Source organism: Tursiops truncatus, chromosome 19 (assembly GCF_011762595.2).
Source record: "Tursiops truncatus isolate mTurTru1 chromosome 19, mTurTru1.mat.Y, whole genome shotgun sequence".
Classification (NCBI taxonomy): Eukaryota; Metazoa; Chordata; class Mammalia; order Artiodactyla; family Delphinidae; genus Tursiops; species Tursiops truncatus.
This window is the reverse complement of record NC_047052.1, coordinates 33,559,563-33,631,205: the sequence shown is the minus strand read 5'-3', so window position 1 is coordinate 33,631,205 and position 71,643 is coordinate 33,559,563. Positions and strand designations below refer to the sequence as shown.

The 71,643-nt window shown below is 39.8% G+C and overlaps 2 protein-coding genes across 7 annotated transcripts; both read left to right on the top strand.

Annotated features, from left to right (window-relative positions):
* The first annotated feature begins 8,326 nt into the window (after window positions 1-8,326).
* CNEP1R1 (CTD nuclear envelope phosphatase 1 regulatory subunit 1) lies at window positions 8,327-22,722 on the top strand. Of its 3 annotated transcripts, XR_002175859.3 has the most exons (7): window positions 8,327-8,484; window positions 9,810-9,881; window positions 11,888-11,961; window positions 15,184-15,293; window positions 15,416-15,470; window positions 19,910-19,994; window positions 21,355-22,722. XR_002175859.3 is itself a non-coding variant. In XM_019932479.2 (6 exons), exons 1-6 carry the CDS (start codon window positions 8,460-8,462, stop codon window positions 21,394-21,396), a joined length of 378 nt encoding a protein of 125 aa, XP_019788038.1. In that variant the 5' UTR covers window positions 8,327-8,459; the 3' UTR covers window positions 21,397-22,722. The 3 variants fall into 3 exon arrangements, 2 of the variants coding, with proteins under 2 accessions (XP_019788038.1, XP_019788039.1); XM_019932479.2 differs by lacking the exon at window positions 19,910-19,994; XM_019932480.3 differs by lacking the exons at window positions 19,910-19,994; window positions 21,355-22,722 and adding an exon at window positions 16,995-19,903.
* Window positions 22,723-33,650: 10,928 nt separating this feature from the next.
* HEATR3 (HEAT repeat containing 3) lies at window positions 33,651-70,079 on the top strand. 4 transcript variants are annotated; one of them, XM_004324718.4, is made up of 15 exons: window positions 33,651-33,934; window positions 34,074-34,246; window positions 36,131-36,218; window positions 38,120-38,232; window positions 40,474-40,583; window positions 42,838-42,978; window positions 44,493-44,770; window positions 49,318-49,408; window positions 49,515-49,672; window positions 49,962-50,044; window positions 51,687-51,823; window positions 57,830-57,918; window positions 62,737-62,880; window positions 66,352-66,528; window positions 69,303-70,079. In XM_004324718.4, exons 1-15 carry the CDS (start codon window positions 33,800-33,802, stop codon window positions 69,423-69,425), a joined length of 2,040 nt encoding a protein of 679 aa, XP_004324766.1. In that variant the 5' UTR covers window positions 33,651-33,799; the 3' UTR covers window positions 69,426-70,079. The 4 variants fall into 4 exon arrangements, with proteins under 4 accessions (XP_004324766.1, XP_019788040.1, XP_019788041.1 ...); XM_019932481.3 differs by lacking the exon at window positions 62,737-62,880; XM_019932482.3 differs by lacking the exons at window positions 33,651-33,934; window positions 34,074-34,246 and adding an exon at window positions 34,473-34,715.
* Window positions 70,080-71,643: the final 1,564 nt, after the last annotated feature.

Genomic DNA, 71,643 nt, shown 5'->3' with positions numbered 1-71,643 from the left:
AGATGGAAGGAAAGTTTCTGACAAATGAAGTGTGATTTCACTGATTGTTTTCACAACAAGAACTGATAGGGCCAATTACAGTAAATGGTGAAGAGTGTCTATAAATTAAATGAGCTCAATCAGCTTCTTCCAGCTTTTGATGAAAATATATTTAAGGTAGAAGATAAAAGCTTTTTTACTTTCAAAAAAATATTAGCAAAGATGTGTTTAAATTACCAACATTACCATTTTCCCAATTGCTTCTTAGTGTATTGGGTTACACAACTTGTCTCCAAGTGAAGGAGAACCAGGTGAAATTAGTTCCCATTTGATAAGCTTTGGTAAGGCCTTTTTGGTGTATTTTCCAGAAACTGGGGAGGTGAGAGGATCTAAGGACCCAGTAAGAAATCCTTTTGCAAAAGAGGAAGTTTCCACAGTACTAAGGAGGATCTAATCTAGTGAGAGCAAGAAAAATACTTTTTGATGATAGGTTTAAAAATTTTTTTTAAATCTTGGTAAAATATCCATGAGATTATCATCCTAACCATTTGAAAGGATACAGTTCAGAGGCATCAAGTACATTCACATTGCTGTGCTTCCATCACCACCATCACCTCCAGAACTTTTCTCGTCTTGTAAAACTGAAACCCTGTGTGCATTAAACACCAACCCCTCAGCACACTCCCCCAGCCCCTGACAAGCACTGTTCTACTTTCTGTCTCCATAATCTGGACTACTCTAGGCCCCTCACATAAGTGGAATTATACAGTATTTGTCTTTTAGCAACTGGCTTATTTCACTTAGCATAATGTCCTCAAGGTTCATCCACGTTACAGCATGTGTCAGAATTTCCTTTCATTTTTTTTTTAAATGGAAATGCATTTCTTTTTATTTATTTATTTATTTGATTTTACTTTGGCTGCGTTGGGTCTTCGTTTCTGTGCGAGGGCTTTCTCTAGTTGCGGCGAGCGGGGGCCACTCTTCATCTCGGTGCACAGGCCTCTCACTATCGCGGCATCTCTTGTTGCGGAGCACAGGCTCCAGATGCGCAGGCTCAGTAGTTGTGGCTCATGGGCCTAGTTGCTCCACGGCATGTGGTATCTTCCTAGACCAGGACTCGAACCCGTGTCCCCTGCATTAGCAGGCAGATTCTCAACCACTGCGCCACCAGGGAAGCCCCTTCCTTTCTTTTTAAGGCTGAATAACACTTCAAGTTTATATAAACACCACATTTTGCTTATCCCTTCATTCATCCGTGGAAACCTTGGTTGCGTGTACGTCTTCGCTACTGTGAACGATGCTGCTATGGAACACAGGTGTACAAATATCTCATTGAGACCCTGCTTTCAATACTTTTGGCTATCTACCCAAAAATGGATGTGCTGGAGCACATGGTAGTTCTATTTTTAATTTTTTGAGGAACTGCTATACTGTTTTCCACAGCAGCTGCACCATTTTGTATTCCCACCAACAGTGCACAGGGGTTCCAGTTTCTCCACATCCTTACCAACACTTATTTTTTTTTAACAGTAACCATCCTAGTGGTGAGGTGTTATCACATGATTTCGGCAGAGGACTCAAAAGGACTTTAAAGAACATTGATTTTACAAAATTCCTTCCATGCCTGTCTACTTCCTTATGTGAAAAAGGTTTTTCGGTACTTAGATGTATAATAATGAAAATTAAGAATAGAATTGCTATTGGTACAGCCATTTTGGAAAACAGTATGGAGATTTAATTTAAAAAATAAAAAGTAGGGAATTCCCTGGAGGTCCAGTGGTTAGGACTTGGTGCTTTCACTGCTGTGGCCTGGGTTCAATCCCTGGTGAGAGAATTAAGATACTGCAAGCCGTGAGGCATGGCGAAAAAAAAAAATTAAAAATAGAACTACCAAATGATCTAACAACCCCACATCTACGTATATATCCAAAGGAAATGAAATCAGTATATCAAAAGCTATCTGAACCCCTGAGTTCAGAGTCCACACCGTAGCACTATTCACAATAGCCAAGATGTGGAAACAATCTATCTGAGTGTCTGTTGATGAATGAATGGATAAAGAAAATGTGAGATACACACACACTGGAATTTTTAAAAATTAATTAATTAATTAATTTATTTATTTTTGGTTGCGTTGGGTCTTCGTTGCTGCACGTGGGCTTTCTCTAGTTGTGGTGAGCGGGGGCTACTCTTCTTTGTTGAGGTGCGTGGGCTTCTTATTGCGGTGGCTTTTCTTGTTGCAGAGTGCAGGCTCTAGGTGAGTGGGCTTCAGTAGTTGTGGCACATGGGCTAAGTATTTGTGGCTCGTGGGCTTAGTTGCCTTGCGGCATGTGGGATCTTCCTGGACCAGGGCTCGAACCCATGTCCCCTGCATTGGCAGGTGGATTCTTAACCACTGTGCCACTAGGGAAGTCCCCACACTGGAATATTATTTGGCTATAAAAAGAGGGAAATCCTGCCCTTTGTGATAACATGGATGAAACTTGAGGATATTATGTTAAGTGAAATAAGCTAGACATAGAAAGAAAAATACTGTATGATCTTATTTATATGTAGAATGTAAAAAAGTTGAACTCCCAGAAGCAGAGAGTAGAATGGTGGTTGGCAGGGGCTAAGGGATGGGGGAAATGGGACAATGTTGGTGAAAGGGTATAAACTTTTAGTTATAAGATGAATAAGTTCTGGGAATGTACAGCACAGTGACTGTAGTTAATAATACTATACTATACACTTGAAATTTCTGAGAGTATAAATCTTAAGTACTCTCATCACACACACACAAAAATGTGTTAATTAGCTTGATTGTGGTAATCATTTCACAATGCATAGGTATATCAAATCATCACGCTGTACACTTTAGATAGATACAATATTTATTTGTCAGTTATACCTCAATAAAGCTGAAGGAGAAGAATGGAATTGCAATTGGATACTGTCATTCTAGCACTAAGTAATGTTCATGACCTAATTTTTAGAAAACTCATTAAGAAATACATTTCCAATCAAATGTTGTCCTATTTGTTATTATTTATTATAATATATTTATATTGCCTTGATCAATTGTTTACAAATGATAATTTATTATGCAACACAATCCAGAATACTTTTTTTAATAGAGCCTCTTGGACACAAGAAATTTAAATTTTAAAAAGTTTAATTTAGATACACAATTTTATTACAGAGAAGTATGATAGGATAATCAATTTAAAATTTTTTCAAGCATAAAAATAGATTATGTTAGAGAACAACTCCATGGGAAAAGGGAAAGGAAATAGTAGTCTGAAGAGGAAAGGAACAATGTAAAAAAGTTTAACAAAGAGCTCATTTGTTTATTTTGTAACAGCTTTATTGAGATGTAATTCACGTATCATACAATTTACCCATTTAAAGCATACAGTTCAGTGGTTTTTTGTATATTCACAGAGTCGTACAGTCATCACCACGATCAACTTTATAACATTTTCATCACCTGGAAAAGAAACCCCCTACCCATTCGCAGACACTCCCCATTTTCCCCCAACTTCCCTCAGCTCTGAAAAACAATAATCTACTTTTCATCTCTACAGATTTGCCTAGTCTGACATTTCATATAAATGGACTCATACAATATGAGTCCTTTGTGACTGGTTTCTTTCACTTAGCAAAATTTTTTCAAGGTTCGTCTGTTGTACCCTTTGTCAGTACCCCATTCTTTTTTTAAAAAAAATATTCATTTATTTATTTAGGCTGTACCGGGTCTTAGTTATGGCATGCAGGATCTTTGTCGCAGCATACAGACTCCTAGTTGCAGCATGCATGCGGGACCCAGTTACCTGACCAGGGATCGAACCCGGGCCCACGCATTGGGAGCACCGAGTCCCACCCACTGGGCCACCAGGGAAGTCCCCCCTCATTCATTTTTATGGCTGAATAATATTCAGTTGTATGGAGATACCACATTTTGCTTATCCATTCACCATTTGATGGACATTTGTTTCCAGTTTTTTACTATTATAAATAGTGCTGTTATGACCATTCACCTGCAAGTCTTTGTAGGGACATATGTTCTCATTTTTCGTAGGTAAACAGAAGTGGAATTGCTGGGCCATATGGGAATTTATGTTTAACTTTAAAAAAAAATGTCAAACTGTTTTTCAGTGTGGCTATATAATTTTATATTCCCAGAAGCAATGTACCAAGGTTCTAATTTCTATATATCCTCCATAACACTTATTATCTGTTTTTTTTTTTTTTTAATTCTAACCATCTCCATGGATGGGAAGTAGTTTTTCATCATGGTTTTGATTTGCATTTCCCTAATGGATAATGATATTGAGCATCTTTCATGCACTTGCTGGCCACTGGTATTTTCTTTCTGGAGAAATATCTATTCAAATCCTTTGTCCATTTTATATTGTTGGGTTGTAAGAGTTTTTAATATGTTCTGGATATAAGCCCCTTATCAGGTATATGATTTGCAAATATATTCTCCCATTCTATGGGTTGTCTTTCTTTTCACTTTCTCAGTGGTGTCCTTTGAAGCACAAAGTTTTTAATTTTTTTTTTTTTGGCCACACTACAAGGCATGCGGGATCTTAGTTCCCCAATCAGGGATTGAGCCCTGGCCCCCTGCAGTGGAAGCACGGAGTCCTAACCATTGGACCACCAAGGAAGTCCCCACAAAGTTTTTAATTTTTATAAGGTCCAATTTATCCATTTCTCCTCTTGTCATTTGTGCTTTTGTTATTGTATCTAATATGGCTTTGCCTAACTCAAGGACACAAAGATTTATTCCTAAGTTTTCTTCAAAGAGATTTATAGTTTTAGCTCTTACATGATCCATTTGGAGTTAATTTTTGTGTATGGTAAAGAAACAGGTACAACTTCATTCTTTTGCATGTGGATGTTCAGTTGTTCCAGCATCATTTGTTAAGAAGACCATTGAATTGTCTTGGCACCCTTGTCAAACATCAATTAACTATAAATGCAGGGTTTATTTCTGAATTCTTAATTCTATTCCACTGATCTATATGTCTATCACAGGCCAGTACCACTCCATCTTTGTAGTAAGTTTTGAAATGTGAAAGTGTGAGCTCTCCAACTTTATTTCCTTTTTCAAAATTGTTTTGGCTCTTTGGGTCTCTTGCATTTCCACATGAATTTTAGGATCAACTTGTCAATTTCTGCAAAAAAGCCAGCTGGGATTATAATAAGTATTGCATTGACTCTGTAGATCATTTGGGGGAATATTACCATCTTTTTTTTTTTATTGCCATCTTAACAATATTGTCTTCTAATCCATGAACATGGGATGTTTTTCCAATTTTTTAGGTCTTCGTTAATTTCTTTCAATAATGTTTTATATTGGTAGTTTTCAGAATACAAATTTTGCCCTTCTTTTAAAAAATGTATTCTTAATTATTTTATTTTTTTGATGCTATATAAGTGTAGTTACATTTATTTCATTTTGGGGTTGGTCATTACTGGTGCAGAGAAATACACTTGATTTTTGTATACTGATCTTATACCCTGCAACCTTGCTGAACCCATTTTTTTATTGGTGAATTCCAATAATACTTTATTGGTGAATTCCTTAGGATTTTCTATATATAAGATCATGTCTTCTACTTCTACTTCTTTCTTTCCAATATGGATTCCTTTGATCTCATTTTATTGCCTAATTGCCTGATAGAACCTCCATTATGATGTTGGACAGAAGTGGTAAGCATGGACATCTTTGTCTACTTCTGGATCTTAGGAGGAAAACATTCACCTTTAAGTATGAAGTTAGCTATGGGTTCTGTAGATGTTCTTTACCAACAATGAGGAAGTTTCCTTTTATTCCTAGTTTGTCGTGTGTTTCTATCATGAAAGGGTGTTGGATTTTGTCAAATACTTTTTTTGCAACTATTGAGATGATCATGTGGGGATTTCCCATACTTTTAAAATTGAGATACAATTTACATATAATAAAATTCACTTTTAAAGTGGTTTTTAGTATACTCACAAAGTTATGCAATCATCACTATCTAATTCCGGAACATTTCCATCACTTCAAAAAGAAATATCATACTTTCTATTTTCCCTTTTCTTAAGCCCCCGGCAACCACTATCTAAGTCCTGTCTCTATGGGTGTGCATTTTGTAGCATTTATCAGTACTTCATTTTTTAAATTGTTGAATTATATTCCACTCTATAGAAATATCACATTTTGCTTATCCATTCATTAGTTGATGGACATTTGGGTTGTTTCCACTCTTTGGCTATTATGAATAATGCTGCCATGCACATTTTATGTACTAGGTTTTTCGTGAACATGTTTTCAATTCTCTCAGGTATATACTTAAGAGTAGAATTGCTGATTCATATAGTAACTACGTGCTTAACTTTTTGTTGAACTGCCAAACTGTCTTCCAAAGTGGCTGCACCATTTTATTGATACATTACTACTAACAATGTATGAATTCTCCAATTTCTCTACATCCTCATCAAATCACGTGGTTTTTGTCCTTTATTCTATTTATATGATTCATTACACTAACTCATTTTCTGATGTCAAACCCACTTTGCATTCGAAGGATAAAACACACTTCATCTTGCTGTATAATCCTTTTTATATGTTGCTGGATGTGACTTGCTAATTTTTTAAAGGATTTTTATGTCCATATTCATAAGAGATATTCATGTATTTTTAAAGGGATGATGGTGGGTGTCAAATTGCCATGGTATTTAAATTCCATTGAATACCTTTAAAAGAGTGATATAAGAGTTTCTTTCCAAATGTCAATGTATACAATACCAGAAATTACATCTTTCACAAGGATTCAAGCCCATGATGAAAATTTCAGATGTAATTTTAAAAACATGTGAGGAGGCATATAACTTGTCAAAAATCATTTTAGAAGGTATTGCCATGGAAATGGCATGAAGATCTCTGTTGTAGTCACTGCAAGGGGCCATTGGTAGGGTCTGAGGACAAAACTACTGTGATCTTTTAGTGTTTTACAAACCACTCTGTGGAGAGGGTGGGAACAGGAGACTAGTGAGAGGCCACAGCTATAAATCCAGGCTATATGGTGGCTTGGATCAGTGGTAGCTGCAGAGTAGAGCCAACAGGATTTGCTACCTGATCTGATGTATCATGTGGAGAGAAAGAGAGGGAGAGAATCAATGAGAATTCCAGCTACAGGGTTTGGAGCTGATCAACTCATCTACTTATATCTATAAACTCAACTCTAAAATGGATTTGATAACACGTTTTGGCTCATAGAGCTGCTGTGGGGTTTAAAAGAAGTCTAATTCTCCTGAACTATAAAAGATGTAGCGCCAGACCTCCAGTAAAATGTAACAAACTTTAGCTATTGTATGGATATCCCTCTTTGAAGCAGATCTTCATCTTATCACTGATGTTTTAAGAGTCTTTAGCATTTTGTCTTTTGTTTTTACACTAAACTCTATCTTTACAGAGGGCAGGAGTGATTCCTAGAGACCTTTGCATTCTCGGCTCATATCCCAGTGCCTGGAACATGTATTCCTTAAATATTTGTTGACTATCTTCTTGACAAATCTCATTGATATGATGTTTCTACAAATATATATCCTTTGGTCTCCCCATTACTTCAGGTTCCAAATTTTTTAGCCTAACTATGAGCGCCTATTTTCATCTCCTCCTCCCTTACTGTTCCTCAAGCGCCCGTGATCCATACATGCAGATGCCAGTGACAGGATAAAAATGTGCACCCTTTCAAAAGCATGTTCAACATTTTTTAAAAATAAATTTATTTATTTATTTTTGGCTGCGATGGGTCTTCGTTGCTGCGCGCGGGCTTTCTCTAGTAGCAAGCGGGGGATACTCTTCATTGCGGTGCGTGGGCTTCTCATTGTGGTGGCTTCTCTTGTTGCTGAACACAGGCTCTAGGTGCGCGGGTTTCAGTAGCTGTGGCACGGGTAACTAGGAAAGAGGTACTATAAAGTAAGAAATTCCATTATTTGGTTTCTAGTTGGTTCTGTACATACCTTATTTCTCTCTGAATCCTAGAGGGAGAGCTAGCTCGTTGATTACTGCATGCCTCGTTAGTGACCAGAACACTCCCCGGAAGGTAGCGGATGCACAATAAGTATTCGAGTAATGAAAGAACCAAACAGGAAACGAGGAATATACGAAATGAACCGACTTGCGCGGACAGGCTGCAGTTCCTCCCCAGGGCAGGAGGCGGCGCCAGTGTTACGCCTACTCGGCTGCCGTCAGCTCTTGGCCCCTCTGGCTGACCGTCCAACTCCAGCTGCCAAGCCCGTGCAGGAACTAGCCAATAGAAAACCGTCTTAGTCATGGGGTCTGGCAGAAGTATCCAATGAACGTAGTGGGTCTAGGAAAGGGGCGGTGCTAAGAGGAGGAGCGCAGGGGAGCTGTTAGAGGTGGGAGTTGGAGCTGCGGGCCTGGAGGGGGCAGCGGAGCTGCGATGCGGACGGGGCAGCGCCGGTGAACGGAGCTGCAGCCCGACATGAACTCGCTGGAGCAGGCAGAAGGTAGGGTGGGCCGCCTGGGCCGGTTCCGGGCTTCTCCCGGAAGCTGGCGGGGCTCCGGAGGGGCCTGAATCGTGGAAACCTGGTCCGGAGAGAGGAGGCCGCGAGGGTTGGACTGACGGGGTCCGGGGCTGGGGGCGCGGGGGCCGGTCCAGGGGCCAAGGGGCGGCAGTATCCGGCCGGTCGCTGCTTCCGGCGCGCGTGTGGCCTCAGCCAGCGCTTGTGGGGGGGCGTTGCGTCAGTTCCTCCGTTCCCCAAGCTTAGACCAGGTAGCTTCTCGTCCGGGCTGGTTATATTTCTCATTCATTAGCAAACATTTTTACTTCGTGCCTTGTAGTATGCTAACTCACTTTATTTTTTTTTTGATACTTGCACGAATTGTATCCCTGACTTCTGCCGTGGTTTCTGGTAATTGCCGGGGTAAGGGAGTGCCTCTTGGTCTCCTTTTCTAAAGTTCAAAAAACGCAACTGAGGGCTTCCCTGGTGGCGCAGTGGTTGGGAGTCCGCCTGCCGATGCGGCGGACGCGGGTTCGTACCCCGGTCCGGGAAGATCCCACATGCCGCGGAGCGGCTGGGCCCGTGGGCCATGGCCGCTGGGCCTGCGCGTCCGGAGCCTGGACTCCGCAGCGGGAGAGGCTACAGCGGTGGGAGGCCCGCGTACCGCAAAAAAACAAAACAAAACAAAAAACGCAACTGAAAGTGATACCGCACCTTGCTTATTCAGAGGGAGTACCTTGGGTGCCCCTGTGTTGTGGAACCAGGCGTCGGCGCTCCAGAAGTGCCACGAAGATCAATTGTAACTTCTTGGGAGGAAGGAAAGGGGAGCGTTTCTGCATACCCACCTGTTAGCCGTATCAGAAGTCCAGACTGAAAGCGTAGCCATTAATTAAATACAAGGGCTGGAAATCGGAATTGGGTAATTGCGTTCAAATTGACTTCGAAGACTTCGGTGTTAGGTAATAACGTTGTTCTGTCTAATAGGGAGTTCTTGGTTCCAACGGAATTAAAACTCGACCTGATTTTGATCCTTTATTTGCAACCCCCAAATTTCTAGCTTTTGGCACCGGCTGAGGCTACTGTTGATTTTCCACATACCATTTTATGACGCTTCTAAAAGTGAATCGGCCAGTTTCCTTATATGTGAAATTGGAATTAAAGAAACCTAATGTATTTGTCAAGTGTTTAAAGCTGTCATAGTAAAGAAGTAAACAGTGCAGTGATACATGTAAGTTGGTGTGCAAGACCTGAAGCAGAGTACATAAAATTCATCTTAATAGATTCAAACTAGTAAGAGTAGCTAATTAGAAAATTGAAATCTTTTTACCTAGATCTCAAGGCTTTTGAGAGGAGACTTACTGAATATATTCATTGTTTGCAACCTGCCACTGGACGTTGGAGAAGTAAGTGCCCAGATGTTTTTTAAGGGAAAATAAACTTAAAATTGATACTTTTATTCCTGCCTAGCAATGATTTGCTTCTCTGTAAAGCTTTTGTTTTACAAATGCTTGCAAATCTTTATTAAACCATAAGATTCTCTTTTATTTGGACAGTTTTACATTTATTTAACATTGTAAGTAATGGCATTATAGGGAAATTTTAAGGAAAGAAACTGACGACCCTAAGAGAATAGTCTATTTTGTGTGGTTGAATTTTTATTTTTACATTAAAATGCATATACTTTTAAACAAATATTACAAATCTGATAACCAGCACACGTAATAAAAATTTCAGTAGTCTGTCCAGCAGTTTTACAGTTTTGCCTACAAACTATTGAAATAAAGTTTGTTAAGGAAAATGATATTCAACGCGTGCTGTAAAATATGATTTGAAAGAATTGTGGTTACTGCCCCATGGAAATATATAGGAAATGCAGACGAATATACAAGTGATGACCTCAGTAAGCAAAATATTTTGCTAATTTATGTTGGGACAGTCTTAATTTCTTGGCTGTTCCTTGCTGAAATTTAATATCTGCCAAGAAGGAAGTACAGCAGCACATGTTGAGGACATACTTTATTTTGAAGTATAATTCACTTTGTGGGACCAAACTGAAGAGCCCTATTGAAGTTAAGGGTCTTCTCCTATGTCGAGATTTTTTGTGTATTTTTATTAAATCTATTTGCAAAGTTTTAGTCATATGCTACAGGAATTCTGATTGGTTAGAATTCACAAGTAATGATTTTTCTCAGGTTCTCCAGTTTACCTAGGAATTACCCCCAAAACCTTGTTTCACTGTTACTTGAGAATCTTTTAAAATGTATATGATGCTTTTCTATCTTATAAAGTGTAATGAACACGCTTTTTCTCTGATTCACGGTCTAAGTGCTTACATACAAATGCCATCAGCTTGTTCAGCGTACCAGAGTATGTGTATGAGGTCCCTTCTGGTGGGTTTGATTTTGCTTTTGCTTCATTAAAAAAAAAAAATCTGTATACTTTAGCATGTTTCTTATTGGAAGTGTAGAATTATAAGAAACTGAGTTTAATCTGTTCTGAGAACATAAGTTTGAAATTTTGCGTATTATTAAATATCTAAAATGAGATGGTTTTTCTATGATTTGCCTCTTCTAAAAGTATATCACCACGAATTCTAGATAAAGTTTTACTATATTTAGGTTGCACTTTGAAGCTTGATCTCTACATTTTAAAAATGTATGCATCCCAACTGAAAGATAGTAACTGATTGGTCTCCAGAATAGTAACTAGGTCTTGGTGCCCCTTTATTATTTTTTAGTAATACCATATATTCTTAAGTTTTACTTATGATTTATATAGAATTTTTTAAATAATTCTAGCTTAGTGGGGAGAAAGAAACTTTTTCGAACTTCTACTGTCAATAATTTCTACCCCAACCTTCCTTAAGTCCCTTAAAGAAAATCTGATACTGATTGGTGTGCTCCACACTTCCTGACATTGACCTTTGTTTAATTCAACAACAAGCAGTTGTCTGCAAGGCAAAAGTCTTTAGTCCAAATTCTCAGTGCATTCATGAAAGAGTCTTTGTTTGGTTTGTTTACATTTGAAAAATGAGGTTTTTGGGGTGGTTTGGGGGGGGGTTTGTTTTGAATTTATTAGATCTGTAACATCAGTGTAAAGACATTGAAAGTTACATAAGAAAATCTTACATTAAAGTTTTACCATCTTGGTTCTTACTGCTTTTTATTTCATTAATCTTCAGAAATTTTGACTAAAGTAATAACGGGGACAGTATCCTCCTCAGTTACTAAGGTTCACATTGTTTCAGAGAATTCCTCAAGGTCATATGGCAAGTCTCCTCTAAGTCCTGAGTGGAGTACATTCTCCATTTAATGAAGTGCTGCATCCTTTGGCTGTCATATTAAGAACTGGTGGTAGTATCATATTAATAGCTTATTTCCTTACTAATTTCATGTTTATCTTTCATCAGTGCTTCTTATAGTGGTATCTGTCTGTACAGCTACTGGTGCCTGGAACTGGTTAATAGATCCCGAGACGCAAAAGGTAGAAGTTTTGATTTAAAATCTTTAACAGATTGAGACAGTGGATATAGCAGTGCTTTGTTCTTTGTAAAGTATTAATCAAATGCTACCTATTAGTACTAGTAGTGATATTAATCATTGTATTAAAAATATGCTTTATCTTAATTTGCTTGAGAAAAACTTTGGCTGGCTGCTGTGAGTTAAGTATCTTTGCAGAGAAAAAGGCCTAAGAAATACTACCTCACTTATATTACTTCTCATTCATTTCTGAACTTGTGTACAGTTTTTACATATCATTTTTACATATTTCAGTGTAAACGTTGTCTTTGTTCTGTTTTGTTCATTTAGTGTCATCAGTGCCAGCTTTTAAAAATTATAAAACAACATTTTCTTCTATGAATTATCTTTGTTAATTCTTTTCCTCATCTCATAAAGCATTCAAGACAACTTTGCAGGAAACATTATGATAAAATAGCAAATGTAAACGTAATAAACAGTCAAGACCAGTAAAAACAGAGTACGAGGTCAAAACCAGAAAGGAAACCAGGTTACTGATATCATAGGCCCTGTGGGCCAGCAGAGTTGCCAGGGTTGAGTTTTAAATTAGTCTCTAAAGTCACAGCTAGTTCCATGGTTTTCATTATCTGTGAGAACACATTTGTAAGTTCTTTAAGCTAGCAAAGGTTTTCTTTCTCATCATTTATCTTTAAAAAAATATTCTGCCTGAAGTTTAATATAAGAAACACTGAGAGATCTCCCACTGGGCACTAAGAATATTCCTGTATCAAATGCAATAACAAATTTCATAATGTTATTTTTTGAAGCATCCTTTGATGAAAGCTGGTAGCATGTTTCTCAAATTTCTCTTTCTTTCTACCAATTTGTGCCTTCATTTCAAACTTGGGCTTTTTTATTAGAGAAGTAATCGTCTTCAGTTTTCCAGTGAAGTTTTTTTCCCCCAGTTCAGGTTTATTTAGGTAATAATGATGTTGTAGTTTTCACAAATTTAACCCTACTTCCCCTTTTAAACTGTAATTAGGTATACTACTTCCAGTAGCTTTATTTACAACCTTTTGGGTTATACAAAAGAAAAACCTAATAATAAGGCTTTTGTCAGCAGCCCAAATGGCAGTTCAGACAGCCAGGGGGTTGTTTCCCATGTAGTCTCCCTGACTCTACCAACTGAGGTGGAGAAATAAAAGAATAGGAAGCAGGGGAGGTTGGTGATGGGATCTCATGTTAATAGAGGGGTTTTTATGATGGATAGGAAACTCTCTTGTATGTTCATTTATAAAAATCTGATCTTAAGGCTGCACTTGGTACTCATCTTTAGGGGAAGAGTGAAGGAGGCTGGCAAGAAGATTAAAAAAGGTCTATCTTGGGAAATGAATCTGACTTCTAATTGTGAACAATATAAGCTGATTTCAGCTAGTTGAGATCTTAATAAAACCCAGAATTAAATGTAATTTGAAATAGGCCCAAAACTCTGTAGTTAATATAATTTTCTAAATTAGGTGAGAATATAACTATTAGCTTAAGGGTTGGCTCTTTACATTTCACTATTTAATAACCTCAAACCTGACAAGAGTTTTGAATAGCAGTTGTCTGTAAGAGGACTTGCAAACTCAAAAGCCAGTGGCTAGCTGGAAGAACACAAGGAGAGAAGGAATATGGCAAACTGGAAAGTACACAAATGCCTGAACTAAAGGAGGCAACTGTTACTTGGATGCAGTTGATTGTTGCCGTGGAGGAAGGCAGGCTGATACTGACTGGTCTAATGAAGATTGAAACACTGTATGTGCTGATCTTGTACAGGGCACGTAAAACATAGGCACGTAATTCCTGTGGGAATTAAACTGTCCTCAGAGGTTTAAGAAGACATTACTCTGGAGTACTAAACTTTCTTCAGGATCTCGTCCTTCTGGGAGCTTCTTCCTTCCTGATGTTTTCAACCTGTCATCTCTTCATTTGACAAATTTATTTAACCAGTACCATGCTAGGCCAGTGCTCTTCATAAGTTTAGTTCTCTGTCTTGAAACAGGTACACATATCTTATCAGAGCGGAGCACAGATGCTCTTAGCTTGGTTCTGTGCTCCCATTTAGTTTCTAGTCCACTCCATTTCTTTTTCTAGACTCTAAATACTTGTCTTCTCAGTCCACATTCCGATTCCCCAGTGGTCTGGCTTCAGTGCCTACTCTTGTTCCAATCCTGCATCCTGTACCCTTGTCCCTCTACCTACTCTTAGAATTATGTATGCTTCTGTTTTCTACTGTCAACTAATTATTCTCAGATCTTAAATTAGCCCTTTGTTTCTCTTGAACTCTAGTTTTTTATGGATAGCTACTAATCATTTTCCCCTGCTGGGATGTTCTGTGGCCATCTAAACCTAGTAGCTTCAAAACCAAACTCTTGTTTTGCCTCTTTCAAAGAGAAAGGGTGAAGCTGGAACTGACTTTTACAAGGATATGTAGGAGCTAGCCAGGTGAAGAGGAGAAAAGGAAAATGGTAGCATAAGTGTGCAAGTGTGGCAGGAGATGATTAGACTGAGACCAGGTTATGAACGGCAGAATTTGCTCACCTCTGCTTTTTAACAGGGAAGATAACCAGATCACGTCTGACTTGTGTTTTCATTGAGAATCAGAGGCCTCATCTTCATTCATTCAACAATATTTGTTGAGCACCTATATTTGCCAAGTGCTGTTTCAGGTGTTGGGAGAATAATGATGCCCACGACAGTGTCTCTTTTCTCGTGGAACTTGTAGTCTTCTGCTTTTTAAAGTACTTCTCACTAGGAAGGTTTCAGTAAATATTTTTGGTAGGGTGTTTTTTTATTATAGGAGTAAATTTTTAATGGTTGAAGCATTTGGAATGAATGGAGGGAATATTGCTACACTGTCTTGCTACACTGAAGATATAAAACATACATTATTTTAATTTTCATAGCATAGCAATATGGAGAACTAGGATTTTTGGAAGTCTCCAGATTCTTATAGTTTATCTGTTTTTGTTTTTGGGAGGGGGCATGCCACGCGGCTTGCGGGATCTCAGTTCCCTGACTAGGGATTGAACCCAGGCCACAGGAGTGAGAGCCCAGAATTCTAACCACTAGGCCACCAGGGAACTTTCCAAATTCTCATATTTTAGATAATTAAATGTTATATACATTCATGCACAAGTGGGGAGGTAGGAATCAATATTGTTCTAGGATTTTTAACATTTTTATCTTTCCAACTCTTTTACAGGTGTCCTTCTTCACATCATTATGGAACCATCCATTTTTCACCATTAGCTGTATCACTCTAATAGGCTTGTTCTTTGCTGGAATACACAAGAGAGTAGTTGCACCGTCAATGTATCCTTTACCATGAATTGAGTTTTATTCTCTGAACTAAATTAAACCACCTTCTCAATCTCTAGGTGTTCTTAAAAGCTTACTCTTCAAATATAAATTTTCCTTTGACCACATTTATTCAGTATAGCTGCTCGATGTCGAACTGTATTAGCAGAGTACAACATGTCTTGTGATGATGTAAGTATTTTCATTAGAAAACTGTAGACACGTGTGAAAGGACTGAAGTGTTTTGGCTTAAGTAAAACAAACATTTTATTAACAATAAATTGTCTTCATGGAATTAATAGTGGGGATATTCATTGTAGCATTGATTCTAAGACACTTTTTTTTTTTTTACATTGTAACATCTCTGAAGATTGACATGCATCCAGTAATCAATGGTGTCTTACAATTAGATTGGTAGAGTTGAGAGTTTAATTCTTAATGACATAAAGTCATGATCCATCTTCTAATTGAAGCTATCTTAGATTCAAAGAAATAAACAGTGGTCATTATTGGCCAAAAATGGCTCAGTGGGATGGTTTTGTAAACTACTGTTATGTATCTCACACTCTTCCATATGTAGGATTTTATATAGAGTCATAGATTAATTGACGGACTGTGGACGTACGAACGTACCGTATTTTTAAAAGTTGACCACATATCAATATAAGAATATCTCACAATTTTGATTTATTTATAAAAGCATTTTTACCTTCAACTTAAAAAACTATTAAGTAATACCTACCCAGTATAGGAAATTCGAATAAAAAACAAAAAAAAGTATTAGGGCAGGAAGACAACTGGATCAATGGAAGACAATAAAGATTAAACACTTTGAGTTTTTAAAAATTAGTAGGAAAAAAAATTAGTAGAAGATAAGGGTAGTCTTTCAAGTCAAAAGGGAAGAAATAGGCTATTTATAGTATTGAGACAGTTGGCTCTTCATTTGGAAAAAGATGAATTTAGACCTCTACCTCACATCAATTAAAAAAACTAAATTCCAGGTAAAGTCTTAAATAGATTTAAAAAGACATATACATCCCACCATAAAAGCATTAGAAGAAAATACAGAAGAATATGTTTATAACCTTGGGATAGGAAAACATCTTCTTAAGTCGCAAAACAGAAATGCCATAATGGAAGAAGTTGGATACATTTCATTGCACCAACATTTGAAGATTTTGTACATTATAAGAAATCATTTGTAAGGTACCTAATAGAGGGTAGTATCCAGAATGTTTGAGGCCCATTAAAAATCAATAATAAAAAGACAAATAGTACATTTTTAAAATGGAAAAGGTAAGTCGTATCACAGAAATGGAAATACAAATGGCCAATAAACATGTAAAGACTGGAGAGCCTCATTTTGTAATCAGGGAAATGCAAAGTAAAACTGAGTTCATTTGTATTACCTGTCAGATTAGTAAAGATTAAATAACTCCAGTATTGTGGTGAAATGATGCAGCCATACACTGCTTGTTGGGAATATACATTGATGCAGCCATTCTGAAGGGCAATTTTCATCATTCTTATAAAATGTAATATGTGCATGTCTCATGACCTAACTATTCTACTTTTCCCCAACTCCCCTGGTTGGGGGGACCATCACACATGTACGCAAGGAGGCAAGTACAAGATTGTTCATTGTAATATCCTTAGCAGTAGTGAAAAAAATGGAAATAATTTTTGTTTCTCAACAGAAATTTTGTTTCTCAACAGTGGTAAAATAGGGTGTGGTAAAGCCATATAGGAAATCAGAAGTAAATCTATAAGTATGGACATGGAAGTATCTCGAAGACATAATGGTAGGAGCAAAAAGTAAATTATCAAACAATATGGTCAGTTTGGTACCTTTTTTTTTTTTAAGTTTTAATTATGTAAATTTCCAAACATAAAAAAGCAGAGAAGAGCTAAATGAACTTCCCGTGTATCATCGGCCAGTGTCGACAATAAATCAACTCATGGCCATTCTTTTTTTTTTTTTTTTTAATCTTTATTGGAGTATAATTGCTTCACAATACTGTGTTAGTTGCTGTTATACAACAGAGTGAATCAGCCATATGCATACACATGTCCCCACATCCCCTCCCTCTTGAGCCTCCCTCCCATCCTCCGTATCCCACCCCTCTAGGTCATCGCAAAGCCCCGAGCTGATTCCCTGTGCTATGCTGCTGCTTCCCACCAGCCAACTATTTTATATTCGGTAGTGTATATATGTCGACGCTACTCTCACTTCGCTCCAGCTTCGCCCTCCCACCCGTTGTCCACAAGTCCATTTTCTATGTCTATCTCTTTTTTTTTTTAATTTATTTTTGTTTTATTTATTTTGGCTGCGTTGGGTTTTTGTTGCTGTGCGTGGGCTTTCTCTAGGTGCAGCGAGTGGGGGCTCCTCTTCCTTGCGGTGCGTGGGCTTCTCATTGTGGTGGCTTCTCTTGTTGCAGAGCACAGGCTCTAGGCACACAGGCTTCAGTAGTTGTGGCACATGGGCTCAGTAGTTGTGGCTCCTGGCCTCTAGAGTGCAGGCTCAGTAGTTGTGGTGCGCAGGCTTAGTTGCTCTGTGGCACGTGGGATCTTCCCAGACCAGGGCTTGAACCCGTGTCCCCTGCGTTGGCGGGTGGATTCTTAACCACTGCGCCACCAGGGAAGCCCCCCCCCATGTCTACCTCTTTATTCCTGCCCTGCCTTTTTTTTTCTAAGTTAATTTTTTTTAAATGGTGCTTTATTTTCATAATTAGAAGGTGAAATAATTACCATTTCAAATAGTTAGACAGATTTGAATATTTCCTATTTTGGTGCTTTCCTCTTCCCTGAAATGTATTCAAAGCCTTGTTTTTTTGTTTGTTTTTTTGAATTTTATTTAATTTATCTTTTTATACAGCTGGTTCTTACTAGTCATCCATTTTATACACATAAGTGTATACATGTCAATCCCAATCTCCCGATTCATCCCACCACCACCCCCACCTGCTGCTGCTTTCCCCCCTTGGTGTCCATAGGTTTGTTCACTACATCTATGTCTCAATTTCTGCCCTGCAAACCGGTTCATCTGTACCATTTTTCTAGGTTCCACATATATGCGTTTATTCCTGCCCTGCAACTAGGTTCATCAGTACAGTTTTTTTTTTTTAGATTCCATATGTATGCGTTAGCTTATGATGTTTGTTTTTCTGTTTCTGACTGACTTCACTCTGTATGACAGACTCTGGGTCCATCCATCTCACTACAAATAACTCAATTCATTTCTTTTTATGGCTGAGTAATATTCCATTGTATATATGTGCCACATCTTTATCCATTCATCTGTCGATGGACATTTAGGTTGGTTCCATGCCCTGGCTATTGTAAGTAGTGCTGCAGTGAACATTGTGGTATGTGTCTCTTTTTGAATCATGGTTTTCTCAAGGGTATATGCCCAGTAGTGGGATTGCTGGGTCATATGGTAGTTCTATTTGTAGTTTTTTAAGGAACCTCCATACTGTTTTCCATAGTGGTTGTATCAATTTACATTCCCACCAACAGTGCAGGAGGGTTCCCTTTTCACCACACCCTTTCCAGCTTTTATTGTTTCTAGATTTTTGATAATGGCCATTCTGGATAGAATGCCCAGAGATAAACCCACGCACAGATGGGCAGCTAGTTTATGACAAAGGAGGCAAGAACATACAGTGGAGAAAAGACAGCCTCTTCAATAAGTGGTGCTGGGAAAACTGGACAGGTACATGTAAAAGAATGAAATTAGAACACTCCCTAACACCATACACAAGAATAAACTCCAAATGGATTAAAGACTTAAATGTAAGACCAGACATTATAAAACTCCTAGAGGAAAACATAGGAAAAACACTCTTTGACATAAACCACAACAAGATCTTTTTTGACCCACCTCCTAGAGTAACGGAAATAAAAACAAAAATAAACAAGCAGGACTTTTTTAAACTTAAAAGCTTTTGCACAGCAAAGGAAACCATAAACAAGACTAAAAGACAACCCTCAGAATGGGAGAAAATATTAGCAAATGAAACAAGAGACAGAGGATTAATCTCCAAAATATACGAACAGCTCAATATCAAAAAAACAAACAATCCAGTTAAAAAATGGCAGAAGACCTAAATAGACATTTCACCAAGGAAGACACACATGGCCGAGAGACACGTGAAAAGATGCTCAGCATCACTAATTACTAGAGAAATGCAAATCAAAACTGCAATGAGGTATCACCTCATGGCCATTCTTAATTCATGTGTACCCCTGCCAACCTTCCCTATCATCAGGTTATTTAAAAACAAATCCCAAGTGATGTATTTTACCCTCAATCAGCATGATAGAAGCACCAAATTTTTATTCATATATGTGAATGTAAGTCCATAGGAAACAATCTGGAAGAATTCATGCTAAAACTGGTTTCTTCTATAAGAGGGCTAGTGTTTGAGGTGAATGGAAAGGGTGACTTTCAGCTCATCTTGGTTGAACTTTTTATAATGAGATTACATTAATGTCTTATGTAATTTAAAATAGATTTAAAGTGGATTTAAAACCATGATATTTTTATACAGTGGTATACATACATTCTGTATTGTAATAGCAATATAAAAAGGTACAAGCTGCTGAAACATAGTAATGTTGATGAATTTCAGAAACACGTTGAGTGAAGTAGATGAAAAAGAACACGCTGTGTGATTCCATTTACTTAAAGATCAGAGAGAGGCAGATTAACCTGTGGTAAGCAGTTATGTAGGGAGTGGGGGGTACCATTGACCTTGGAAAGGAGCATGGAGGAACTTTCTGAGTGGTGGTGATGTTCTGTAGCCTGATCTGGGTGGTGGTGACGTGGGTATATACATTTGTCAAAACTCATAAAACTGTACACAAGATTTGAGCATTTTACTGTGCGTGAATTATACCTCAGTAAAACAGTAGAAAAATTAGTATCAAAGTTCTACCAAGATATCAAGGAGTTACCGAAAAAGTGAAAGTGAGAATTGAGAGGGAGCCAGAATCCTGACAACACTTGACCTGAGGACAGTAAAGTGTGTTTCTGAAAACCACCTAGAATTTTACCAACCAAAGATAATCACCACGTTTTGTATTGTGTATTCTCATTTACTTTTATAAAAGAAAGTTGTTATAATCAAGTTTATAAAGAGCCATTAAAAAAATAAAAAGATGTTACGAATTTTTCAAACCTGCTTCTTTGACCCAACATTAGGATTTAAGAGCCACCGTATACTGAAGGTTAACTGTGAAAGGTCCCAGGCCTGTTTTTTTATCTGCATGATCTCAAGATCTTCCATTTTGTTTAATTACATACTGTCCCACTTTATGGACACATCATAATTTAATCCCCTATGTCCACATTTTGCATGTTATATATGTTGTGCATTTTTCACTAGAACTTAAGCTCCGTAAAGACAAGGAACTTTGTCTAGTTAGTTCATTACTGGGTCCCTGGCATCTCACACGTCTGGGACATTAATGGGTACTCAGTAAATACTGAATTAATAGCACTTAAATGTACATCTTTACCCTTGCACCTAGTTTCCTTCAGATAAATTCCTAGAAGTGGAATTGTTTGGATTATATGGTATATGCTTTTTTTTTGATAAATATGACAGCCCTGTAGAAGAGTTGTATCCACATACGCTGAATACCAGCAGTGTATATGAGTGTCTATTGCTCCAACCATTGGTTTACATTTTAACTTGAGGAAGTTAAAGTTTTAACGTTAGAAAAAGGGAAAAATTTTTGTTCAAATACATAGTTTTATTTATGTTTTATGGTAAGGGGCATAAATTAGTCTATATAAGTTGGGATTTTATTTTATCCACTGGGTTGGTTGGCTGATTTTCTGGTAGCCAGTGGATAGGGAATTCATCAAATAAAGATTTTATGTGTATGTGTTAAAGTACTAAAGATTTTAGAAGAAAGTTCCATACAAAGAACACTTTGAAAACATAATTATTAATTGCTTAATCTTGCCTAATATAGGGGGGTGTTCTAATGCCCTTTAAGGTTTCTAGGTAAGTGGTGGTGTTCTTAATAGAACTGTATACTTTTAAACTTTTTTTTTTCATTTTTACAGACAGGAAAACTAATTTTGAAACCTAGGCCTCATGTTCAATGACAACCTGCACTCATTGTTATGGGACTTAAAACAACCTTTCTTCAAAAAGTGATACAGCAAAAAGCCATAAAGGATTGCTTTTACAGTTGGATATGTGAACGTCATAGCAACAACTGACAAGAAATGTGCAATATTTACCCAGATTATCTTCATGGTGGTGACTCGCGTAATCAGTGCTTTGGTACCTTTGATTATTTGTGTTTCAGTATTAGTGTCACTTTAGTACTTCAGATCCTGCAGAGATTTTTGCAGATGAAGTATGTATGTATGTTACTAAGTTAAACTTAGAAACAGAACCTCATCCAGTTTTTATAATGTATTTTTGTAAACTACTGTAAATAGCAAATCAATGCCAGTGTTAAAAAGGAAACGTTATGTGGACTTTGTTCTCCTGTACCAGTGTTTCAGGAACATCTGCTTGCCATCTCCACAGCTCTTTAAAACCAGCTATTACGTATAGCTGTGCCTTTCACTCTTACACTCCTCTCTTTTAATCATAATGCAGGAAAAACATTGGATTGAGCTTAGACTAAGGAAAATTCATCTCCATTATGTTTTAAGAAATTATAGGTGTTTTGAGAAACAGTTTTTGTTAAAACTAGATAGTGAACTTCAGCCACTATTGTGATATTTTCCAGTTCATTGTTTTTATTTAATGCTAAATATACTTTATATTTTTTTAATGATTTTAAGAACACTCCAAAGGCTTCTGATAGACAAGTTTAGTTATAAATTATGTATTGTCTGGGGAATTTGATAGTCATTGTTTTAGATAATGGGATTTTATGCTGTGGTAGACGTGCTGTTACACTAGTATTGTGCAGGTGTGCTTGATCAGCCACACCATCACAGGGACAACTTGGGAGCAGTGCCACAAACTAGAGTCTACAATTCTCACTGTTTAGAGAGTGTTAATGACATACTGTGTATGCATATTAGCCACATATACTATAACAGCCCTTAAAATTAAGCTATTGGGATTGCTGTAAATATTTTAAAGAACTGGAGGTGCCTTTTACCTGTTTATTAGAAGATTTTGAAAGGTTTAAATTATTTCACGAGCAATCTTTTAAATTTCATTTAACATAAGGCTGAAAATTCAAAAACAGGACAAAAAACCTTTTTAACAAGGCTGCCATTTATCTTAAATGTGTTCATCTTGGCTTTCACGTGTATAAAATTTCATTCTTTGAACTGCAGCAATAAACCCCTCTGCTCCTACGAAGTTTTAAGAGGGTATTCCATATATTCTGCATTGTTTTATTTCCTGTAAATTTTGTAGGTAAATATGTGCATAAAAATAAATACTTTATATATATTTAGTGATTGGGCTTTTTCCTTGGTTTATTTTAAGTCTGTAACTGAAAAAAATTTTAAACATACTGAGTGTGTCAGGTACAGGCTAACATAAAATGAGTCAGATACAGGCTGAGTAAAATGAGATACTTTAACTGTGTGTCCAGTAGAGCAAATTTCAAGTAGCAATTGAAGGTACCCAGTTTATTAGGCTGTGAATACTTTAAATTTTTTTTTTAAATATTTATTTATTTATTTCACTGCGCTGGGTCTTAGTTGTGGCATGTGGCATCTTCATTGCGGCATGCGGTATCTTTTAGTTGCAGCATGCAGAATCTAGTTCCCTGACCAGGGATCGAACCTGGGTCCCCCCCCCCGCCCCCCCGCATTGGGAGTGTGGAGTCCCAACCGCTGGACCACCAGGGAAGTCCCCTTTTAATATTTCTTATTCATCATTGTCTGATAATATGTGGTGTTTAATTAGGAAATGCAGGTTTTCTCAAAAATTAAGCTCTGCAAACCTGGATCACTAGTTTCCTCCAAGAGTATAAAGCTGAAGAGGGATTTTATGTGTCCTAAATCCTTTTTGGAATCATCAGCTACTTTTTGTATTTAACAAAATCCTTGAATCTTTTCCCCTAGAAAAATATGTCTGTGTATGTACATATACGGTGCATGTACTTGGAAAGGTTTTCAAGGATTTCCTGATGCCAGGCTACTTGGAATCCATTGGCTCCAAGAAAGAAACTTTTGTTACAGTTCCAAAGATTTTTCATACCTTTAATTCTAACAGAACAGTTCATTTTCCAAAAAAGTCTTTGCTCTGGTTGAAATGGCCCAAGGATCCTTGCTAGGTTAGCCTCTCATCACCAGCGCCCTCACTCTCTCATACGCTCTTCCACACTGTTAGGAAATTACTGTTGAGTCTAGTCCTCTAACTTTACAGGTGGGGAAGACAGTCTTAGATTTTCAAAGTGACTTTACTCTACGTCCCCATGACTTACTGAAGACAACTAACACCAAGTCTCTTGACTCTGCTTGAAAGGATGTTTATGTGTGGGTGTTGAACTTAAGTCATGAGCCATTATAATGGTATGGTTAAGAATGTAGACGCTTATGCCAAACTGGATTCTAATCTCAGATCTACTACTTGCTAGTTTTGTAACCTTAGTCAAATTAGTAACGTTAGTTTTTTCATTTATAAAATGGGTATAATGCCAATCTCCTCGGTAGAGGAAGATAATGTATAGGATATAGGTGTATCGCCAGTCATCTTATATTGAGTATTAAATTGTTAATTCATGGAGAGCACTTAAACAGTGCTTGGCTACAGAGTCAATGCTCAGTAAATCTAGTTGTTAAACCAAACACTAAAAGTAAAAAAAGGAACAAAACAAAAAACCTCATTGTTACAACTTTACCTAATATCAACATCTCAGTTGAGATAGCCAGGAGGAAGTTGTGCTTATCTTTTGAATCAGGCAAACTCCTGAATACTGGATTAAATACAAAGAGAAAGGCTATTTGGCCTCGAATGATTTAAGAAACCTAAAATGGTTCTAGGTGTTTTCTCAAGCAACTTCACTGAAAACATAAGGGCTGTGACTGCCTGATAGTGCTGCTTTTTGAGTGGCTCTTTTCTCCTTTAGAACTGGACTCTTGATGGGCATTTTGTAGAGACTTGAGTCTCTACGTCCTTCTGGCTGACAGATGCTCTGCCTTCATCAGCAACTAAAGTGGCTCTATCATTTCCTCTCCTGTTGAAACCAAAGAAACTTGAGTCTCATTCTGTTTCCAAACTACACTTTCTATATGCTTTACATTAGGTAAGTATAATTTCTATCTTTTTCTACTAAAAATAGGTGCACCTTGTCTGCATCATAGAACACAAAACATTTTTTAAATTGATGTTTTTAGTGAATGATTGTGTGCCATGCAAATCTATTTGTGTGAGAGACAAAAAAGGAAGTAAAAGGATATCCATTACCTGAAAGTTTTAGGTGTGCTCCTTCATCACCTTTGTACACTGCCCTTTAAGTGGCAAGTGCTTTGTTGGGTATTTGTGTGAGGAAGAATTTTTGCACTCTCAGAACTTGTTGCCTGGGGGGAATACAGACTAGTGATTGAGCAGTTACCATGTGGTTTAAGTGCTATGAGGGGTAAAAGTGTGGGACGCTATAGGAGCCCAGAGGAAGTGGGCCAGCCCAGACACAACTTGACAGAGGTTATTTCCTTCTGATCTGAAGGGTCAGTCGTGGGGGGTAGGGGTGGGGCAGAGGCAGTTCTTGAACTTGCCTGGTAGTGAGGAGTTGGAGAGGAATTGTGGCAAGAGCTGAGGCTGGAAGTAAGTAGGCATCTGGCGTTGGGAGTCTTGTGAGGGTAGTGGCAAGCCACCAAACTGTTTTGGTAGGGAAGTGACTTAACTGGATTTGCATTTTATGATCATGACTGCAACTGTGTGGACTGAAGGGCCATGCCCTGGAGGGCAGTTAGGAACTGCTGCTATATAGTCCAGGTGAGAGATGAGGGCTCCTGAACCAGAGAAGTAAGAGCTTTCAGTAGTCAAATGAGTGGGACTTTGTGGGAGGCCAAGAGAGGGAGCGGTTGAGCATCAAGTCTACCACTTTTTCCATCCTGTTACCTGTTACAGAAATAAAGTTTCGATGATCATCAATGATTGGGAACTATTTTATCTTCTTAGAGAGTCCCTATGCTCCAAAGCATATTAAAAGCTCCAAGTGGTCCTGCAGTAGAGGAACCTGTTTCCCTGACGCTTTGTGAAATGCCTGTTAACGTACACTGGATGTTTGGATATTTGTCATGATATTTGTCTACCAAGGTTGTTTTGAATGCCCTTGCTAGGTGTGGGGAATGCCAGCTGAATGAGTCCAGTCTCTTGGAAGACAACCCAGAAAACTCCCTTCCTTTGCATTTGGGACGAGGGTGAGGCCATAAAGATAAGTTTCTGTTGCAGAGTACTTAGTAGTGCTCAGTGGTAGTGGCACTGGTTTCCTCATCAGGCCAGCTTGATGGCATGGGTATGGGCATTCTTTTCTAAAAGTTTAGCCAGACCTCCCCCAAATCCTGTGAGGTACCCAACCCTTTCGATAGTCTGTCTTCTGTTTAATCAGCCAAAGTCAGCTTCTCTTTCTTGCCAATAAGACCCTGACTTACAGAATATTACACAGAAGAAGTGTTCCAAAGAGCATGCTTTGAGGAGACTTGACCCGTCCCTGTAAGGGACTAGGGAGCTGCTTCAAACCAAGCGTGATGTCATCTTCCAGGTAAGGGGTCTCTGGGCCATGTGTAGTGGAAGAGTCCAGCCTGGCTGGATTGACTTGGGTCATAGTCCTGGTTCCTCCATTAACCGCTTAGGCAGGTGACTTATTCTTAAAGTCCCTATATTCTGAGTCCTTGTCATCCGTGTATCTTTAGTACCCTAGAGCACCTGGCATTTGGAAGATGCTCAGTTACTGTTGGTTGAATGAGTGAATGAACCTTAACTTTGGTATTTAAATTTTGTACATAATTACACCAAGTCATAAGTTTTCTTACATAATGTATCTAGTTTTATGGGGAGGTTCTTAAGATAGAAGGCTAAATGCTAAGATTTGTAAGGTAAATAACAGTAGGGAAACTAAAATAGCTAAGTCTATTATAAGTTCATTAAGTAAATCAAAAGAGAAATACTGTATATGCTTGCTAGAAGTTGCTGTTTTTTAAAAAAATTTGGTTTTGGCTGCTTTGGGTCTTCGCTGCCGCGCGCGGGTTTTCTCTAGTTGCGGCGAGTGGGAGCTACTGTTCGTTGCACTGTGCAGGCTACTCATTGCGGTGGCTTCTCGTTGCAGAGCACGGGCTCTAGGCACGCGAGCTTCAGTAGTTGTAGCATGTGGGCTCAGTAGTTGTGGCTCGAGGGCTCTAGAGCACAGGCTCAGTAGTTGTGGCGCATGGGCTTAGTTGCTCTGTGGCGTGTGGGATCTTTCTGGACCAGGACTTGAACCCGTGTCCCCTGCATTGGCAGGTGGATTCTTAACCATTGTGCCACCAGGGAAGCCCCTAAAACAATAATTTCATACCATCAAATATTCAGCTCATACTTCCCCAGTTTCCTCATAAGTGTCTCTTTTAGAGTTGGTTTGTCTGAATCAAGAATCAGATAAAGTAAATTTAAATAGCAACAGTTTGGGGAAAAAACCAAACTAGGGTCTGGGCCTGGGTTTCTGAAATTATATCTGATTACATTTGTGAACTCATGCACATAGAATACTTTTTCAATAAATAAAATGACTCCAGTTAAGAGCTTCCACAGTAAACAACATTATCACAGTGAACACCATTGCTCTCTCTTCATGTATTAACAACTTCAAAGGAAATGGGGAACCCAATACTCAAGTCACAATGAAAGTCCAGTTTGACTGCTGTGCGGCATCCTTAGAGAATTCCCAGTCCAGATAAGGGCAGGAGGAAAGGAAGGAGATCACAGGAAGAAACTGGAATGGATATATTTGAACATACGGCAAATACTGTTGACAGAGATGTTAGACATTTGGAAAAAAATAATGGCAGATTGATGGAAAGCCAGGATAATGAAAAAAAGGCAATTATTAACTCCAAGATAAATGAAGGTTGTATAAGAAAGAGACTGGCTTTAGTGGACTTCTTAGAAGTTTAGCAGTGAGCAGTATTTGCATTGTCCTAGTAATTTGGATAGTGATCGCTGATTTAATCAAGAATTGTGGTACAGTTTTGTTGGATGAAGGAGAAATGGGGGAGAGGTACAGGAGAGCTAAGTCCTTACCTACCAGGGCAAGAAGGTAAGAAATAGTATATAATACTGACAAGTAAGAAAAAGTAATAGCTTATCATTTGGGAGTATGGAGATAATAATAGGAGAAACAGGTAGAATAGTTGAGAATGTCTACTTCCTAGAATGGGCTTGGGGTTAGGAAGAAGTAAAGCAAGGGACTGCCGTTCTTTTATGATTTTCAAATTGTGTATATGTATAAATACTTCTTTTCAGTGAGGTAGCAAAATGAATATGAGTTTGCTAGCTGGAGTAGTTCATTTTATGAGTGGAGAAACAGGTATAGAGAGCATTTTACCCAATTTGGGAGCCCTTGCTCTGCTCTTATACTTAGTCATTTTCTGCGTTCCTCCCTTTATCTGGTGTTACCCATTAAAACTTTGGTTTCCTCAGTTTGCTAGCTCTTCAGTAAATACCAACAAATTCATTAGGAGACAGTGTATTGCATTTATTATAACTCAAGTCTGACTGAGTAGGGTCAGTCCCATATTTGTCGTTTGCAAATCACGTGCTCTTAGGCAAGTAGCTTAACTTCTCTGTGCTTCAGTTCTCTCATCTCTAACATAGGGATGCTAACGTCACATGGGATTGTTGACGGTTTATATAGCTTAATACGTGCAAAACTCTTAGAGCAGTGTCTGGCACATAGTGATGGCTCAAGAAATACTGTCAGTGGGACCCTCACTCTCCAAATAGGGAATGGAACCCATTATTATTACCGATGAATATGGGGGAACTGATCAAAACAGGGATAGGTTCTAAAGGCTTTTAAAAAAATCAACTTTATTGAGGTTAATTTACATAAAACAACTCTCTAATTATTATAAAAAACAGTTTTTAACTGTACAGTTTGATGGATTTTGATAAATGCAGCACCCCTGTAACAAACACTACAAGCAAGACACAGAACATTTCAGTCACCCCAAAGGGTTCCATCCCCCCATTTCCCAGTCAGTTCCATCCCCTACCCCTGGCTCTGGGCAACTCCTGTTCGGCTCTTTAGATTTGTGGTTTCTAGAGCTTCACATAAATGAAATCATAGTATAATCATACAGTACTCTTTAGTCTGGTTTCTTTTGCTAAACATATTTTTGAGACTTTTTGTCTATGTTAATATATGTATCTGTAATTCATCCCTTTCCATTGCTTTTTTCTGTTTCTCCATTTACCTGTTGATGGGTATTTGGATTGTTTCCAGTTTGGGGCTGTTATTAATAGACCTTCTGTGAATATTCATGTACAGTTCAAGTGTGGATATATTCATTTTTCTTGGGAATACCTGGAGTGGGATTGCTGGATTATGGGCTGAGTATACGTGACTTTATAAGAAACCACTCAACTGTTTTCTGAAGAGGTTGCCCCATTTTACATTCCCACCAGCAATGTTTGAAGGTTCCAGGAGCTATACCCCCACTAAAAAGGCTAAAATAAGAAAGACTGACAATACTGGTTTAGGCGAGGAGATAGAACTGACTCTGTTGACTTTTGGGTAAATAGGACGCTCTTAAAATGTTCTCCCATCACTCTGTTTGGATCAAAACCATTTAAGGTTTGTTGCTTTCCAAAGGTTAAGTGAGTTAGATGGGATTTAGGGCAATCTGTATTGCCCTAAATACTCACCGCAACGAAGAGTAGCCCAGGCTCGCCGCAACTAGAGAAAGCCCGCGCACAGCAACGAAGACCCAACGCAGCCTAAAATAAATAAATACATAAATAAAAAATTATGCCAATACTACCTGCTTATTCTAGAAAACCCCCAAAATAAACTAGTTGAAAAATAAGATATTTAAATGATCTCCTTTAACTCCCCCTATAGTTAAACACAGGTGACACTTCGGTATATATACTTTCATAGGTATTCCCTCTGTGTGTGTTTTTCCAAAAATGGGATTATACTATATATGCTGCTTTGTAACCTGCCTTTTTGATTCATAGTACCTGGTGAACACCTTTCTTGCCTTATGAATAAACACTGTCAAAGGATGATTTTCAACAAGTTTAAATTTTCATTCATCAAATAAACGTATAGTGAGCATCTGTCAGTTCCTTAATGAAGGAAACAGGAAGATGGTAAAATTGGTATAAAGGAGGAACAGAAATTTATTTAGTGAGGAATAATATACTTAAACAAGACTGCTAGGAAACCATAAAATCCCTAGAAAGAAGAAAAGATTGGCAGCACTCTTTCTTTTTTTTTATCTTTTATTTATTTTTAAATGAATTTTTATTGGAGTATAGTTGCTTTACAACGTTGTGTTCATAGGCAGAACTCTTTGACATAAATTGCAGCAATATTTTTTTGGATCTGTCTCCTAAACTGAAGGAAATAAAAGCAAACATAAACAAATGGGACCTAATTGAACCTAAAAGCTTTTGCACAGTAAACTAAACCATCGACAAAATGAAAAGACAACCCACTGAATGGGAGAAAATATTTGCAAATGATATGACTGATAAGGGGTTACTATCCAAAATATATAAACAATTCAACATCAAAAAAACAAACAACCCAATTAAGAAATGAGCAGAAGAATTGAATAGACATTTTTCCAAAGGAGACATACAGATGGCCAACAGGCACCTGAAAATATGCTCAACGTCATTAATCAGCAGAGAAATGCAAATTAAGACCACAGTGAGATATCCCCTCACACCTGTCAGAATGGGCTGTCATCAAAAAGAACACAAATAACACATGTTGGCGAGGATGTGGAGAAAAGGGAACCCTTGCACACTGTTGGTGGGAATGTAAATTGGTGCAGCCACTGTGAAAAACAGTATGGAGGTTTCTCAAAAAACTAAGAATAGAACTACCATATGACCCAGCAATTCCACTCCTTTGTGTACATAAATATAGAGAGAGAGTGCGTGCGCGCAAGCGCGCTAGTTGGAAAAGATACATGCACCCCAATGTTCATAGCAGCATTATTTACAATTGCCAAGATACAGAAGCAACCTAAGTGTCCATCAACAGATGTATGGATAAAGAAGATGTGGTATATATATATACGGTGGAATACTACTCAGTTATAAAAAAGAATGAAATTTTGCCATTTGCAACGTGGATGGACTTGGAGGGTATTATGCTAAATGAAATAAGTCGGACAGAGAAAGACAAATACTGTATGGTATCACTTATATGTGGAATCTAAAAAATAAAATAGTGAATATAACAAAGAAGAAATAGACTCACAGATACAGAGAACAAACTAGTAGTTACCAGTGGGTAGAGGGAAGGGGGGGAGGGGATTAAGAAGTACAAACTACTAGGGACTTCCCTGGCGGTCCAGCAGTGAAGACTCCTTTGCTTCCACTGCAAGGGGCATGGGTTAGATCCCTGGTTGGGGAACTAAGATCCCGCAAGCCGCAAACCACGCGGCGCAGCCAAAAAAATAACACCAAACAGTACAAACTACTATGTATACAATAAATAAGCTACAAGGATATGTTATACAACACAGGGAATATATTTTATATTTTATATAAATTGTAATATTTTATAACTAATGGAATATAACCTTTAAAAATTGTGAATCACTATGTTGTACACCTGAAACTTACATAATGTACATCAACGATACCTCAAAAAAAAAAGAAGATTGCTAGGTTAGGTATGAAATTGGTTATGTCCTACAAGGCAATGAAATTGTATTCTTTGAGGTTATATTTTCTACTAGACAGAAATAATTTGCATCTCAATAGGACAAAATCATTTGTAATTTATCAATCTATAAATTATATCTAACTTCATAGAATCTAGACCAATAAGCAAATAGTCACTCAACAAAAGTACATTTCTCTGATTCTCAACCTAGGGCAATATTGCTGCCCAGGAGACATTTGTCCTCTGAGGGGCAAAGTCATCCCCCCTGTTTAGAACCCCTGGTGTAGATTTGCACTGTACAAAATGGTACATGGAGGGCTGAGGATAGAGTATCTGCTGGGACAGGAGGACAACAGGCCAGGCCCCACAGGTCTCAAAAGGAAAGAGGCCTTCTAAGCAATCTAATTCAAAAATTCCCTCTTGACAGTGATAATTTGTAGGAAAAGGGGGTGGTTGGCTGGATCATTGACGTTGATCATGTCAATCATTGCTTGGCTGGATTTTTTAAAATGCCTGGTTAACCTGGATTATTAGATGGTTAAAGGTCACTGGGCTTCCCCTAAGACTGATGATCTTAGGTGGGTCCTGGAAGGGCTCTTAAGCTCATTAGTTTATCATTCATTTTTAGTAGAAATATAATATCTCACAGGAAATAGTAATAAAATAGATCCCATAGTTCTCCCCCGACTAAGGTTTTGAACTATTTTTTCTTGCTCATCCCCATAGTGAGAGAAATAGCAAGAATCTGTTTTGTCTCCCCCTATTCTGTCTAGATTGCATGCCCTACTCTTTCTTGATTATGTGGTCTCTATTCATTTAAGAAATGGCATGCTTATTTTGTGCCAGGTCTTGGCCAGTGTTGGGAAGACAGTGATGTGTGAAAACAGGCAGTCTTATCCTTACAAGGTTTAGTGTGCAGTTGGGCAGAGTATGGGTATAAGAATTGTGTAGAACTATACACAAATTTAAGTTATAACTGTAATTTTGAACTGTGCTTTGAAGCAAAGGAACAGGATACGTGCCATCTCCAGGGAGACCCATCTCAGACTTCAAAATCAGAGGAGGCACCTATGAAGAAGTGACTCTTGCATTCACCGTGACAGCGGTGGGGTCTGGGGCTTGTCCAAAGTCCTAAGGCAGAAGAGGCCCTTTGGAGGGCGGCTTAAGGGCAGAATGCAGGAGGTGACGTGAGATGAAGCTGCAGGCCAGGATGAGACACTGCAGCTGGCTAAGATTTTGATCCCCATCCTAAGAGAAATGGAAGCCACTGAAAGGGTTCAAGCAAAGGAGTGCATATGAGAAAGTTGGAGGGATATTCATTCTTAAAGAAATCACTCCAGCTTCTCAACGGATGGTGAGGGTAGAAAAAGAGACCAGAAGGCCATGTGGTCAAGACAAGAGAAGATAGTAGCTTGGACTAGGGAGGTTAGATCATCAGTAGCCAGAAAAGAGAGATCTAGGAAGTAAAACCCACCAACATATATCTGGGGGCTCCAAGTTTTCCTTGTGCCTAAAGTTGGTCTTTGATGGGCCTCAGCTTCTGTACAACTTCAGCTACACCTCTGTGATTATTTTCCAAAATATGCTATAGTAATTAGTCATTTCCTTTACCAGACAGTCAACTTTTTGAGGGTAGTGTTGCCATGGGATGGAACTTTTCTCCCATACATTGGTGACCTGAAAGCTATATATCTATTGGGTGCTCCATAAATGCATGTAATTATAAAGACTACAGGAGATTCTCCTGTACTTTTTCTTCTTTCTGAGTACTTACCACAACTGTAATTAAATACTTACATAATTATATATTTAACACATCTCTCACTAAACTGTAAACTCCATAAGGACAAAGACAAATGACAGGGTCCATATCTGTCTTGGTTATTGTTTTATCCCAATGCCCAGCACTGTACCTGGTACTCAATAAATATTTGTGAAAGAATCCTTTTGTTATTTGTTAAACGAAAGTTTCAACCATACATTTATATGGTGCTTATTATGTGCCAGTCTCTGTTCTTAGCATATTAAACACATTAACACATTTATCCTTATAACAACTCCATTACGTATATATTACTGGTATCCCCATTTCATTGATGAGGAAACCGAGGCAGGAAGGTTTAGTAACTTCTTAGGGAGTCCATCAAACAGGGACTTTGTCTGTGACAGGAGCTGTGCTAGGCACAAAATAAAATCGTGGTTAATATTTTTTGAGCACCTACTACATACATACATCAGGCTTGGAGTTAGGCGCTTTACATAATATTTTTTTAAGCCTCACAATAACCTGGCAAGTTAGGCATCCTTAATCGCATTTGATTATTATGGAAATAAAGGTTTGGCAAGTTCAGTAACTTGATAAATGTCACTAGCTGGTGGGAGGCGGAGTCGGTTCTACCCTTCAAATCCAGCCTTCCCCTTCCTGAGAAAACCCATAAGACACGCCCCTCCGCAAGGTCTGGGCCCGCCCAACCTCCCCTCTACGCCTGCGCTCTCCCCGCGCTGGCCACCACCCCGCTCCGCCGCCGACACGCCACGCGCACGCGCATTGCTTCCCCATGTGGGCTCGGGCCGTCATCGGGCGCAGCTGAACAGTAGTGCATAGACCCCTAGACTGCAAGACCTTGCTGCCAGCTGAGCAGACTCCACCGTCTTGCTGTTGCCCTCCTCTCTCGGTCTTCCCGCCAGCGCAATTCACAATGGGCAAGAGCCGGACGAAACGCTTCAAGCGACCTCAGTTCTCCCCTACGGGCGACTGTCAGGCCGAGGCGGCGGCGGCGAACGGGACTGAGCCAGAGGAGGACGACGGGCCAGCGGCGGAGCTGCTAGAAAAAGTGAGGCGAGGGCTCGCCGGGCCGCGCGGGGAGGGGCGGGGGGCAGGCCTCCCCCGGAGCCCCCCAGCAACGCCACACGCCCCTGCCGCCGCGTCCCCGCGCGTGCGCTCTGCTCTCTGACACTTGTTCTTTCCCGCAGCTCCAGCACCCGAGCGCCGAGGTCCGCGAGTGCGCCTGCGCGGGGCTGGCCCGGCTGGTGCAGCAGCGGCCGGCGCTGCCGGGCCTGGCTCGGCGGGACGCCGTGCGACGCCTCGGGCCGCTGCTGCTCGACCCCAGCCTGGCGGTGAGGGAGACGGCGGCTGGCGCATTGAGGTGAGCAGGGAATGGGGTCCGGGGTTGTGCCTCGGAACCGGGCCCACGGCGTCCAGCTGGCGCCTCCTGTGTGCCACGCACCGTAGCTAATCGGCTTCATCCTCAGTGCACTTGTCTGCGGCAGCTCGGGAGGGCCAGGAACTGCAGAGGCTCTCCTGTTTGCAGAGGGGGGCATTTGAACACAGGCTTCAGACTCCGGAGGACCCCATGAGCCCCGGACTACACGCATTGCTGCTTCACCTGCAGTAGCCACCTGTCAAACGTCCTCTCCTCAAGGCCTAGCGCACGTTGTACCCTCTCCAGGGAGCCACCATGGAGTCCTGAGGTTCAGTGAACTCTTCCAGTATAAATGCCAGGTGTTCTAGGTGCGGTAGATTTTGAGCAGGCAGGACATTGAGCAAGACAGCCAAGATCCCTGCCTTCGCAGAACCCGTGTTGACGCGGAGACAGACAGGAAACCAGTAAACAGGTGAAACATAACATTAGATCGTAAGTGGTGCTATGGAGAAACCAAGAGGATGATGAGTTGGGGGTGGGAAGTTACTTTAAATTGGGTGATCTTTAGATGACATTTGTGAACTCTAGCCTCCTGGCTCTGGAGGCTAGAGCCAGGCGTGGACAAACAAGGGAAAGAGCATTCCTGACAGAGGGAACAGCAACAGCAGAGGGCTTGGCATGGTTAAAGAATGGGAAGGTTATGTGGCCGAATAGAGTGGAGGGCGGGCCTTTTAAGAGTTGAGGCTGGAGAGATGGTTAAGGATCCGGTGGTGTAGAGCTAAAGGACCTATTCTAAGCAGGAGTGACTGGTCTAATTTACCTTTTCAAAAGGCCACTCTGGTAGCTGTGCAGAGAATGGACTGTAGGGGGGGCAAGAGTAAAGTTAACATTCGTAGTTTTCATAGCTCTGTCTTTATTTATTCTGTTTCATTCATTGGTTTAGCAAGTATATATTGAGTGCCTGCTGTGCACCAGGCAGTGGGCTAGGTCGTGGGCATGTGGCAGTGAACAAGACACATAATTTCTGTCCTTAATGGATCTTACAGTATTGAGGGAGGCAGGCATTATGCAGTTAATCACACAAGTGTGTAATTACAGCCAGTGATATTTACAGAAGATGCTGTGAGAAGGTATACCTGGGGGTTCAGGGAAGAAAACCCTAAGGGCGTGATGTTTGAGGTGAGATCTGGGGGATGAGTGGGGATTAACCACTTGATGGAGGAAACAGTGTGTGGAAAACCCTCCCCTCCCCCCAAAGCATACACACACTGAGAGCTCCTGGAAGATGGTGCGGCTTCATATCCTGAGTGCCTAGCACAGTGCTCTGCACTCAGAGGGCAAGCACTGTCTTTCCAATCAAAACTAAATTTAGTCAGGATTGCTTCAAGGGAATGTCTTTCTCAATAGCCTCACCCTTCCTACCCTGGAAGTCCTGATTCCAAGAAAAGTTCCCTTCGTATAAAATCAGGCAGGGGACTTCCCTGGCAGTCCAGTGGTTAGGACTCCCTGCTCTGTCTGCGGAGGGTGCGGGTTCAATCCCTGGTCGGGGAACTAAAATCTCACAAGCCAGGCTGTGTGGCCAAAAAAAAAAAAGATCAGACCATGACTGATTCACATTAAATAAGAGAAGTCTTCCCTCTCCCTGTGTATCGTCTCAGCCCTGAAAACTAAGCTGTTCCAAGACAGAGACATCTGTTTACTTCATGTAGAGCAAGGGTCAGCATAGGTGGAGATCTGTGGATTGGCTGTGCAACATCTTACAGGAATCATAAGCGATTTCTTCCGGGAAACCTTAAGTATGGGTAGAAATAGAAATAAACTTGAGCGCTTAATATGTTTTGTGACATGTGGTCTGAAAGTAAAACCTGTTTTAAACTTCTTGTGTAGAAATCTCAGTGCTTGTGGCGGTTTCGAAGTTTGTGGTGACATGGTGACCAAGGATATCATGACTCCGCTGGTCGCACTGCTGAAAGAGGTATGCCACTTTCCCAGGTCGCTGTTAGTATACACACTCAGACAGTTTGGGGTTTTGTTTTGCCTTTTTTTTTTTTTCATTAAGTTTATTTATTTATTTTTGACTGCGTTGGGTCTTTGTTGCTGTGCGCGGGCTTTCTCTAGTTGCGGTGAGCCGGGGCTACTTTTCGTAGCAGTGCCTGGGCTTCTCATTGCTGTGGCTTCTCTTGTTGCGGAGCACGGGCTCTAGGTGCGAGGGCTCAGTAGTTGTGGCTCGTGGGCTCTAGAGTGCAGGCTCAGTAGCTGTGGCGCACGGACTTAGTTGCTTCATGGCATGTGGGATCTTCCCGGACCAGGGATCGAACCCGTGTCCCCCGCATTGGCAAGTGGATTCTTAATCACTGTGCTACCAAGGAAGTCCCTGTTTTGCTTTTTAAGTACTTTGGTGTTAGTTATTTTGTCTTCCCTCAAAACATTCCATAGGAATTGTATTTCTTTCCTGGAAACACTGATCTCATCACGGATACTAGTCTCTAGTTTGTCCCCACTACCTTTATTTATCTGCTTGTTAGAAAAGACCTTCCTAAAACTATAGACTGACTCCTTTAGACTTTAAACTTCATACGATGAAAATAATTTGTATTTATTGGTTGCTTATTTATGTGCTCGGTGCTGTCTTGTATATTATTTCACTTAATCTTCGGAGCAGTCCTATTTGGCAGGTATCGTTATTCCTGTTTTACAGATGAGGAAGCTGAAGCGCAGACATTAGGAATTTGCCGAGAAGACTAGATTATGTTCTCAGATTTAACATCATGCCACCTTTATTGCATGATGTAGTTCAGGGATTAAGGAGCTCTTCCTCCGCCGTGCCTCCGGTCCACTCTTCTGTATTGATGGGTAATTTTCACTTGGGGCCATATAAAGGATATCCAGTTTCGATGAGAGGTGTCAGTCTTGTTCCCTTTAGAACGGTGATTGTACTAGGGATGATGTGCCCTGCAGGGGACGTTTAGCAATGTCTGGAGCCATTTTTGATTGTCATGGCTTTGGAGTAGGGGTTGCTACTGGCATCTAGTGGGTAGAGGCCAAGGATGCTGCTGAACATCCTGCATTGCGCATGACAGCCACGTGCACCGCAGCAAAGAATCATCCCATCCAAATGTCAGTAGTGCCGAGATTAAGAAGCCTGCTTTAGAGGGTGCCGTGGATTTTAGGAGGGGCAGAACTGCAGAGTGGTTCAGAGCACCCAGTTCGGAGCCAGGATGCCTGGATCTGAATCCCACTTCGCTAGATACTAAGCTACGCCTTCAGCAAGCTCTCTGTACCTGTTTCCTATTTGTAGCAGGAGATTAGGGATAAGAGTTCATCTACTTCATAGGTTTGTGGTGAGGACTAAATGACTTAACAGACATGAAGTGCTTAGAATAGTGCCTTGCACAAGAAGGTAGTGTATAGATGTTAGCTCTTATTATGTGTTACTTTTCTTTGCCTTATATACTATCTTTACTACATTAGATAAAATATTTTGTATTGATTTTACATTTTCACTTAAAATGTGAAATGCTTTTTATCCAGTTTGTACAGTGACTTGTGAACCTTTCTTGTCTGTATTTCTTGCCAGAAGGGCGCAGGGTTACAGGAACTGTACTGTTTGAGAATTTGATGGGCTTGTTAGCCACTATCATTTTTTAAAAAATTTTATTGGAGTATAGTTGATTTACAGTGTTGTGTTTATTTCAGGCGTATAGCAAAGTGAATCAGTTGTACATATACATATCTCCACTCTTATTTTTTCTTTAGATTCTTTTCCCATATAGGCGACCACTATCATTTTTGATGTTTACTTTTTGTGATTCTTCACTGTCTTTCTGTTTAATTATTCTTTTGAACAAAGGTACTAATCATGGTGTTTGATTTCAGTGTAGTACTGGACTGGATTCAAATGAGATGTCTCCACAGGAAAAAAAAGATCAGAACAGAAATTCTATTGAAAACATAGCCAATGAGGCCGTAAACGTGCTGTGGAATATATGGTAAGATGCTTTCCAGACGCAGCCTCCTGCTTCAGTGCTCTTCAGGCTGCTGCTCCCTCTGTTAAACTGCAGAGGAATCTCTGTTCTCTTTGGTAGGCGTGTAAATCTGTGATGTTAGTGCTTGGTCGGAGGTCTCATCAAGTGACCTAAGATCAACTGTCCTTCCCAAGCTGTTTTCCTCGTAGCATCACTACGTCCTTTTTTGCTTTACAGCTCTTCTCTCCAGTCATTGCTGCTGACAAAATAAGAGGAATCAGGGTCATTAGTACCCACTGCACCTCCTTCCTCCCCCACTACCCATGTACCTTAAGGAGCAGTTGTCTTCAAGCCAGCCAGCCTCCAGTGCAGTAGATGCTTTGGCCTGGCATCTGGAATGAGACAGGGACCACAGACCTTAGTGGGTGCTTTACTCCTCTGCCGTGGCAGGTGCCATTTGACAGGGAAGTAGATGCCTGAGAAGAGCTCCTTTGGTCCCAGTAGGAAGAAGGCCATGCTCCATTCCATCATTGTAACAATGGCCGGGGGCGGGGGAGGGTGGGAGTAGGGGTGGGGGTGGGTGGACTTGCTTTTAAGAATGGAGATGGCTGGAAACACAACCTGCATTTTTTTCTATGCCATTTTATTGTGTCACATTTCTAGCCAGATTCTAGCAAGAATCTGTCATTTCCTTATTTTTAGTCAGCAGCGATGATTATTTCTGACCTAAAGCACAGGTACTTCATAGAATACAAGGTTAAGTTGGATCCTGGAAAGCTGCCTACACAGCAATCCGAACTTGCCTATGATTTCTCTCTTTTTTTTTTTAGTTTTTATTTTTATTTAATTTTTATTGGGGTATAGTTGATTTACAGTGTTGTGTTAGTTTCAGGTGTACAGCAAAGTGAATCTGTTATACATATACGTATATCCACTCTTTTTTAGATTCTTTTCCCATATAGGCTATTATAGAGTTATTGAGTAGAGTTCCTTGTGCTCTACACTAGGTCCTTATTAGTTATCTATTTTATATATAGTAGTGTGTATATGTCAATCCCAATTCTCCAATTTATCCGTCCCCCCCATGATTTCATTTTAAACTAGTGGATGCATTCCACCAGGAAAATTGGAGAGATCAGGTTTGAGGAAATGCCATATTCAAGCAAGCTAGTGGGTGCTGTTTTTCAGATAACTTTAATATATAAATTGTTGAACTCAGAAATTTAAAAAAAGTTTTCTTTGAAAAGTGCCTGGAAAAGTGGTCTCCACAGTGATCTCTCTTTCCTGAGTGCCCATTATCTTAACACGTTTATGCTTTATTTTCCTGACTATACCTGACTTTACTATGGGCTTCTTGAGGGGAAGTTCATAGCAGTGTTGCAGTAACTAGATGGATGGATGGATGGACGGATGGATGGATGGATGGATGGATAGATAGATGGATACATAAACAGAAAATAGTTTATCTTTAGAGAGCAGGATTGAATTTAATCATTTAGTCAGCTCTGTTAGCTGTTAGTCTGTCATGTGTATATATGGTATGTCTGGAGGAATATTCTTCTCTGGAACCAGGAAAAAAATTATTATAATTAGCTCTGTTTACCCTATATTTAGCATATATGTTAATAACATTGATAACATTAATTCTGATTCTTTTATTAAAAAATAGTGTAATTTCAAAAACGCTTATTATAACAATTTCTCTGTTGCAATCTACAAATTCTGTTAAAATTATAATAGTCTAGATGGAATGAATAAAATTTTAATTTTACTTTCTTTTAAATTTGTACTTTTTGTGTGATAAGTATAGAGGCCTTCTATCCTTACTTTAATTTATTATTACTGTGATACAGTGGAAAGACAAGTTAAGCTGGACCCAAAGACTCACCAGTAACAAAGTGTGTGATCTTTGGACAGATCACTTCACCTCTTGGGGTCTGAGTTTCCTTACCCACAAAATGAGGAATTGAAGTAAATGATTTCTAAGCTCTCTTCCATCTTTAACCTCCTGTAAGGAAATTGGCGTGCGGGTAAAGAGATTGGCTAAAAGATCCTACTGTGATGGAAATAAATGTACAGATAGCCAGTTGTGTTCCTGCACAGTGACTATGAATGGGCATTGGTTTCTTCATCTATAAAAATGGTGGGTGTTTGACTACAACTCTTTGGTTCTTTTACAAAGCCTAATTATTTTTTCATGAATTTCTGTGGTTGATAATGTTAAAATGTGAATAGTAAAACTTTTTTTTCCCCCCTTCAATTTAGTGAATGCAGTAGTAGAGCAGTATCTATATTCAACAAAGAAGGGTGTTTGGAGATTGTATTAAAGTATTTAAGTAGGTTTTCCACCAATGTTGACCTGGCTATTTCAGTAGGTAAGTGAAGAAAAGTATGTGTGGCCTTATTCAAAATTTTTTATTCAGACATAGCATGTTTATTTTATAGGAGTGATTTTTTTTTCTCATTGTATGTAAATGCATAGCTGAGTTCTATTCTGAATCTTTTAAAGTCTGTGATTAATGCTTTACTTACTCATGTAGTTTTCCCACTCTTGACCCTGAGAGGGAGGAAAGTAATTATGTGAGCATATGTGGTTTCTAGTATACTACCATTCTTAGAAGGCTTTATTAATTCTGGAAGCTTTCATCTCCCATTTGCCGAGAAACAGTAACCCACAACTACCAGGCCTTTGAGCCATAGTTAATTGGAATGTAGACCTATTTAAATGGCTTGTACCACTATCTCATACTTCCAGAAGAATACTTCTGATAACCTGTGCTTTTTTTGAGAGAGGAAAATAAGTGATTGGAATTTCACATAGGCCTGCTTGCCTTCCAGGCAGGGAAAGCAAAGTCTGGCAGCTTCAGCTGCCTTGGCTCCCTCGCCTTCTGTACATGGGGTTAGAGAGCCACCGGGGGCCCTTACTCAGCAGGTGGAGGAGACAGAAACCAGAGGGTGGGTGGCTCAGCAGAACTCTGGGGGCAAGTGGAGAAATAATGGGTGAAAAGCATTTTTTTCTACCCATCGTAATATAGGCATCTGGCTGTCCTTTTATTTAACTGTGTATTTCTCCTGGCAAGGGCAAGTTTATTCCACTTACTGAAGTGTATTCCCCTTACCAGTGTTTCTCTTGGCTCTAGTGGACATAGAACAGAAAAGGAAAAAATAATAGTGGAATAAATACTACTGAGACAAATTTTTAAATCAGTTTCTCAAAATGGAATCTTTGGCAAAGGGGAGATTTGTGAGTAAATGAGAATTTTAAAAACAGTCGAACTAGGAAATTGGTAGGTGACTTTTAGTCTCAGAGGACAGTCTTTATTACAATAAGAGAATTTCAGGAAAGTTCATAGCTTTTAAAAGAGAAACTTCACTTCTGTTTTGGGGCCTTAAGGTTTGTAGATTTGGTTATTTATTTAGTTTTTTTCCTAAAGAACTTTTTTAAAGAACTTTAAAAAAATGGATCAGAATAAAGTTATTTTGCATTGTATAGCAGTGTTTTCCTTGGCACTTACCTAGGTTCATGATTTTTTAAACAAATGTCAAACTACTTCTGTTTTGAAAATCAAGCACGGCTTACATATAGTAAAGTGAAATTCTGAGATTCCATCCTATGTATTAATACAGCTTTCTTTGAGCTTGTGTTGTCATAGCAATCACAACTTATCTTGTTTTTTTGCTAAAGTGAGTTTAATTAGTCTCTTAATGAAAAAAATACTACATTGGGGTATATGTATATGTACATATATGCATATATATGGATTTATATATAAATGTATTTTGGAAACCAAAATAGAGCACAGCAATAGCGTGTATTTTGACTACTAATTTGGATGGGAACGATCTGCTTTGGAAGTTTTAGACCTGGAAAGAAATGGATTTGTATGGTCTACAGTATCTCAAAGAAAACAGATTTGGGCTTGCTTCCTCATTTGTGCTTCAGTCAGACCTTTCATGCAGTCCCAACTGTTTTTATACTTTCAGTTAATTATTTCTAATTTACAAGTTGTAATCCATTGTCTTGTTCTAATGCCAGAGAACAGTTAAGTGCTAAATAAATCATATGTCTATTAATATTTTACCCATCTCTTAATTTGATCATATTTTTATATAAAACACTTTTTTCCTTAAATATGTTTCACCAGAAATAACTCTAACTTTTAAGGTCGTGCTGAATTTCAACGAAACCAGAATGTTCCCAAACCTAGGGCTTGTCTTTGACAACAGAACTACCCTGAGAGTGTTGTCAGTGCACTGGTGTTTGGTCCGCAGGCTGTTTGCTACTGGTCTGTGATGAGTACAGAAATAGAGGCTAAACCTTTATAAATGTTCATAGTAATTCCACATTGTCACGGCGGTTAAGAGGCTTTTAAATTATATTTCATAAAAGTACAGTTTTATAAAGGATTAGAAATTAAGAAAAAAGGGAAAAAGGTCTTTTATACCTCTGATAGTTTGGGAAGCCTCATTTGCATGTTCCGTGTTTGAGGGAAAGCGTATATCTCCTACAAAAGCTACCTGTGTCCAAAGAACTTGTAAAGATGCAAATGTTTTTCGATGAGTTATTTTGGTTTAAATTATCCTAGCAGAATTCATTTTTTTCTAAATATTTGATGTTTGTCTTTATAGCATATTGTTTGCAGACGGTGACTGAAGATAACCCAGAGCTACTGAAATCTTTCAGTGCCCCGGCATTGCATGTGCTGGAATCAGCAATGCTTTCTCCTGTCAATTCCATGGAATATATTCTATTAAAGACATTGGTGGCAGGTAAAGTTTAGCCATATGTGATAGTGTGCTTTTTTAGTAACTTGTAGTAGGTAGAGATGGGGGACAAAGTTATTCCCCCATTTCACCGCATCAGGGCTTTCTGTGCTTAGTCTGTTCTGAAAATTTTAATATTTTAGTGGAGACCCTTAATTCAAGCGGTTCTGCATAGCTTCAAAGCCTTCTAAGATTAAATGTGTTTTTAGTTTAACAAACTACTGTTGTCTGATAAAGAAATGCTGTTGTCAGGACCCCCTCTTATTTATGAACCAGTGAGTTCAGAAGTTGACTGTGTAGTGTAGGCATCTAAGACATGACCATTCACTTTCCTATAAGATCTTCACCCGCAATGCATCTCCCTAGAATTTCTAAATACAGAAAGAAGAAATAATCTGATGACATGTCAAGTAGTAGGAAACTTATTATATAGTTTCCTCTTGCCTTTGGTCTTCCAGGGGTAATTTATCTTGAGAGGTGGTTTTTTTCCCCTAAACTGATAAAATACACATAACATAAAATTTAACATCTTAACCATTTTTAAGTGTACAGTTAAGCAGTGTACATTCGCATTGTTATATAACCAATCTCCAGAACACTTTTCATCTTGCAAAACGGAAACTCTGTACACATTAAACAACTCCATTTCCCTCTCCCCTCAGCCCCCAGCAACTACTATTCTCCTTTCTGTCTCTATGGATTTGACTACTCTAGTGCCTCAAATAGGTGGAATCATACAGTATTTTTCTTTTTGTGACTGGTTTATTTCGCTTAGTGTAATGTCCTCAGGGTTCATCCATGTTATAGCATGTGTCAGAATTTCCTTCCTTTTTAAGGCTGAATAATATTCCACTGTATGTATATATGACATTTTGTTTATCCATTCATCTGTGGACGGACACTTGGCTTGCTTCCACCTTTTTGTTATTGAATAATGCTGCTATGAATATGGTTCTACAGATGTCCATGTGAGTCCTTGCTTTCAATTCTTTTTGAATATATATACCCAGGAATGATTTTTATTTTAACCGTCACATTTTTTTTTTTTTAATTAGTCTAACTACTTAGTGGTAGCTATTCTAGTTTCATAAGCAGAAAACCAAGAACCTGCTCTCTGGTTGTCTGTGAGACCTTGGAATTTTAGTGCATTCCATTCCACTCTTGGAATATAAGAAGCTGCTTAGGAGAGCAGCTCAGGTTAAGATGAAAGAAAGCCAGGCAACTCAATTTGTCGTGGTAAAAGAAACTTGATCGGTGTTCTCTTGATCTGTTGCTCTCTGGTGTATCAGAGCAAGGCATTGTGTGCCAAGAAAAGGAGACGATTGTGAAGGACTGCTGTAATAAAGGGAGCTGCCTCAGTGCAAAGCTTTCCGACATTTAATAAAAACTGAACAAAGGCAGTGGGATTGGGATTTTTTGAAATTACACCTGAGCTTAAAGAGCCACTCTCATGGAAACTGTATTTAATAAAAGATTTCACAGTTGATTTCTTTGTCCTTATGCTCATTTTTTTTCCACAGGCACAATTTGGAATCTAAAGGACATTATTCCATCCAAGAGTCAGGCAGAAATCATAAATGCCATACTAAAGATCTTATCTGAAGTTCTGGAAATGGATGCTGGTGAAACGGTTCTTCAAATGAAGGAGGCCGAAACTCAAAGGATAAAAACTGCTGCAGAGACTGAGGACACATTACAGAATGTTAATGGTGATGATTTGATTGAGGATGATGAAATGGAAGGAATTCCTCAGAGAAGGAAAGTCAGAAGGAAAGCTTTCATTTCAGATTTACTTCCAGTAAGTCGGATTGATGCTTTCAGACATGGATTAATACAGCTATTTTCTTTCAATAGGTATCCTAAGCTTTGTAGGAAAATGTTACAGCAAAGTTAATTATAACGTGAATTTCAGTTAAAAAAAAAAAGTCATGTTTTCCCATTAACTCATAACTCAGAAATCTCCCAAAGGAGAAAAAAAAATGTCCTAAGACAAATCTTTTATATAGAGAAGGTTTGAAAGATGGGGTAGACCAGTACTTTTGCAGCACTTCAGAGACATGTGGTCATCTCCCACTTCAGTTACACATTCTCTTCCAGACTGTCTTCAAACTAAAGGAATTTTTACTTTGCTTGAATTGTCCCTTGCATTCTTGTCTCTTTTATTTTAGTGTTTAGCCTTACCAAAGTAGCAAGCCAAACTTTCATTTACCCCCTACTGGCGAGCAGAGGAGGTTGGGTGATTATGAAAATTAATGATGGTTTGTAGTTTTTGCAGACTGGTTTATAGTCTTTGTTTGTTTGTTTGTTTTATAAATTTATTTATTTATTTTTGGCTGCGTTGGGTCATCGTTGCTGCACGCAGGCTTTCTCTAGTTGAGGCGAGCAGGGGCTACTCTTCGTTGTGGTGTGCGGGCTTCTCACTGCAGTGGCTTCCCTTGTGGAGCGCAGGCTGTAGGCACGCGGTCTTCAGTAGTTGTGGCATGCGGGCTCAGTAGTTGTGGCTCACGGGCTCTAGAGCACAGGCTCAGTAGATGTGGCGCACAGGCTTCGTTCCTCCACGGCATGTGGGATCTTCCCGGACCAGGGCTCGAACCTGTGTCCCCTGCATTGGCAGGCGGATTCTCACCCACTGTGCCACCAGGGAAGTCCCTGGTTTATAGTGTTTGATTGGGGCTCATTTGTGCTAGTGGGTGTGACGGTGGGGTGAGGAGGAGCAGTCTTGGGTGCAGGGAACACTTCAGCTGAGCCCGTCAGCAGCGATGGAGCCATACTTTGGGAAAACATTTTTCCCAAGGAGGAGAGCAGGTCGTCAGGAAGACAGGGAGGACAGTGAGTTGGGCTTTATTCATCTAGGTGCACATTTTCTGTGCTTACTCTGTGTGCCAGGCCCTGTGCCAGGTGCTGCTGATAGAAAGATGATTAAGGCATATTTCCTGTCTTCAGGGACCTTTTCCGTCTTGAGAGGATAGACATGTAATGATAATTTATTATAATGCCTGTGCTAAGAACAGTGATAGGGCTGTGCACAGACTTCTGAGGGGGTCGTATCTATAGAGTAGGCACACCTGACTCAGCCCTGATGGAAGCAGAAAGGAAGACGCTCTCAGAAAAGGCTTTGTGGACAGAACACCTGAACTGTCTTAAAGGATGGCGTAAGAAACAGCATGATGAAAGCGGATTAGTGTTGTTTGAGGGGACTGGAGGCAGGAAGACCGGACAGGAGGCTGCTGAAGTCATTGGGAAGAAAGACAATGAAGCCTGAACTGGAAGAACCCTAGTAATGTCCTGTCACACTTTCTACCATCTCACTCGTGGCCTGTCCTGATTGATGTGCAATGAACTGAAACTGAGAAGTATCTTAAGTCAGTGTCTTAGAGTTTTGACAGATTTATTTTTAAAGAATTCTTAGTGGGCATAAACTCATCAGTATACCACTGCCCTACATTCCTGAAGTCTTGTAAAGCTGAATTGGTGGTGTCTTAAAGCAGTCAAATGCTATAGTTAAGAACTACTTTCTCACTACAGATAACTCAATTTCGTTTCTTTCTATGGCTGATTAATATTCCATTGTATATATGTGCCACACTCCCCATGAACAGCTGTTAGGTGCAAAGCATTGTGTTAAGTGCTGGGGTGAATCCGAAAATGAAAAGGCCATCCTGCCCTTGAGTTGCTTGCAAATCGTAGAGCGGCTTAAAAATCATATCACCCCCTTTTGGTGCAAGAGGCGTGTATTTGAACACCCAGTTTACTCCTTGTCTCACTTGTGCATCTGAGTCAGAGTGGGTAGAATTTAAAATCAGTAAAGCAAGATAGACAAAGGCATAGCTCTGAGCCTTGTCATTCCAAAGGGTGTTTCTAGAACCCCAGCAGCAGCCCCTCAGGTACCACATGGAGGTGAGTTACAGATCTGGGATCCACATGTGGAACATCAGCTATAACAGGTCAGGGTTTGGAGGCTCTTCTGCAGGTGTTGCATCGTGCTGACCAGGTCACTTTGTCCTGCCAGATGCACATATACTATGTTTCCCCACCCCGAATTCCCATCAGAGCAGAAGTGGAAATTCCAGTTGGGCTGTCAGGGGACTCTGAAAGATCGGACATCTCTGGCTGGGAGAACAGCACTCCTGCAGGGTTTCCTCATCTCCAGCCTTGCTTTCAGGGGCCCCACAGGGAATGAGTGAGTGGGGATTGAGATCCACATCCACCAAGATGAAGTGTCACTGTTTCAAAGTATCGATATTTAACTGTTATTTAGAGATTCACTTTCCCAAGTATTACTTAGAAATAGAATTTTGGTGCTTAGAAAATGCAGTGTTTTCTCTTAACAAAAGCTTGCTTTTTAAAGCCTATCACCATAGCTGAGTAGACCGGATGATTAACATGCTGATCAGGCAGCCAGTGTTTAAGTGCCAGTAGTGTGCTAAGCATCGTGCTGCCATGTGCCAGGAATACAAATTTACAGCCAGGCAGTTCTGGTCTTTCAGGCTGCCCAGTGGCTTGTGCAGGGATCCTTTAGAATCAAAACCCTTAATTGCATCATTTAACTTAAGAAGGTATAAGCACAAATCTGTAAAGAGAGAACTGACCCAAGTTGTGGCTGTAACATGCAGAAGTAGGACAATCCCTACCCAGCTTCCGCAGTTAGCAGTTGTCAAATCACAGTCTGTTTTCTTTCATCTATTTCCCTACCCACTCTCCCAACTACTGAATATTTTGAAGCAAATCTCAGCTGTCATAACATTTCCTCTGGATTGGTTCTTTAGGTCAATTTGGTAACAATAAGAAGCAGGGAAATGTTCTGAGCAGGAAAGTCAGGTAAAGAAGTGGAACTTAGTTTCAGAATTCTTCTAAGGCAGATCTTTGTAGGTTTTAAGTGGATGAGAGCCCAGCAAAGGCATGTCTTGTGTAGCTTTGAGTCGCCTCTAAGAAATGTTTAGTTGAATATCATACACGCGCGAAGTGAGTAGGAATAACTTTTAGATACGTTCTTTTCTTTTTAATTAATTAATTTTATTTTTGGCTGTGTCGGATCTTAGTTGTGGCACATGGGCTCTTTCATTGCGGCGCATGGGCTCCAGAGCACGTGAGCTCTGTGGTTGTGGCCCGCGGACTCAGTAGTTGCAGCGCGCGGGCTTAGTTGCCCCGCTGCATGTGGGATCTTAGTTCCCTGACCAGGGATCGAACCCGCATCCCCTGCATTGGAAGGTGGATTCTTAACCACTGGACAACCAGGGAAGTCCCTAGATACATTCTTGCCAGCAATAAAATGAATATAAACATAGGGATTCCTGTGCTACATCTATTAAATAAGCTGTCTTCTTTTTTTTTTTTTAAGAATGTGGTTCAAAATTACAGTTAAATCGTTGCACAAGAAGTTGCTGGAGGATTAAAAATGAGTACAACATTCTGGAAAAGGAGAACAGGAATATGTCACAGTATCTATAGGTGTGTTTTTAACCTTTGATCCAGTAAGTCTGAGGAAATAAGATAACCAAGTAATCTGAAATATTCCATGCTAGAGGAATGCTTAATAAATTATAATACATTCATTTAATGGAATATTTTACAGCCATTGAAAAGACAGAAACTGGGAAACATTCAGACAACAAAATATACATTACTTTTAGCTTATGTACTGTTTTGGAGTGAAGCTATTTCACTTTTCATAGGTGACTTGAGAATTAAGGTCATATAAATTTATACAACCCATTTTGAGAATGTTACTTGATAAGTTAGGTTCATGTTATTTATTCCCAGGAGAAAAAGTCCCCCTCTTCCTTCAGTCTTTAAGAAATGCTTTATTGCAGTCTTCAGAGAAAGCCAGAAAGCAGCAAGCCTGTCTGCTCCTTAGTCAAGTTCTGGTGGTCATATAAGGGCCTGTTAGTAATTCTGGTTAATGAAGTCTCTTCCAAGAAACTGTGTAAGTGTCTAAAAGCAGGTTTGTTGTGTGTAAGTGCCTGGTGTCCAAAATGAACTCTTGTTTTAATCTTAGTATGCTGAGCTACTTCTTAACACATTAGATTAAGTTTCAGGGTGAATTTAGTTCAGAATTCCTGCAATATTTTTCTGTTCTCTCCAGCTAACTAAGCAACACTTAGAAAATAACCGTGCAGATAGATGGAAACCCGGTGAACAGTGGCACGCTGCACAGTGCCAAGAGGAATCATAATGCCTGTTTGTCCTTCCAGCACTTTATGACTTTTCTTCTACTTACCCAAACCCACCCAAGTCCTCTATTCCAAGTGCAAATATCATTTAGTAGGCTTTAACTAAGGAGAGTCACATGAAAATATTTTTCCACACATTTGAGAGTTGGTCGTTTGCTTTTTTTTTTTTTTTAAGCCCACCGACAAGGAGCTGAGAGAGACCATAGCGTTGCTGACAGCTCAGCAGACTGCTCTGGAAATCATTGTCAACATGTGCTGCAGTGAAGGTTTGTGACCAGTTCCCATTTAGATATCCTCCCCTGGACTGGGAGGGCAGCTTCCATGAGGATTATCTTAAATAGTCCAGTTCTGTGTGATCTGCACTCTTCCCAGATCCCACCGACGATGAATGGGAAGAGCTCTCCAGCAGTGATGAAAGCGACTCATTCATGGAGAATTCCCTCAGTGAATGCGGTGGGCAGCTGCTGTCTCCCCTCTGCCTCTCCCATGAGGTTCACACCGCTCTCACCAACTACCTCATCCCAAAGAAGGTAATCTGTTTTCAGTCTAGGCTCATTCGAGAGCATAGGGAAGGCTGAAGAAAGCTGTTCCTTCCTTCTGTGTGCAAAAGAAGTTCGCTAATACTGCCAGGTGTGGGTAATTGGTAAGACCTGGGAAACAAAACAATGACCAGCACTGGAGGTGGGCCGTTCAGAATTCCTGAGCACCTCTTTATCAAGCCTGACCATCTCACTTAGAAGTCACATGTTGGGATTTTATAAAGGAATCGTGTAAAAACCCTACTCTTTAACCTTTGCCTTACTTCCTTTTTAAATTTAGATTTTTGAGAAAACTGCCTTTCCAAACAGCACTGCAGTTGACGTGTGTTCTAGGAACCCCAGTTGGAAACCTTTGATTAGAAAGTAAGAACTTTTCTAGTTTCAAAACCATTTGTCATTATGTTATTATATGAAATGATGGACCATTCAATGGAAGATGCCGACTCCCCCTTCAAGATCTCTCCCCCTGTGTCCTGTGTATGTTCCCTGGAGAAGTCTGCCCATATGTTCACTAAGACAGGAGAGTGCACATAGCAGTGTGGTTCACAGTTGCCCCAACTTGGAAACAACCTCAATGTCCATCAGCGGCAGAATGGATAAATAAGTGCTGACATAATCATACAGTAGCATACATACAGCTGAGCTGCTTCTTAACACATTAGATTAACACATGCAGCAATAAAAAATCTGAACTAGAACACTGACACTAAACTGTTTCCTTCAGTGATGCATACATAGGTGGTAAACCTGTAAAGAAAAGCAAGGAAATGTCTGCTATAAAAGTCTGGAGAGTGGTGACCTTTGGGGTCAAGGAGGTGGGGCGTGATAGGGAAGGGATAGGTGGGCCGTGAGGGCGCTAGCAGCATTTCTTTTCTTTTTTTTTTTAATTGAAGTATAGTTGACTTACAGTGTTGTGTTAGTTTCAGGTGTACAGCAGTGTTTCAGATATATATGTATTCTTTTTCAGATTCTTTTCCCTTATAGGTTATTACCCTATAGTTCTCTGTGCTATACAGTAGGTCCTTGTTGCTTATCTATTTTATATATAGTAGTGTGTGTATGTTAATCCCAAACTCCTGATTTATCCCTCCCCCCCTTTCCCCTTTGGCAACCATAAGTTTGTTTTCTATGTCTGTGGGTCTATTTCTGTTTTGTAAATAAGTTCATTTGTATCTTTTTTTTTTAGTTTCCACCTATAAGCGATATCATATGACGTTTGTCTTTCTGGCTTAGTTCACTTAGTATGATAATCTCTAGGTCCATCCATGTTACTGCAGGTGGCGTTATTTCATTCTTTTTTATGTCTGAGTAATGTTCCATTGTATAAATATGCCACATCTTCTTTATCCATTCATCTGTCGTTGGACATTTAGGTTGCTTCCATGTCCTTTAAATAGTGCTAGCATTGTTTATTTCCTACCTAGATGCACAGGTGTTTGCTTCGTAAACCGTTAAACTCTGTATGTTCGTTGAGCGCTTTATGTATGTCATATTTCACAATTAAAAATAATTGTAAAGGTACTGCCATGCATAGAAATTTTTCTCAAGCAGATTCCATGTGACGCATAAATGTGCTGTGCCTCAGAGGCCTTGAGTGCTCAAGCAGTTTGATCTGGTAGGATTTTTTTTTTTTTTTTTTTTTTGCGATATGCGGGCCTCTCACTGCTGTGGCCTCTCCCGTTGCGGAGCACAGGCTCCGGACGCGCAGGCTCAGCGGCCACGGCTCACGGGCCCAGCCGCTCCGCGGCATGTGGGATCTTCCCGGCCCGGGGCACGAACCCGTGTCCCCTGCATTGGCAGGCGGACTCTCCACCACTGCGCCACCAGGGAAGCCTGATCTGGTGGGATTAACAGTTCACTTTACGAATCCTTGCTCACTGCCCTAGACCTCCTTCTGCTTACAGATGGTCCCTGTCAGAATCTGACACTTAGTTTCAAGGTCAGTGCTGAATTCTGCTGGGTTACTGTGAGAGGAACAGACAGCATTCTCTCTCTTCCTTTGCAGAATGAGCACTATACAATGCAGAGCCCTCGTGTGTCTCCAGAGCCTTGTCTCCCTCCTGGATGTGGACCATCTGGGAGGACCTGCAGCCCTTCAGACACTTGCACAGCATCTGTCACAACTGCTTTTTTCTCAGCCAGGTAAATATTTAGGCCTTATTGTGAAAAACGACTGGGATGGAGCAGAATTTTGAAGGGCCAGGAACTTGGAGTTTGTAATTATACGATCTCTCGTCCAACCTGCAGAAACCTTTCCCAGACACTAGCAGTCATATGTTTATAGTTGCCGGTGGTATAGAGTCAACAAAGTATGCAGGCAGGCCTCTGGGATGTATTTATCTTTTTCATTAAAATTGCTTGCATCCAGTTACGTCAGGACAATCAAGGCTGCATCACAAATATCATAAATATTAGGGTGCATTAAAATATTTGGGTAATTCTCTATTCCTTAGTTTTCTCCTTAAATATAAAATCGTTTGATTTACATTTGATTGGGTGCTACAGATGTGTATGACAGAATTCACAAGGTTTGAGAGCCCATAAAGTGGAAAGCCTCCCTCCTTTTTCTCACACTACCCAGTTCCTCTCCCAGAATTGGTCACTGTGGCCAGTTCCTTGTGTATTCTTCCAGAGAGATTCTCGATACCAAAGTATGTATGTATATTTTTAAGGCAAATGATAGACTACTGTACACACAGTTCTACACCTTGCTTTTTTTCTAACACATCTCTTTCTTCAAATACCTTTGCATGGTACAAGCTGAATCTCTAAGTTACAGGTATCTGATATGGATTAATTTCATTTGTACGCAGAAACCTAGAGAGATACTGTACATTAGATAGGTGTTCTTTTTTTTTTTTAATTTTTACTGGAGTATAGTTGATTTACAGTGTTGTGTAAGTTTCTGCTGTACAGCAAAGTGAATCAGTTATACATATACCCACTCTTTTTTAGATTGTTTTCCCATGTAGGTCATTACAGAGTATTGAGAAGGGTTCCCTGTGTTATATAGTAGGTCCTTATTAGTTATCTATTTTATATATAGTAGTGTGTATATGTCAGTCCCACTCTCCCAGTTTATCCCTCCCCCCCTTCCCCCTGGTAACCATAAGTTTGTTTTCTACATCTGTGACTCTGTTTTGTATATCAGTTCATTTGTATCATTTTTTAGATTCCACATACAAGCAATATCATAGACTATTTGTTAACTGTTCTTTTGAAATGACCTAGCTGTACAGTGTATAATGCATGCTCTTCTAACAGATTGTCATAGTTCACTGTAGTAGAATCTCATTTAACTTCGGCACATTAAACTATAGGAGCTCAAACAAAACCGAGAAAGGAAATAGAGGTATTTTACATAGTAAAGGAAAATTCTTCGTGTTACTCTCTCCGGCATGTGTGTCTGGAGTGAGGGTTAATATGGGAGATGTGAATCTGCTCTATTTCTGTGCAAAACTGTTTAACATTTTCCCTTCTCAGACACAGTACTAAGTCCAAGAGCTGAAACTCTTAGAAGATCAAAATATGGTCACTTTTCACTAAATACAAGTTTCTGTATAAGCATTCCTTCAGGAGGCGGTCTCTGATTCTTTAAGACATCTATCTTGCACTCTATGAAGAGGTGCTGTGTATTTAATGGTGCATGTTTTAGAAGTTCTAGATTAATTTTTAAAGATTAAATAAATAAATATTTAGAAACTCATTATATAGTTATCAATATTTGTCCATTAACAGGTGGAGTTTTCAAGTGATCTCACGCTGTGTATTCTTAGCTGGTGCCGTCATGTGAAAACCACATGCCCAGCCATACCTAAGACAGGATGTTGAACAGGATGTGAGCAGTATTAGCCCCACTCCCGTTCCAAGCCCGTACTGGGCCAGCTCTGGAGCACAGAGGTGACTGGTCATTGTGAGCTGATGACTATAGCTTTATATTTCTCTCCCAGCCTTATAAACCTCACGAGATCTGGCTGGCATGGGGGGCAAGAGGGATGGTTTCCGTCAGCCCAGCAGGATGTCCTGTGGAGGGGTGGCTGGGGGAGACTGCTATTGCTCATGCCCCCTCCTGTCCACGCATTCCCATGGGCTCCCTGCAACGGGCAGGGCCAGATAGGGGAGTCCACAGCTAGGCCCCCAGGCGAGCAGGACCTACCCAGACCTCTTAGTGCTTCCAAGACCTGCTTAACCTGAGAGAACCCTGTTTGCCCTAGTTTCACAATTGCCATCTCTTTCCTCTGGGCCATTTCTCCATGAGAGTCCAGTCAAGGTCCCACAAGCCCCATCCCCTGCCAGCATGAAGAGTTTATTTCACTGGAAGTAAGTGCACATATTCTGTGCCTCTGCTTATGTAGAACACACTTAGGTGTGTTTCTCCTAGTTCAGCTGGCTGTTCTTGGTCACTGGTACAGGCTCATTTATTACCTGGAAAGATCATAGGAAAACCATAACAAGCTGAGCCTTAGAGAAATAATGGAAAGTTTCTGAATTGTGAGAAAGTATAATTAAGCACTTAGATTTTTAATAAATTCCAGTTTCCTAGCTATTGTAGACATAACCTTTTTATCAGAATGAAATTTTTGATAAAGGATAATTGCTTATACTATTCTAGTATAGTCTTTTCAAATATTTGGGATTTATAAAATAGTATAACCCTGTGAGCTCTACATGGATAATGTGAACTGTTATTGAAGAATTTGGTGGGGAGAATGGGGCTAAATTTCTCTCTTGTGTGTTTGAGAGTTAAATGTATGAGGATCGTACAGCTGTATTGTATTTAACTTGTTTTAGTTTTGCTGCTGAAATACAGTTCTGAATACTTATAAAATTTTTGATACATACCTCCATAGATTTGTGGCTGACATCAGAGATAAAATGAGCAAGTTTTTAGTAGAGTCTGGTCCTTGTGTTCAAAACACCAACATCTTTGTCTCCATTTAAAATATTGATCTTCAAAACATAAGAAATTTTTAGCAATGTTGTATTTGCAGATTGGGTCAGTTTGTCATTTTTTCCATTACGCGGGTTCTAAAATCATTTAGGATTCCCTGCCACCCTAGATTTTGGGGAGCAGAAAGCTCATTTTCATTACAGTTAGAATGGTGGTAGCACCCATTCTGGGATATGGTTTTTATTCCACATCAGAACATTGAAAATCAGTCTGCAGAATTCACCTAAATATAATTTGCTGCTTGATTACTTGTGGGTTGACTATTTACCTACATTTAGGTGTGCTACAAATTCTTAGATGCTGTACAAAGTTGTTGCGGGGAAAGACATTTTGAATCACCTCTTTTGTTTAACTTCTTTTGACATTTACTTAATTTCTTTTGACAATACCACGTCTTGACCTTTTACTGAGCATTTCTCAGAAAGGCAGAGTTGTTTGAACTTCCTTCCCTAATTTGGATAAATGAACAGAAACGTGAATTAAATAAAAATCATCCAAATTTAGGGAAAATATGAATTTCACGTAATGTAAAACAGTAGTGTAGTTTAGATTAGGATTTTGAATCTAAGGTCATTGTTATTTTCCTAAGAATAGAGGATAGAAAAAAAATTGGTTCTGAGATGTGTTCTAGTTTGTATCAAGTTAGTTCTTCATAACATGGTTTAATAGCTTTATGTGCAGCTGACAGATTTCCAGGACTACACTTACAGCTTTAATCAAATATAAGTTACTTTTCAGAGCCAGTATGGTGGCTTTTGGAAGTTTAATAGTAACAATTTTATACCAGTTTTTGAGGGCCTGTTAGGTACTAGGTTTTAAGAGCTAGGCATTTATTACTCCACCTGCCTGACGGGGACGCTGAGATTTAGAGGTTTAGGGACTTTCTTCAGGGGGGTTCCTTCTTTTAACAACTATTTATTTATTGACTTACTTTATGCCTCGCGCTGTTCTAGGTCCAAGGTATACAGGCATAAACAAGATAGGCAAGGCCGCCATGCTCATGGAGCTTGCATTTTCATATAAATAAAGGTTTAAGGTCATTTCGGCTAGGAAGGAAAAACATAAAAGCAGAATGGTATGAGGTGTCGCACTAGTTAGTATGGAAAGGCCCCTTTGAGGAGCTAACACTTGGGCTGAGACCAAAATGAGAGGTCACATAATGTCACAGGCTGGATTCTGGCCCTGGTCTGTCTGATCCTAAAGTATCCTAGTATCTGTTCTGTGATACTTACAGGAATTCCCTACCTCTGTGCATAACATATATCTGAAAATGAGAGAACCGAAAGATAAAACAAGCCTTAATTGCAGTCTTTGCAGAAGCTGCCTTGCTCTCATGTGGCCCAGAAAGGGGCATCAGAATCTCTATTTGGCCAAGGGCACCACAGAGGAGAAAGACACAGTGTCTCCTGCTATATAACAAATCACCCCAAAACTTGCTGGCTTAAAACAGCAGTAATCGTATGCTATTTCTCGTGGTTTCTATGGGTCAGGGATTTAGAAAGGGTCCAGCGGAGATGGTTTTCTCTACCCCATGATGTCTAGGCCAGTGTGTCTCAACTGGCAGCAGTTTTTGCCCCCCGACGACTTTTGTCAATGTCTGGAGACCTTTTTTGTTATTACAATTTGGGGGTTGCTGCTGGTATCTAGAGGGTAGAGGCCAGAGATGTTGTTAAATATCCTAGTGCCTAGGCGACTCCACGTGCACCACAAAGAATGATCTGGTCCAAAATGTCCATAGTGCTGAAGTTGAGAAACCCTAGCCTAGGGCCTCTGCTGGAAGACTGGGAGCCAGAATCATCTGAGGCCTATTCACTCACATGTCTGGTAGTTGGTTTGGGGCTGTCAGCCGGAACACCCACCTCTGACCCCTTCATGTGACCTGGGCTTCCATAATATGGTGGCTGGGTTCCAAGGGCGAGAGTTGAGAGAGAGGAGAGAGCAAAGGCATGTGAGTCAGGTGGAAGTCATGCCTTTTACCACTTAGCCTGTCACTTTCACATGTTGTCCTAGTTGGAGAAGCCACAAAGTCCCACCCAGGTTCAAGGGGAGGGGAAATAGACTCCACAGTCTTTATGGGAAGTGGCAAGGTTCTGCAAGATCATGCAGAACTGGAAATACTCTTGTGGCTATTTTTTTCATTTTAAATCAATTTATTGGGTTTTTAAAAAAAAATACATTTATTTATTTATTTGTTTTTTTATTTTTGGCTGTGTTGGGGCTTCGCTGCTGCACACGGGCTTTCTGTAGTTGCAGCGAGTGGGGCTACTCTTCGTTGCGGTGCATGCGCTTCTCATTGCAGTGGCTTCTTTTGTTGCGGAGCATGGGCTCAGGGCACGCGGGTTTCAGTAGTTGTGGCTTGTGGGCTCTACAGCGCAGGCTCAGTAGTTGTGGCACACGGGCTTAGTTGCTCCGCGGCATGTGGGATCTTCCCAGACCAGGGCTCGAACCCGTGTCCCCTGCATTGGCAGGTGGATTCTTAACCACTGCGCCACCAGGGAAGCCCTGTTGTGGCTATTTTTGGAAAATATAACCTATCACACCACATCAATTGCTTTCCCTTCCACCAAAGGGGTTAGGGAGCCAGCTCACCTAGGCGGTCCTCACCCTCCTATATGGCTGTGTTATCATAATTGTTTATTGCTGTTGTTCTGTTTATTCTGTGTGGGAAGAAGGGACAATAAGAAAAGAGTAAAAATGAGCAAGAGTAAGAAGGGGAAGTTGGGTCAGTAAAAACCACAGGAGCCACTGAAAACCAGAGGCATAGTGGCCTGGCCCTGCACAAGCAACACTTCTTGGCTGGGCAGTGGGCTTGGGTTGGCGAGGAGGCACTCTGACTTGGGAGATGACTCTACCCTATGTCTGCCCAGCACCGTGATAGCAATCTGTGAAAAGCTGAATTCAGTCTACAAAGGTTAACTCAGGCTTATCACGTGCTAGTGTGAGTTAAATGAAAATCCAGCATCTACAAGTCAAGGACTCTCAGGACTATCCTGATTATTTCAATCGTGGTCATCTTTCCGACTCAAATATGCAGTTCACAGGGAGCTGTGAAGTGGAAGTTTGGGCTTAAATATCAAATGTTTTTAATATTGTAGCATATATTAACATTTAACATGTTTTGTTTTGACTCTTTTTCTATAAATAACTCTTCTTAGAGAAAGACAAAAACAAATTTATGTTTCACTTTTGTGTTTTAGATTTTGCTAAGCATGTTGACTTTTTAGAAGCTATAAGTAGTGCCTTGAGGGCCCTTTTGCAAACGGTGGCCTCCAAGAACATTCCTCAGGTAAGGTTTTAAAATTTTTTTGTGGAACTAGCCAAGATTCTGTATTACGGAGGCAAAATTTATTGCACTATTTTTAAGTATTTATTTCTATTGAAAGAGTAATGCATGATCCTTGTAAAGTGGAAACAAAAGTACCGAAAGTATAAAAGTAAAATCTTTTCCTTCTCCCCACCACCCCCAGCAAAACATACACAGTTTTTTAGTTGATATAATGTGTTTGGCATTTGTGTTGTAAGTATTTTCTCTGGAAATCATTTGTCTTTTTTAAAACATTTTATTACAGAAATGTATAGGCATGTTCTCCAGGTCCTCCACAGTGATCTGTCTGCACCTCTGTGATAGGTGCCTTATCACGTTTATTTTTTACTTTTTATGAAGGAAATTTTCAAACATTTCTAAAAGCAGAAATAGTATTGTTACCTGAACGCATTATCACCAAGTGTCAACAAGTTGCCAACATCTTGTCATTCTTGTTTCTTTCACTTTCCCTACATTTTTGTTTTAGCTTCTTGGAATAGTTAAAGCAAATCATATTATTTCACCCATGAATGTTTTATTGTGTGCTTCATTATGTGTCTGTGACAGAAAATGAACTTTTAAAAATCTTAACCGCAATACCATTATCCCAAACCCCCAAATCAACAGGTGTTTTAAAATTATCATTTGATATGCAGTCTGAGTTCAGTTTCCCCTGATTGCTTTTAAAATGTTTTTTTTTCAATTGGTTTGTTCAAATCAGCATCTAAGTAGGATCCATGTATTGTTCTTAGTTGGTATTTTGGTCTCTTAAATACATATATTTTAACGGGGTTAGTGAGATTGAATTCACATACCATACAGTTCACCCATTTAAAGTATACAATTCAGTAGTTTTTAGTATACTGACAGATTCTTAAATCTCTGAATTTATAACATTTCCCCTGCCTGCCCGCCTTTCCCCATACTATTTATTCATCGAAGAAGCTATCAGGTTTCCCTGGTGGCGCAGTGGTTGAGAATCCGCCTGCCAATGCAGGGGACACGGGTTCGAGCCCTGGTCCAGGAAGATCCCACATGCCGTGGAGCAACTAAGCCCGCGCACCACAACTACTGAGCCTGCACTCTAGAGCCCGCGAGCCACAATTACTGAGCCCATGAGCCACAGCTACTGAGCCCGAATGCCCAGAGCCTGTGCTCTGCAACAAGATAAGCCACCACAATGAGAAAGCCGTGCACTGCAACGAAGAGTAGCCCCTGCTCGCCGCAACCAGAGAAGAGCCCGCGCACACCCAAAAATAAAGACCCAATGCAGCCAAAAATAAAAAATAAATAAAGTAATTAAATTTTTTTTAAAACCCAGAAAACGCCATAATATTAAAAAGAAGAAGAAGATGCTGTCATCTGTCCTAAAGAATTTCCCCCATTCTCAGATATGGCTGCTTTAACAATGTTATTATTTAACAGGTCCCTCTGTCTCCCATATTGCCTATAAATTGGGAGCTAGGTCTAGAGCCTTAATTAGATTCAGGATCAGATCGTTTAGGCAAAAATAATTCACAGTGCTGTATGTATATTCTACTTTTATATCACAAATCACATATTGTTGTAAAATAGTGATGTTAAGATTAATCAATGGATTCACTTGTAGCAACCAGTGATTTTTGTTGTATAGATCCACTATTTTGCAAACCACTATAGGGTTTGCAAAATGGAGATATCCTAATTTTGTCATTCCTTTTAAAGCATTTATTAGCTGTGATTCTTCTGTAAATAAAAACTTCCTATTTCATCAATTAGTTGGTAACTTTGAAATAAATTTCATACCAAAAAAGATAGGATATGATTCTCCCTCCCCCCACCCCACCCTTTTTTCTAGAATAATGAGTTGGTGTCCTAGCAGTCTCTAAAAATAACCAGTTTTTTAAACCATCATTAAAAACTCATTAATTATTTACCCTTACAGAATATAGTTAATAATTTCAAAATAATGGTATTATTACTAACAATAACACTACTGAATGCAGTTTAAGATTTCTTTGTGATTCTTCATGTCCTTAGGGAAAAAAATCCCTCTAGGACTATACAAATTACTGTGTTTTAAAGTTGCTTGAAAAGTTCTCTTTGTGACTTGTTATAAAGTTAGCTTCAGTTGTTTCAGCTTTTATTAAAGCATTTTTTGTTTGCTTTAATTTTTATTTTTTAATTATATAAAATATTTACACAGTTTCAGAGTTAAAACTGAAACAAGATATATTCAGAGAAAAATATGGTATATACATACTATGGAATAGTATTCAGCTTTAAAGAAGAATGAAATTCTGATACATGCTACTGCATGGATGAACCTGGAAGACATTATGCTAAATGAAAGACAAAAGGACAAGTATTGTATGAATCCTCTCATGAGGGACCTAGAGTAGTTAAATTTGTGGGACAGAAAGTAGAACAGTGGTTGCCAGGGGTTGGGGTAAGGGTGGGGTGTGTGGGGAGACATTGTTTAATGGGTACAGGGTTGCAGTATGGAACAATGAAGAAGTTCTGGGGATGGATGGTGGTGTTGCCCCAACCGGTTGCACAACAGTGTGAATGTACTGTACTTACTACCACTGAACTGTACTTTTAAATATGGTTGAAATGGTAAGTTTTACGTATATTTTATCCCCAAAAAGAATATATATATGTATATATTTAGAGAGGTCTATCTTCTGTCCCTTTGCCCCTGTTCTTTCCTTTGTGCCATTGGTAATCATCCTTTTTGGTTTTTTAATTTATCATTCTATTGTTCTTTTTTGGAAAACATAAGCAAAATATGTATGTATTTGTATTTCAGTCCTTTTCTTTTTTTTTTTTATTTTTGCGGTACGTGGGCCTCTCACTGTTGTGGGCTCTCCCGTGGCGGAGCACAGGCTCCGGACGCACAGGCTCAGCGGCCGTGGCTCACGGGCCCAGCCGCTCCGCGGCCATGTGGGATCCTCCCAGACCGGGGCACGAACCCGTGTCCCTTGCATCAGCAGGCGGACTCTCAACTACTGCACCACCAGGGAAGCCCCACTCCTTTCCTTAAAAGTAGTGCTTCTGTACTTTGCTCTTCTCCCTTATTAATCACCATAGACATGTTTCTCATTTCTTTTTTACAGCTTCATATCACTCCATTGTGTACATATTCCATATTCAACATGTCTGCATCGATGGATATTGTAGTTGTTTCCAATCTTTTGCTATTACAAATAGAACTGCAGTGAATAGCCTTTTTACAGAAGTTCTGTTGTGTTTTTTGCCATTGTGTCTTTGGGATCGATTCCTAGAATTGGGCTTGCCGGCTCAGAGAACAGATGGATTTGTAGCTTTGCTCTGGGTATTGCTGTAGTCCCCTCCTTAGAGTCTGAGCCGTTTCGAATCTCCACCAGCAGCATTTGAGAGTGCCTGTTCTGCCAGAGCCTCACCAGAAGAATATGTTGTCAAAATGTTGGATTCTAAGTGGTCTGATGGGTGAGAAATTATATCTCAATTTTAATTTGCATTTCTCTTACTGTGAGGAGGTTGGACATCTTTCCATGTGTTTTAAGGGCCTTTGCATTTCTTTTTCTGTAACTTTTCCCATCTTTTGCCAATTTCGCTATCGGCTCTGTGGTCTTTTTCCTCTGTGTGTATAAGGGCAAATCCTAGGGCTTTGCCCCCAGTCTACTGAAGCAGAAACTCTGGGGAGGGGCCCAGAGATGTCTGTGTTTTAACAAGTTCTCTAGGTGATTGTCATGCACTCTGAAGTTTGAGAACTACAGTTCCAAACCGTCCTCACTGCTTCCTTTCTAAAATCCTCCAGTTCTGAGTACCATGTCACTAGACCACACCACCCCACCTCTCTTGGTTACAGTCACCCACCACCCCCAAGGGCGCCCCTCGTTCCTTGAAGATTCCTGCTGTTGGTTTCTGTTACTTTTCACTGGTCCCGTCATGATTCTAGGTGATTTCAGAATCCACGTGGATGCTCCTCCCAGGAACCTGGCTTCGCAGTTCTTCGGCCTCCTTTCCTCTGGTGGCCCGTCTTCCTTCCGTCCTTAGTCATTGCATGGCCACACCTCTAGAGCAGTGCTAACCCAGACTTGGCCCTGTTCCAGAGTTTAATGGGAAGTCTCTGGTGTTTTACTGTTGAATATAGCACATGATGTTGGCCTCTAATACATACTCTTTAAATATTTTCTCTTTGTATATTTGAGAATTTTTTTCAAGAACGTAACTTCTAAAGAAAAAAGAAAGAACATAACTTCTGACCCTCAGTTTCTATGAAAGGGAAAGTGACATTTGCACTCTTGTGATACCTGTGTCCACGTGTGTGTTCAAATCAGCTTAAAATTATCACTACTTGGTGGAAGCACTATATGATTTAATGGGTTTTACAGTCTTTATTAATTTACCATAACACACAAATCTCAGAGTCAGTTCTTACCTTGTATAGATTTCAGCCCATTTTTATTAAAGCTGCGTGGTCCTATTTACATTTTTTATGATCAACGTTGAAAAGAAATGAGAATCTCTTTGGTCTGTGTATCTCTGAATGAAAGTCTTCAAATGAGACAAATAGGATCTGAAGGTTCTTTTTACAGGCTTACAGCCATGGGATAGAAAAAGTGGTGACAGTGACATGAGCAGGCCTCGTCCTAGTTCAGAGTTACCAACGTTATTAATGCGTGATTAGAATATGGAATAACTTCTCCACTGAGAGTTTGTGTCACTTGTAGCATCGTGCCTCTTGTAGAAGAGACTCCTGCCAATCCCGTTGCACATGCTGTTGGAATTGGCTGAGTTTAACGTGCTAAATACTCTCTCCTTCTCTTTCAACAGTGCATGACTCCCGACCAGCTGTTGACACTATGCAGAGCAGGCATCCATAGTAGTAATGTTGGGGTGAGGGTGAATGTGGTTAGTATTTTAGGAATCACTGGCAGCGTCCTAGCCAAAGAAGATGGTACACTTGACACTCTTAAGGTAAAAACAATATGCTTCCAACCTAAATCATTAGAAATGGGAGAAGAGTGACTATTGGTGTGGGATTTTAAAAACTTCTGTGGACTTCATGAGAAGAAATCATATCAAGAAGTTGCTTACTGGGGACTTCTCTGGCGGTCCAGTGGTTAAGACTCCAAGCTTCCAATGCAGGGGGTATGGGTTTGCTCCCTGGTCAGGGAACTAAAATCCCGCCTACCGCGCGGCACAGCCAAAAAATAAAACTAAAAAAATATATATATATATATTGCAAGAAAAAGAAAAGTTGCTTACTAAGGTATATTATTAAAACATACCCTTTGGCTTAATCTAACTCCATGAATCAGATAGGTCCTTGAAGAGTTGTCCCATTTTGCCATTTAACTTTACTCCGGAGATGTTTTATTATCAAAAATAAATTGGTCTTCAGTGGAAGGCCAGGGTTCAGAGTTGTTCAGGATGCCTCTGCCTTTGCTGTTGCGTTAAATGTGTACATGTTGTATTCTCCTCCTGATGAAGGAGCAGCCCAGGCAGTTTCCTCAGCACACCAGGCTGCAGTGCATTCTGCACAAAGCCACCCAGTTCATCCTAAGACCTCTCATAAAGTTTAAGCAGCAACTCTGGTAGTGCCAGCACACTAGGAACTCACTCAGCATGTTTGCTTCCAGCACTTTATCTCAACAAGTTGCTTAGGAACTGCACTGCCAGAGATACAGCCTAGTAACTAAAAGAACAGTAATAGTAAAATTACCCTTTGTTGTGCTAATCATCATTGCTGAAGTGTAGATTGCTGATAATGGATTATAAACTGATTATTGTAAAGTATTTTCTTAACTTGCTAAGAGCTAAACAATGTGACTGGTATTTTTTAGCAGCTTATTTTGAAATGGTGATACATGCGTATAGCAAAACATTTAGGAAAGTAGAAAAGAATCTATGGTGCAAAGACACATCTCCACTCCTAAACATCCGGTCCCCCAGTTCCACTCTAGAGAGGCAGCCACTGTTACCCATCTCTTCTGTGTCATTCCAGGGATTTTGATTATATATAGACACCAAGTGAGAGAGCATGGCTGTGTGGCTCTGTACGTGTACACATATACCGATGAGCATGTGTAGGTATAATCACTTCCCACCCCTTTAGACTGTAAGGTCCAAGGTCCACTTTAGGGGAACAGCGAGTTTTTCTCAGGCATAACATAAGATTTCTGAGATATTTTTATTTAGTCACATTTTCAAGCATGAAGAAAAGTAGAAAGTACAGTAAATTTTTGTATAGCCATCAAGCGTATTTAAGAATTACTAGTTTTCTATCATATATACTTCAAGTAGTTGCTCTGCTGAGTGTGTTAAAGACATACTGGTATTTTGCCCCTATGGGTTCAGTAGGCGTATCTTAACAAGAGGGACACTCTCTTATATAACCACCATTATGCTGTACACAATTAACAGTTATTTCTTAATATGTCTAATACCTGGTCCATATTCAGAACTTTCCAGTTGTTCCAAAAATATCTATTTGTGGATGGTTTGTTTAAACCAGGATCTAAGTCAAGTCTACATGTTGTGCCTGTTTGGGGGTCTTCTAAGCCTCTCTTCATCTAGAGCCGTGCTCCTTCTTGCGCCACCTCCCAACCCCTGTTTTCTCCTCAGCTCCCGGGTTGGTTGTGGTTCGTAATGTTCAGCTTCTGGATTTGTCTGATTGCTTCCTTGTGACGTTACGTTTGTTCCTTTATCCTCTGAATCTCCCGCAAGATGGAAGTTAGATCTAAAAGCTAGGTTCGATTCAGATTAATCTTTTCAGTAAAACTACTTCGCAGGTGATGCTGTATATTTCATGTTGTATGATAAGATACTAAATTTAAATACTATCCTAGAGGTTATCTAGACCACTTATATTCAGATGAGAAAATTGAGGCCCAGCGTGGGTAACGGAACTATCCCGGAGTCACCCCGTTATTTATGGTAGAGCTGGAGTTTGGACTCAGCATTTCTTAAATTTATTTTATTTTATTTTATTTATTTTATTTTTGGCTGTGTTGGGTCTTCGTTGCTGTGCGCGGGCTTTTCTCTGGTTGCGGTGAGCGGGGGCTACTCTTTGTTGCGATGTGCAGCCTTCTCATTGCGTTGGCTTCTCTTGTTGTGGAGCACGGGGCTCTAGGCGCGTGGGCTTCAGTAGTTGTGGCTTGTGGGCTCTAGAGCGCAGGCTCAGTAGCTCAGTAGCTGTGGTGCATGGGCTTAGTTGCTCCGCGGTATGTGGGATCTTCCCAGACCAGGGCTCGAACCCGTGTCCTCTGCATTGGCAGGCGGAGTCTCAACCACTGTGCCACCAGGGAAGCCCTGGACTCAGCATTTCCACTCTCCCACCCGTAATACAGATGTGCACATCGCCCTTAAGACATAAAGTGTGAAGCAGAACAGCCAAAATAAAATAACTTTACTCTTAAACAATTCTTTGCAGGTAGGGAATGGTCTGTTCATTAGCTAGCTAATTGTGAAAGAAATGGGTAGATGTTAAAAATCATCACAGTGGTGCAAAATAAGATTATGTGCTCTTTAGTTTTTTAATTGTCTTAGAGTTTTTTTCATGTAATTTAAAAAGCAGGGGCTTCCCTGCTGGCGCAGTGGTTAAGAATCCGCCTGCCAATGCAGGGGACGTGGATTCAAGCCCTAGGCCGGGAAGATCCCATGTGCTGTGGAGCAACTAGGCCCGTTCGCCACAACTGCTGAGCCTGAGCTCTAGAGCCCGTGAGCTGCAACTACTGAGCCCGTGTGCCACAACTACTGAAGCTCACGCACCTAGACCCCGTGCTCTGCAACAAGAGAAGCCACTGCAATGAGAAGCCCGCGCACTGCAACGAAGAGTAGCCCCCGCTCGCCACAACTAGAGGAAGCCCGCGCATAGCAATGAAGACCCAACGCAGCCATAAATTAATTAATTAATTAATTAATTAATTTAAAAAAATTTTTTAAAAAAGGAGGGTTTTTTTGTTACAGATAATATTTATATGCATTTTGACACCATGGGAAAAGCCTTTTTGATGGAGATAGAAGGGAAATTTTAATAACTTCCAATATCTGTCTTTCATATATCATTTATGGATCTTAATTCATTTTATTTAGGAATATAAACTCTAAGATTTTAAATTTATCTTGCTTATGTTATACTTGGTATTTTTATAAATATGTGTTGCCTTTGATCTTTTTAAAGTTTTAATTTTTCCCTAGCCTTTATTTATTTATTTATGGGCCACACCACGTGGCTTGTGGGATCTTAGTTCCTCAACCAGGGATCACACCCACGCTCCCTGCAGTGGAAGTACAGAGTCTTAACCACTGGACTGCCAGGAAAGTCCCTCCCTAGCATTTTTATGTAAAATTTTAATGCGTGAATTGTTGTCACCTTTAGAGTTAGTACTTATTTCGAAAGCTGACTTAGGATGTTGGATGATAACTGTGTTTTGTTGTCTCCAGACCATCGGGTGCTTTCTGCTTGAGGTTGCCACCAAAGATCCCTCCCTTGTAGTAGCAGGAGAGGCTTTGGATGCCCTCTTTGATGTTTTTGCAGATGGTAAAGAAGCTGAAAGGGCCTCAGTTCAAATTAAATTGTTATCTGCTCTGAAAGAATTCCAGCCAGTCTTCAAAATGAAGGTATGTAGCGTTTTATTTAGAAATGCTGAAGTCTCCGCGTTCTATGGGAGGAGGGTGTGTGTGGTTCCCTCCGTGCAATCTCAGTGATTCATATAGCACTCCATCCCCAGTTCTGTGTAAACGCTTGTTGGCTGAGTCAGGGCTCAGTCTCCCTTTCTGTTGAATCACTGTGACGTGAGCCAAAATGGTGTCGACACGTTCCTCTTTCTGCAGCGGTTTAGAAATGTTAACAGTGCTTATGTGTAAGCACTACAGTCTGGCCTGCAAAGCACTTTCATAGACATGTTAAATTTATTTTATATCATGTAATGCATTATAGGCTGATTTCATTGTTACGAATATTTCCCTTTGGTGCTCTGAAAAAAAGGCAAACAAACTCCAAGTTGGCCTCTAATGGAGAACGTAGCTACCTTCATTTGCCCTTTTATTGATTGATTGATTGATTGATTCATCAGAAGCATCAAAGCTAACTTTGAGTCAAAAAAATAATGTTCAAAAACTGTTTTAGTGGTTGGGGGAAGGCAATCAGAAATTTTAAAAACAGCGTTTGATCACATGTCCACGAATGTAAGTTTATCAATTCTCCTCTTATCTAAATCTCTATTTCATTTTGAGAAATAAAAATATTTGTATTTTTTGCTTTTACATTTTAAATTAAATTTTTTCTTTTAAAGCTTTGTCAAGAGAATAGAGGCTTTAATGGAAAAGTAGCTTACTTTTGTTGCTTTCCAATACGTGTTTCTTTTCTCTCACAAGCTTCTAAGGCAGAATTCAGTTCCTGTGCCCAGAGCTCTGTGATAAGTTTTTAGGTGAATGTGATTGTATGTTTAGAAATTTAAACTTTTTGAATTTTTTTAAGGCATAAAAAATAGTTTTCTTTTGCAGAAGAAAAAAATAGCAGCACATGCCATGCACATTCTGTGTCACAGTTACATCAGTATTAGTTTAGGAACATTAATAATTGGTTTGTTTTTAACATTTTCATGTTTTGGCATCCCAAATGTAGTGATAGTGGCTGACACTTACTGAGTTAAGCTTCACCAGTAGGTGACTTTAGTCTTGAGGGGGGAAAATTGATCAGTTTACTCTTAATTATGCTTTGTTTAAGCCTGTAGTTTCGTTTGTTTCTTTGTCTGGGTTTTGTTTTGTTTTGAGATGTAATTGACATATAGTGTCAGTTTTAGGTATACAACATAATAATTTGATATATGTATCTATTGCAAAATGATTACCGCAATAAGTTTAGTTAACATTCATCACCACACATAGTTACAAATTTTTTTCTTGTAATGAAAACTTATAAGACCTACTCTCTTAGTCACTTTCAGATATATAGTACAGTGTTGTTAACTGCCATCACCTTGCTATACATTACATCCCCAGGACTTATTTCTCTTATACAGTTGATCCTTGAATAACACGGGGCAGATCCACTTAAATACACAGATTTTCTTCCGTGGCAAATACTACAGTACCACATCATCCGCAGTTGGTTGAATCCGTGGCCAACAGTAAACTTATTCCCAGGTTTTTGACTGGGGGGTGGGGAGTTGACGCCCTAACCACTGCATTGTTCAGGGGTCAGCAGGAACTGAAGTGTGTACCTTTTGACCACCTTCACCCATTTTACCCACCCCGATCCCCACGGCCTAGTGTTTATTTTTTAAGCAGTGAGAAGTTTTATTCCCACCTGTTCCCTGTCTCATGGGTAACCAAATTGAATGGTGTTTCTCTAAGCAAAGACAAATGCACCTTAGTATTTTCCCCCTTCATTATCCACAAGATGGTATAATATATTCACATTCCTGTACTTTATGTGCTTTTACTTAACACTGTCTCCTAGAGACATTTCCGTACCAGTACGTGGAGGGTGTCCACATTGTTCTTAAAGATCACAGGCCCTTTAAACTTCTGAAAAAGCAGTCTGCATGGTAAGGAGAAAATGTCCCCTTTCCCTGCAGCTGCAAGGAAAGCAGATGCAGTTGAGTCATCAGACTGTGTAGAAGCGAATGCTTTGAGAGCAGTGATGTAAACTGTGAACTAGGAAAGTAACCCCTAACCTCTGGAATGTCCATTGTTCTGATTGATTTTCCTACTTAATATGCCTTGCAGTGATGGTGATATTTAATTGTTTTTCTTTTCTCAAAGCTATAAAGCCCTGATGAAATTTCTCTGTTAGCCAGAACGGCAGCATGTAGTTTTTTATATGAAGCTCCTTTGTGAATGAAGCCACAGTTGCATTAAAGGCTGTTTGGTATATATTTAGCCCCAAATTGCATCTAAACACAATACAATGCATTTTACCAAAAAACTTCTTTAGAGCAGCTGTCCTCAAAAGTGTCCTGTATCCGCAGCGCCAGCATCACCTGGTAACTTGTTACAAGTGCAAATTCTCAGGCCCAGCTCCAGACCTACTGAAAATCAGAAACTGTGTGGATAGGCCCACCAGTCTGGTTTTTAACAAGCCTTCCAGATGCTAAAATTTGAGAACCATGGCTCTGGATTAGAGGTGAGGTATAGTTCACATACCATACAACTCATTCTTTTAAAGTCTACAATTCAGTTGTTCTTGTAACTATCAGTTAAAAGGTGCACAATCTTAATTTATCTTTATTATGGCTAATGTACTGTGTTCCATCACCTTGGAAGTGAAAATGTTTCACCAAAATCTGACTGCTGTTTGTTCTAAAAATAAATACACCACAAATTAAATGCTTTCTTATTTAAAGGAATTAGTGATATATACCAAATCACATATGATATATTTTTGGCAGATACGGAAAGAAGGGAGAGCCAAATACAGTCCAGATCAGCTGTGTGTTCTTGACAACGTGAAGATGAACTTGAGAAGGTTTGTTGCTTATCAAGAAACTGTTGAGAAAAAACTGACTACTTGAAAGAGACCAGTCCTCGTCTCAGAGCGTTCAAAGCTGAAGAATACTAGAGGGTTTCCTTTCAGTGTGTGTGTTCCTGAAAGTCATTTTTTAATGCCTGTACACTAATTTGAAGTTCATAAAAACTCCAGAACCTATCAGAAACTCTTAAAAGCTCTGGGATCTGTGTGGCATTTCTAGTGCTCTCAGAAATGTTTCCAGCATATTCTAATCACTGGAAACACGAAGAGTGGAAACACAAGGAAATCTCAGGTGCTTCTTCACGAGCAGTGAAGACACTTCCAAACAATCATGTTTTCCTTGAATTTTGCAAAAAAGGAAAATCCGAAGCATTGCTTGGCTGCTCTTTTAAGCCATTATCATTTTATATTAGCTAAATCTTTAACTGAAATATGAAGACAAGCTTTATAAATTTTTTTTGGTATGAAGTATATCAATTATGCTTACCTTTTGTGAAGAGGGGAGTGAGTTGGAGTCATACACCACTATTTAGCAGACTATACTACTAGCTAATGAGCTCATGAGGTCATCGTCGTCCTCTGTACAAAAGGATCTGATCGGATACTGCTTTGGAACATCACTCCTTATTTAATTGGAATTTAAATGGAATCAGAATTGGAAGAATATGTTTTTTAATAAATAACTTTTTAATTGAAAGCTTTGTGTCTTGGAAGATCTTTTTTAAAATATCAGATAATCCTATTACTGCGTGTTTGCTTGCTAATGGATCTTGCTTTGAATATATGTGTGCTATTAAAAACAAGACTTTATACCAAGAATCTCCAGCATTACTGTCAATGTTCTTGAGGTAGTACGGTGACAGGTGGAGCAAAGGGAGGGAGCTTCAGTGCACATCATTGTCGGAGTGGGGCCCCTGGACCGGGTCTGTTGTCTGTCTATTTGCCTGATCAGAGGAGTTGTTGGAGATTTGAAAATTTACCCACTGTAGATCTCAGTTGACCTGTTAAAAGGCCCAATACCCAGCACAGGACTTAACTTTAGTTAACATCCATCACCTCACATACATTTTTTTTCCTTGTGATAAGAACCTTTAGCATCGACTCTCTCAGCAACTTTCAAATGTGCAATACGGTATTGTTAACTGTAGTCCCCGTGCTGGACATGACGTGCCCAGTCACTTATAATTGGAAGTCTACCTTTTGACAACCTTCACCCATTTTGCTTGCCCCCCACCGCTCACCTCGGGCGACTAACAATCTATTCTCTCTATGCATTCAGTTGTTTGGTTTTGGGGCGTTTTTTTGTTTGTTTTTTTAGATTCCACACATGAGTGAGATCATACAGTATTTGTTTTTCTCTGATGTATTTCACTTAGCATAATGTCCTCAAGGTCTACCCACATTGTCACAAATGGCAGGATTTCCTTCTTCTTTATGGCTGAATACTATCCCATTGTGTATATACACTACATTTTCTTTACCCATACATCCACTGATGGGCGTTTAGGTTGTTTCCATGTCTTGGCTACTGTGAATAATGCTACAATGAACAAATGGTGCATATATCTTTTTTTAAATAAATTTATGTATGTATGTATTTATTTTTGGCTACGTTGGGTCTTCGTTGATGCCTGGGGGCTTTCTCCAGTTGCGGCAAGCGGGGGCTACTCTTAGTTGTGGTGCACAGGCTTCTCATTGTGGTGGCTTCTCTTGTTGCGGAGCATGGGCTGTAGGTTTGTGGGCTTCAGTAGTTGTGGCTTGCGGGCTCTAGATCGCAGGCTCAGTAGCTGTGGCGCACGGGCTTAGTTGCTCCGCAGCATGTGGGATCTTTCCCGACCAGGGCTCGAACCCATGTCCCCTGCATTGGCAGGCGGATTCTTAACCACTGCGCCACCAGGGAAGTCCTGCAGATATCTTTTTGAGACAGTGATTTCATTTCCTTCAGATCTATACCCAGAGGTGGAATTGCTGTATCATATGGTGGTTCTATTTTGAATTTTCTGAGGAATCTCCCTACTGTGTTCATAGTGGCTACACAATTTACTTTCCCACCAATATTGCACAAGGGTTCCCTTTTCTTCACATCCTCACCAACACATATCTCTTGTCTTTTTGAAAATAGCCATTGTAGCAGGTGTGAAGTGATAGCTCATTGTGGTTTTGAGAGACAAATTCTTCCAATGAAGAAAAGTTTCAGAGTTCTCCCTGCTTCAAATGTTTATAGCATATATTCATTTTCAAGGAGGATAAAATTTCCAATT

Excerpts from the sequence above, each read along its gene's own strand:
- CNEP1R1 (XM_019932479.2), top strand. The coding sequence starts at position 8,460 with ATGAACTCGCTGGAGCAGGCAGAAG. Across the intron at positions 8,485-9,809 it reads CTCGCTGGAGCAGGCAGAAG|ATCTCAAGGCTTTTGAGAGG; the intron begins GTAGGGTGGGCC and ends CTTTTTACCTAG. Across the intron at positions 15,471-21,354 it reads ACAACATGTCTTGTGATGAT|ACAGGAAAACTAATTTTGAA; the intron begins GTAAGTATTTTC and ends TCATTTTTACAG.
- HEATR3 (XM_004324718.4), top strand. The coding sequence starts at position 33,800 with ATGGGCAAGAGCCGGACGAAACGCTTCAAGCGACCTCAGTTCTCCCCT. Across the intron at positions 40,584-42,837 it reads TGACCTGGCTATTTCAGTAG|CATATTGTTTGCAGACGGTG; the intron begins GTAAGTGAAGAA and ends TTGTCTTTATAG. Across the intron at positions 44,771-49,317 it reads TCATTTCAGATTTACTTCCA|CCCACCGACAAGGAGCTGAG; the intron begins GTAAGTCGGATT and ends TTTTTTTTTAAG.